Source organism: Chamaea fasciata, unplaced genomic scaffold (genome assembly GCF_029207755.1).
Source record: "Chamaea fasciata isolate MVZ Bird 193981 ecotype frontalis unplaced genomic scaffold, bChaFas1.0.hap1 SCAF_1, whole genome shotgun sequence".
Classification (NCBI taxonomy): domain Eukaryota; kingdom Metazoa; phylum Chordata; class Aves; order Passeriformes; family Sylviidae; genus Chamaea; species Chamaea fasciata.
The window spans coordinates 122,386,389-122,457,537 of NW_027094086.1; positions in this window are offsets into that span (position 1 = coordinate 122,386,389).

Sequence of the window (71,149 nt, forward strand, 5' to 3'; positions counted from 1 at the left end):
TCCGGGTTTTCCCTCCAGCCGAGTCCATTCCAGTTTCCGGAAAAATCCGGTCCGGGTTTTCCCTCCAACCGACTCCGATCCGGACTCCGGGAAAAATCCGGTCCGGGTTTTCCCTCCAACCGACTCCATTCCAGTTTCCGGAAAAATCCGGTCCGGGTTTTCCCTCCAACCGACTCCGATCCGGACTCCGGGAAAAATCCGGTCCGGGTTTTCCCTCCAACCGACTCCATTCCAGTTTCCGGAAAAATCCGGTCCGGGTTTTCCCTCCAACCGACTCCGATCCGGACTCCGGGAAAAATCCGGTCCGGGTTTTCCTTCCAACCGACTCCGATCCAGACTCCGGGAAAAATCCGGTCCGGGTTTCCCCTCCAACCGACTCCATTCCAGTTTCCGGAAAAATCCGGTCCGGGTTTTCCCTCCAACCGACTCCGATCCGGACTCCGGGAAAAATCCGGTCCGGGTTTTCCCTCCAACCGACTCCATTCCAGTTTCCGGAAAAATCCGGTCCGGGTTTTCCCTCCAACCGACTCCGATCCGGACTCCGGGAAAAATCCGGTCCGGGTTTTCCCTCGAACCGACTCCGATCCGGACTCCGGGAAAAATCCGGTCCGGGTTTTCCCTCCAACCGACTCCATTCCAGTTTCCGGAAAAATCCGGTCCGGGTTTTCCCTCCAACCGACTCCATTCCAGTTTCCGGAAAAATCCGGCCCGGGTTTTCCCTCCAGCCGAGATAATTCCGGGCTCCGGCCGGAATCTGGCCCGGGTTTTCCCTCCAGCCGAGTCCATTCCGGGCTCCGGCCGGAATCCGCTCCGGGTTTTCCCTCCAGCCGAGTCCATTCCGGGCTCCGGCCGGAATCCGGCCCGGGTTATCCCTCCAGCCGAGTCCATTCCGGGCTCCGGCCGGAATCCGCTCCGGGTTTTCCATCCAGCCGAGTCCATTCCGGGCTCCGGCCGGAATCCGGCCCGGGTTTTCCCTCCAGCCGAGTCCATTCCGGGCTCCGGCCGGAATCCGGCCCGGGTTTTCCCTCCAGCCGAGTCCATTCCGGGCTCCGGACGGAATCCGCTCCGGGTTTTCCCTCCAGCCGAGTCCATTCCGGGCTCCGGCCGGAATCCGCTCCGGGTTTTCCCTCCAGCCGAGTCCATTCCGGGCTCCGGGCCAAACACGGTCCGGGTTTTCCCTCCAGCCGAGTCCATTCCGGACTCCGGGCCAAACACGGTCCGGGTTTTCCCTCCAGCCGAGTCCATTCCAGTTTCCGGAAAAATCCGGTCCGGGTTTTCCCTCCAACCGACTCCGATCCAGACTCCGGGAAAAATCCGGTCCGGGTTTTCCCTCCAACCGACTCCGATCCGGACTCCGGGAAAAATCCGGTCCGGGTTTTCCCTCCAACCGACTCCATTCCAGTTTCCGGAAAAATCCGGTCCGGGTTTTCCCTCCAACCGACTCCGATCCGGACTCCGGGAAAAATCCAGTCCGGGTTTTCCCTCTAACCGACTCCGATCCGGACTCCGGGAAAAATCCGGTCCGGGTTTTCCCTCCAACCGATTCCGATCCGGACTCCGGGAAAATCCGGTCCGGGTTTTCCCTCCAACCGACTCCATTCCAGTTTCCGGAAAAATCCGGTCCGGGTTTTCCCTCCAACCGACCCTGATCCGGACTCCGGGAAAAATCCGGTCCGGGTTTTCCCTCCAACCGACTCCGATCCGGACTCCGGGAAAAATCCGGTCCGGGTTTTCCCTCCAACCGACTCCGATCCGGACTCCGGGAAAATCCGGTCCGGGTTTTCCCTCCAACCGACTCCGATCCGGACTCCGGGGAAATTCGGTCCGGGTTTTCCCTCCAACCGACTCCGATCCGGACTCCGGGAAAAATCCGGTCCGGGTTTCCCCTTCAACCGACTCCATTCCAGTTTCCGGAAAAATCCGGTCCGGGTTTTCCCTCCAACCGACTCCATTCCAGTTTCCGGAAAAATCCGGCCCGGGTTTTCCCTCCAGCCGAGTCAATTCCGGGCTCCGGCCGGAATCTGGCCCGGGTTTTCCCTCCAGCCGAGTCCATTCCGGACTCCGGGACAAACACGGTCCGGGTTTTCCCTCCAGCCGAGTCCATTCCAGTTTCCGGAAAAATCCGGTCCGGGTTTTCCCTCCAACCGACTCCGATCCGGACTCCGGGAAAAATCCGGTCCGGGTTTTCCCTCCAACCGACTCCATTCCAGTTTCTGGAAAAATCCGGTCCGGGTTTTGCCTCCAACCGACTCCGATCCGGACTCCGGGAAAAATCCGGTCCGGGTTTTCCCTCCAACCGACTCCGATCCGGACTCCGGGAAAAATCCGGTCCGGGTTTTCCCTCCAACCGACTCCATTCCAGTTTCCGGAAAAATCCGGTCCGGGTTTTCCCTCCAACCGACTCCATTCCAGTTTCCGGAAAAATCCGGTCCGGGTTTTCCCTCCAACCGACTCCGATCCGGACTCCGGGAAAAATCCGGTCCGGGTTTTCCCTCCAACCGACTCCATTCCAGTTTCCGGAAAAATCCGGTCCGGGTTTTCCCTCCAACCGACTCCGATCCGGACTCCGGGAAAAATCCGGTCCGGGTTTTCCCTCCAACCGACTCCGATCCGGACTCCGGGAAAAATCCGGTCCGGGTTTCCCCTCCAACCGACTCCATTCCAGTTTCCGGAAAAATCCGGTCCGGGTTTTCCCTCCAACCGACTCCGATCCGGACTCCGGGAAAAATCCGGTCCGGGTTTTCCCTCCAACCGACTCCATTCCAGTTTCCGGAAAAATCCGGTCCGGGTTTTCCCTCCAACCGACTCCGATCCGGACTCCGGGAAAAATCCGGTCCGGGTTTTCCCTCCAACCGACTCCATTCCAGTTTCCGGAAAAATCCGGTCCGGGTTTTCCCTCCAACCGACTCCGATCCGGACTCCGGGAAAAATCCGGTCCGGGTTTTCCCTCCAACCGACTCCGATCCGGACTCCGGAAAAAATCCGGTCCGGGTTTCCCCTCCAACCGACTCCGATCCGGACTCCGGGAAAAATCCGGTCCGGGTTTTCCCTCCAACCGACTCCGATCCGGACTCCGGGAAAATCCGGTCCGGGTTTTCCCTCCAACCGACTCCATTCCAGTTTCCGGAAAAATCCGGTCCGGGTTTTCCCTCCAACCGACTCCGATCCGGACTCCGGGAAAAATCCGGTCCGGGTTTTCCCTCCAACCGACTCCATTCCAGTTTCCGGAAAAATCCGGTCCGGGTTTTCCCTCCAACCGACTCTGATCCGGACTCCGGGAAAAATCCGGTCCGGGTTTTCCCTCCAACCGACTCCGATCCGGACTCCGGGAAAAATCCGGTCCGGGTTTTCCCTCCAGCCGAGTCCATTCCGGGCTCCGGCCGGAATCCGGCCCGGGTTTTCCCTCCAGCCGAGTCCATTCCGGACTCCGGGCCAAACACGGTCCAGGTTTTCCCTCCAGCCGACTCCATTCCAGTTTCCGGAAAAATCCGGTCCGGGTTTTCCCTCCAACCGACTCCGATCCAGACTCCGGGAAAAATCCGGTCCGGGTTTTCCCTCCAACCGACTCCGATCCGGACTCCGGGAAAAATCCGGTCCGGGTTTTCCCTCCAACCGACTCCATTCCAGTTTCCGGAAAAATCCGGTCCGGGTTTTCCCTCCAACCGACTCCGATCCGGACTCCGGGAAAAATCCAGTCCGGGTTTTCCCTCTAACCGACTCCGATCCGGACTCCGGGAAAAATCCGGTCCGGGTTTTCCCTCCAACCGATTCCGATCCGGACTCCGGGAAAATCCGGTCCGGGTTTTCCCTCCAACCGACTCCATTCCAGTTTCCGGAAAAATCCGGTCCGGGTTTTCCCTCCAACCGACCCTGATCCGGACTCCGGGAAAAATCCGGTCCGGGTTTTCCCTCCAACCGACTCCGATCCGGACTCCGGGAAAAATCCGGTCCGGGTTTTCCCTCCAACCGACTCCGATCCGGACTCCGGGAAAATCCGGTCCGGGTTTTCCCTCCAACCGACTCCGATCCGGACTCCGGGGAAATTCGGTCCGGGTTTTCCCTCCAACCGACTCCGATCCGGACTCCGGGAAAAATCCGGTCCGGGTTTCCCCTTCAACCGACTCCATTCCAGTTTCCGGAAAAATCCGGTCCGGGTTTTCCCTCCAACCGACTCCATTCCAGTTTCCGGAAAAATCCGGCCCGGGTTTTCCCTCCAGCCGAGTCAATTCCGGGCTCCGGCCGGAATCTGGCCCGGGTTTTCCCTCCAGCCGAGTCCATTCCGGACTCCGGGACAAACACGGTCCGGGTTTTCCCTCCAGCCGAGTCCATTCCAGTTTCCGGAAAAATCCGGTCCGGGTTTTCCCTCCAACCGACTCCGATCCGGACTCCGGGAAAAATCCGGTCCGGGTTTTCCCTCCAACCGACTCCATTCCAGTTTCTGGAAAAATCCGGTCCGGGTTTTGCCTCCAACCGACTCCGATCCGGACTCCGGGAAAAATCCGGTCCGGGTTTTCCCTCCAACCGACTCCGATCCGGACTCCGGGAAAAATCCGGTCCGGGTTTTCCCTCCAACCGACTCCATTCCAGTTTCCGGAAAAATCCGGTCCGGGTTTTCCCTCCAACCGACTCCATTCCAGTTTCCGGAAAAATCCGGTCCGGGTTTTCCCTCCAACCGACTCCGATCCGGACTCCGGGAAAAATCCGGTCCGGGTTTTCCCTCCAACCGACTCCATTCCAGTTTCCGGAAAAATCCGGTCCGGGTTTTCCCTCCAACCGACTCCGATCCGGACTCCGGGAAAAATCCGGTCCGGGTTTTCCCTCCAACCGACTCCGATCCGGACTCCGGGAAAAATCCGGTCCGGGTTTCCCCTCCAACCGACTCCATTCCAGTTTCCGGAAAAATCCGGTCCGGGTTTTCCCTCCAACCGACTCCGATCCGGACTCCGGGAAAAATCCGGTCCGGGTTTTCCCTCCAACCGACTCCATTCCAGTTTCCGGAAAAATCCGGTCCGGGTTTTCCCTCCAACCGACTCCGATCCGGACTCCGGGAAAAATCCGGTCCGGGTTTTCCCTCCAACCGACTCCATTCCAGTTTCCGGAAAAATCCGGTCCGGGTTTTCCCTCCAACCGACTCCGATCCGGACTCCGGGAAAAATCCGGTCCGGGTTTTCCCTCCAACCGACTCCGATCCGGACTCCGGAAAAAATCCGGTCCGGGTTTCCCCTCCAACCGACTCCGATCCGGACTCCGGGAAAAATCCGGTCCGGGTTTTCCCTCCAACCGACTCCGATCCGGACTCCGGGAAAATCCGGTCCGGGTTTTCCCTCCAACCGACTCCATTCCAGTTTCCGGAAAAATCCGGTCCGGGTTTTCCCTCCAACCGACTCCGATCCGGACTCCGGGAAAAATCCGGTCCGGGTTTTCCCTCCAACCGACTCCATTCCAGTTTCCGGAAAAATCCGGTCCGGGTTTTCCCTCCAACCGACTCTGATCCGGACTCCGGGAAAAATCCGGTCCGGGTTTTCCCTCCAACCGACTCCGATCCGGACTCCGGGAAAAATCCGGTCCGGGTTTTCCCTCCAGCCGAGTCCATTCCGGGCTCCGGCCGGAATCCGGCCCGGGTTTTCCCTCCAGCCGAGTCCATTCCGGGCTCCGGGCCAAACACGGTCCAGGTTTTCCCTCCAGCCGAGTCCATTCCAGTTTCCGGAAAAATCCGGTCCGGGTTTTCCCTCCAATCGACTCCGATCCGGACTCCGGGAAAAATCGGGTCCGGGTTTTCCCTCCAACCAACTCCATTCCAGTTTCCGGAAAAATCCGGTCCGGGTTTTCCCTCCAACCGACTCCGATCCGGACTCCGGGAAAAATCCGGTCCGGGTTTTCCCTCCAACCGACTCCGATCCGGACTCCGGGAAAAATCCGGTCCGGGTTTTCCCTCCAACCGACTCCGATCCGGACTCCGGGAAAATCCGGTCCGGGTTTTCCCTCCAACCGACTCCATTCCAGTTTCCGGAAAAATCCGGTCCGGGTTTTCCCTCCAACCGACTCCGATCCGGACTCCGGGAAAAATCCGGTCCGGGTTTTCCCTCCAACCGACTCCGATCCGGACTCCGGGAAAAATCCGGTCCGGGTTTTCCCTCCAACCGACTCCGATCCGGACTCCGGGAAAATCCGGTCCGGGTTTTCCCTCCAACCGACTCCGATCCGGACTCCGGGGAAAATCCGGTCCGGGTTTTCCCTCCAACCGACTCCGATCCGGACTCCGGGAAAAATCCGGTCCGGGTTTTCCCTCCAACCGACTCCGATCCGGACTCCGGGAAAAATCCGGTTTGGGTTTTCCCTCCAACCGACTCCATTCCAGTTTCCGGAAAAATCCGGTCCGGGTTTTCCCTCCAACCGACTCCGATCCGGACTCCGGGAAAAATCCGGTCCGGGTTTTCCCTCCAACCGACTCCATTCCAGTTTCCGGAAAAATCCGGTCCGGGTTTTCCCTCCAACCGACTCCGATCCGGACTCCGGGAAAAATCCGGTCCGGGTTTTCCCTCCAACCGACTCCGATCCGGACTCCGGGAAAAATCCGGTCCAGGTTTTCCCTCCAACCGACTCCATTCCAGTTTCCGGAAAAATCCGGTCCGGGTTTTCCCTCCAACCGACTCCATTCCAGTTTCCGGAAAAATCCGGTCCGGGTTTTCCCCCTAACCGACTCCATTCCAGTTTCCGGAAAAATCCGGTCCGGGTTTTCCCTCCAACCGACTCCAATCCGGACTCCGGGAAAAATCCGGTCCGGGTTTTCCCTCCAACCGACTCCGATCCGGACTCCGGGAAAAATCCGGTCCGGGTTTCCCCTCCAACCGACTCCGATCCGGACTCCGGGAAAAATCCGGTCCGGGTTTCCCTCCAACCGACTCCATTCCAGTTTCCGGAAAAATCCGGTCCGGGTTTTCCCTCCAACCGACTCCGATCCGGACTCCGGGAAAAATCCCGTCCGGGTTTTCCCTCCAACCGACTCCGATCCGGACTCCGGGAAAAATCCGGTCCGGGTTTTCCCTCCAACCGACTCCGATCCGGACTCCGGGAAAAATCCGGTCCGGGTTTTCCCTCCAACCGACTCCATTCCAGTTTCCGGAAAAATCCGGTCCGGGTTTTCCCTCCAACCGACTCCGATCCGGACTCCGGGAAAAATCCGGTCCGGGTTTTCCCTCCAACCGACTCCATTCCAGTTTCCGGAAAAATCCGGTCCGGGTTTTCCCTCCAACCGACTCCGATCCGGACTCCGGGAAAAATCCGGTCCGGGTTTTCCCTCCAACCGACTCCATTCCAGTTTCCGGAAAAATCCGGTCCGGGTTTTCCCTCCAACCGACTCCGATCCGGACTCCGGGAAAAATCCGGTCCGGGTTTTCCCTCCAACCGACTCCATTCCAGTTTCCGGAAAAATCCGGTCCGGGTTTTCCCTCCAACCGACTCCGATCCGGACTCCGGGAAAAATCCGGTCCGGGTTTTCCCTCCAACCGACTCCGATCCGGACTCCGGGAAAAATCCGGTCCGGGTTTTCCCTCCAACCGACTCCGATCCGGACTCCGGGGAAATCCGGTCCGGGTTTTCCCTCCAACCGACTCCGATCCGGACTCCGGGAAAAATCCGGTCCGGGTTTCCCCTTCAACCGACTCCATTCCAGTTTCCGGAAAAATCCGGTCCGGGTTTTCCCTCCAACCGACTCCGATCCGGACTCCGGGAAAAATCCGGTCCGGGTTTTCCCTCCAACCGGCTCCATTCCAGTTTCCGGAAAAATCCGGTCCGGGTTTTCCCTCCAACCGACTCCGATCCGGACTCCGGGAAAAATCCGGTCCGGGTTTTCCCTCCAACCGACTCCGATCCGGACTCCGGGAAAAATCCGGTCCGGGTTTTCCCTCCAACCGACTCCATTCCAGTTTCCGGAAAAATCCGGTCCGGGTTTTCCCTCCAACCGACTCCGATCCGGACTCCGGGAAAAATCCGGTCCGGGTTTTCCCTCCAACCGACTCCGATCCGGACTCCGGGAAAAATCCGGTCCGGGTTTTCCCTCCAACCGACTCCGATCCGGACTCCGGGAAAAATCCGGTCCGGGTTTTCCCTCCAACCGACTCCATTCCAGTTTCCGGAAAAATCCGGTCCGGGTTTTCCCTCCAACCGACTCCGATCCGGACTCCGGGAAAAATCCGGTCCGGGTTTTCCCTCCAACCGACTCCGATCCGGACTCCGGGAAAAATCCGGTCCGGGTTTTCCCTCCAACCGACTCCGATCCGGACTCCGGGAAAAATCCGGTCCGGGTTTTCCCTCCAACCGACTCCGATCCGGACTCCGGGAAAAATCCGGTCCGGGTTTTCCCTCCAACCGACTCCGATCCGGACTCCGGGAAAAATCCGGTCCGGGTTTTCCCTCCAACCGACTCCATTCCAGTTTCCGGAAAAATCCGGTCCGGGTTTTCCCTCCAACCGACTCCGATCCGGACTCCGGGAAAAATCCGGTCCGGGTTTTCCCTCCAACCGACTCCGATCCGGACTCCGGGAAAAATCCGGTCCGGGTTTTCCCTCCAACCGACTCCGATCCGGACTCCGGGAAAAATCCGGTCCGGGTTTTCCCTCCAACTGACTCCGATCCGGACTCCGGGGAAATCCGGTCCGGGTTTTCCCTCCAACCGACTCCATTCCAGTTTCCGGAAAAATCCGGTCCGGGTTTTCCCTCCAACCGACTCCGATCCGGACTCCGGGAAAAATCCGGTCCGGGTTTTCCCTCCAACCGACTCCGATCCGGACTCCGGGAAAAATCCGGTCCGGGTTTTCCCTCCAACCGACTCCGATCCGGACTCCGGGAAAAATCCGGTCCGGGTTTTCCCTCCAACCGACTCCGATCCGGACTCCGGGAAAAATCCGGTCCGGGTTTTCCCTCCAACCGACTCCATTCCAGTTTCCGGAAAAATCCGGTCCGGGTTTTCCCTCCAACCGACTCCGATCCGGACTCCGGGAAAAATCCGGTCCGGGTTTTCCCTCCAACCGACTCCGATCCGGACTCCGGGAAAAATCCGGTCCGGGTTTTCCCTCCAACCGACTCCATTCCAGTTTCCGGAAAAATCCGGTCCGGGTTTTCCCTCCAACCGACTCCGATCCGGACTCCGGGAAAAATCCGGTCCGGGTTTTCCCTCCAACCGACTCCATTCCAGTTTCCGGAAAAATCCGGTCCGGGTTTTCCCTCCAACCGACTCCGATCCGGACTCCGGGAAAAATCCGGTCCGGGTTTTCCCTCCAACCGACTCCGATCCGGACTCCGGGAAAAATCCGGTCCGGGTTTTCCCTCCAACCGACTCCATTCCAGTTTCCGGAAAAATCCGGTCCGGGTTTTCCCTCCAACCGACTCCGATCCGGACTCCGGGAAAAATCCGGTCCGGGTTTTCCCTCCAACCGACTCCATTCCGGACTCCGGGAAAAATCCGGTCCGGGTTTCCCCTCCAACCGACTCCGATCCGGACTCCGGGAAAAATCCGGTCCGGGTTTTCCCTCCAACCGACTCCGATCCAAACTCCGGGGAAATCCGGTCCGGGTTTTCCCTCCAACCGACTCCGATCCGGACTCCGGGAAAAATCCGGTCCGGGTTTTCCCTCCAACCGACTCCATTCCAGTTTCCGGAAAAATCCGGTCCGGGTTTTCCCTCCAACCGACTCCATTCCAGTTTCCGGAAAAATCCGGTCCGGGTTTTCCCTCCAACCGACTCCGATCCGGACTCCGGGAAAAATCCGGTCCGGGTTTTCCCTCCAACCGACTCCATTCCAGTTTCCGGAAAAATCCGGTCTGGGTTTTCCCTCCAACCGACTCCGATCCGGACTCCGGGAAAAATCCGGTCCGGGTTTTCCCTCCAACCGACTCCGATCCGGACTCCGGGAAAAATCCGGTCCGGGTTTTCCCTCTAACCGACTCCATTCCAGTTTCCGGAAAAATCCGGTCCGGGTTTTCCCTCCAACCGACTCCGATCCGGACTCCGGGAAAAATCCGGCCCGGGTTTTCCCTCCAACCGACTCCATTCCAGTTTCCGGAAAAATCCGGTCCGGGTTTTCCCTCCAACCGACTCCGATCCGGACTCCGGGAAAAATCCGGTCCGGGTTTTCCCTCCAACCGGCTCCATTCCAGTTTCCGGAAAAATCCGGTCCGGGTTTTCCCTCCAACCGACTCCGATCCGGACTCCGGGAAAAATCCGGTCCGGGTTTTCCCTCCAACCGACTCCGATCCGGACTCCGGGAAAAATCCGGTCCGGGTTTTCCCTCCAACCGACTCCATTCCAGTTTCCGGAAAAATCCGGTCCGGGTTTTCCCTCCAACCGACTCCGATCCGGACTCCGGGAAAAATCCGGTCCGGGTTTTCCCTCCAACCGACTCCGATCCGGACTCCGGGAAAAATCCGGTCCGGGTTTTCCCTCCAACCGACTCCGATCCGGACTCCGGGAAAAATCCGGTCCGGGTTTTCCCTCCAACCGACTCCATTCCAGTTTCCGGAAAAATCCGGTCCGGGTTTTCCCTCCAACCGACTCCGATCCGGACTCCGGGAAAAATCCGGTCCGGGTTTTCCCTCCAACCGACTCCGATCCGGACTCCGGGAAAAATCCGGTCCGGGTTTTCCCTCCAACCGACTCCGATCCGGACTCCGGGAAAAATCCGGTCCGGGTTTTCCCTCCAACCGACTCCGATCCGGACTCCGGGAAAAATCCGGTCCGGGTTTTCCCTCCAACCGACTCCGATCCGGACTCCGGGAAAAATCCGGTCCGGGTTTTCCCTCCAACCGACTCCATTCCAGTTTCCGGAAAAATCCGGTCCGGGTTTTCCCTCCAACCGACTCCGATCCGGACTCCGGGAAAAATCCGGTCCGGGTTTTCCCTCCAACCGACTCCGATCCGGACTCCGGGAAAAATCCGGTCCGGGTTTTCCCTCCAACCGACTCCGATCCGGACTCCGGGAAAAATCCGGTCCGGGTTTTCCCTCCAACTGACTCCGATCCGGACTCCGGGGAAATCCGGTCCGGGTTTTCCCTCCAACCGACTCCATTCCAGTTTCCGGAAAAATCCGGTCCGGGTTTTCCCTCCAACCGACTCCGATCCGGACTCCGGGAAAAATCCGGTCCGGGTTTTCCCTCCAACCGACTCCGATCCGGACTCCGGGAAAAATCCGGTCCGGGTTTTCCCTCCAACCGACTCCGATCCGGACTCCGGGAAAAATCCGGTCCGGGTTTTCCCTCCAACCGACTCCGATCCGGACTCCGGGAAAAATCCGGTCCGGGTTTTCCCTCCAACCGACTCCATTCCAGTTTCCGGAAAAATCCGGTCCGGGTTTTCCCTCCAACCGACTCCGATCCGGACTCCGGGAAAAATCCGGTCCGGGTTTTCCCTCCAACCGACTCCGATCCGGACTCCGGGAAAAATCCGGTCCGGGTTTTCCCTCCAACCGACTCCATTCCAGTTTCCGGAAAAATCCGGTCCGGGTTTTCCCTCCAACCGACTCCGATCCGGACTCCGGGAAAAATCCGGTCCGGGTTTTCCCTCCAACCGACTCCATTCCAGTTTCCGGAAAAATCCGGTCCGGGTTTTCCCTCCAACCGACTCCGATCCGGACTCCGGGAAAAATCCGGTCCGGGTTTTCCCTCCAACCGACTCCGATCCGGACTCCGGGAAAAATCCGGTCCGGGTTTTCCCTCCAACCGACTCCATTCCAGTTTCCGGAAAAATCCGGTCCGGGTTTTCCCTCCAACCGACTCCGATCCGGACTCCGGGAAAAATCCGGTCCGGGTTTTCCCTCCAACCGACTCCATTCCGGACTCCGGGAAAAATCCGGTCCGGGTTTCCCCTCCAACCGACTCCGATCCGGACTCCGGGAAAAATCCGGTCCGGGTTTTCCCTCCAACCGACTCCGATCCAAACTCCGGGGAAATCCGGTCCGGGTTTTCCCTCCAACCGACTCCGATCCGGACTCCGGGAAAAATCCGGTCCGGGTTTTCCCTCCAACCGACTCCATTCCAGTTTCCGGAAAAATCCGGTCCGGGTTTTCCCTCCAACCGACTCCATTCCAGTTTCCGGAAAAATCCGGTCCGGGTTTTCCCTCCAACCGACTCCGATCCGGACTCCGGGAAAAATCCGGTCCGGGTTTTCCCTCCAACCGACTCCATTCCAGTTTCCGGAAAAATCCGGTCCGGGTTTCCCCTCCAACCGACTCCGATCCGGACTCCGGGAAAAATCCGGTCCGGGTTTTCCCTCCAACCGACTCCGATCCGGACTCCGGGAAAAATCCGGTCCGGGTTTTCCCTCTAACCGACTCCATTCCAGTTTCCGGAAAAATCCGGTCCGGGTTTTCCCTCCAACCGACTCCGATCCGGACTCCGGGAAAAATCCGGCCCGGGTTTTCCCTCCAACCGACTCCATTCCAGTTTCCGGAAAAATCCGGTCCGGGTTTTCCCTCCAACCGACTCCGATCCGGACTCCGGGAAAAATCCGGTCCGGGTTTTCCCTCCAACCGACTCCATTCCAGTTTCCGGAAAAATACGGTCCGGGTTTTCCCTCCAACCGACTCCGATCCGGACTCCGGAAAAATCCGGTCCGGGTTTTCCCTCCAGCCGAGTCCATTCCGGGCTCCGGCCGGAATCTGCTCCGGGTTTTCCCTCCAGCCGAGTCCATTCCGGGCTCCGGCCGGAATCCGCTCCGGGTTTTCCCTCCAGCCGAGTCCATTCCGGGCTCCAACCGGAATCCGGTCCGGGTTTCCCCTCCAACCGACTCCATTCCAGTTTCCGGAAAAATCCGGTCCGGGTTTTCCCTCCAACCGACTCCGATCCGGACTCCGGGAAAAATCCGGTCCGGGTTTCCCCTCCAACCGACTCCGATCCGGACTCCGGGAAAAATCCGGTCCGGGTTTTCCCTCCAACCGACTCCGATCCGGACTCCGGGAAAAATCCGGTCCGGGTTTTCCCTCGAACCGACTCCGATCCGGACTCCGGGAAAAATCCGGTCCGGGTTTTCCCTCCAACCGACTCCATTCCAGTTTCCGGAAAAATCCGGTCCGGGTTTTCCCTCCAACCGACTCCGATCCGGACTCCAGGAAAAATCCGGTCCGGGTTTTCCCTCCAACCGACTCCGATCCGGACTCCGGGAAAAATCCGGTCCGGGTTTTCCCTCCAACCGACTCCATTCCAGTTTCCGGAAAAATCCGGTCCGGGTTTTCCCTCCAACCGACTCCGATCCGGACTCCGGGAAAATCCGGTCCGGGTTTTCCCTCCAACCGACTCCATTCCAGTTTCCGGAAAAATCCGGTCCGGGTTTTCCCTCCAACCGACTCCGATCCGGACTCCGGGAAAAATCCGGTCCGGGTTTTCCCTCCAACCGACTCCGATCCGGACTCCGGGGAAATCCGGTCCGGGTTTTCCCTCCAACCAACTCCGATCCGGACTCCGGGAAAAATCCGGTCCGGGTTTTCCCTCCAACCGACTCCATTCCAGTTTCCGGAAAAATCCGGTCCGGGTTTTCCCTCCAACCGACTCCGATCCGGACTCTGGGAAAAATCCGGTCCGGGTTTCCCCTCCAACCGACTCCATTCCAGTTTCCGGAAAAATCCGGTCCGGGTTTTCCCTCCAACCGACTCCGATCCGGACTCCGGGAAAAATCCGGTCCGGGTTTTCCCTCCAACCGACTCCGATCCGGACTCCGGGAAAAATCCGGTCCGGGTTTTCCCTCCAACCGACTCCGATCCGGACTCCGGGGAAATCCGGTCCGGGTTTTCCCTCCAACCGACTCCGATCCGGACTCCGGGAAAAATCCGGTCCGGGTTTTCCCTCCAACCGACTCCATTCCAGTTTCCGGAAAAATCCGGTCCGGGTTTTCCCTCCAACCGACTCCATTCCAGTTTCCGGAAAAATCCGGTCCGGGTTTTCCCTCCAACCGACTCCGATCCGGACTCCGGGAAAAATCCGGTCCGGGTTTTCCCTCCAACCGACTCCGATCCGGACTCCGGGAAAAATCCGGTCCGGGTTTTCCCTCCAACCGACTCCGATCCGGACTCCGGGAAAAATCCGGTCCGGGTTTTCCCTCCAACCGACTCCGATCCGGACTCCGGGAAAATCCGGTCCGGGTTTTCCCTCCAACCGACTCCGATCCGGACTCCGGGGAAATCCGGTCCGGGTTTTCCCTCCAACCGACTCCATTCCAGTTTCCGGAAAAATCCGGTCCGGGTTTTCCCTCCAACCGACTCCGATCCGGACTCCGAGAAAAATCCGGTCCGGGTTTTCCCTCCAACCGACTCCGATCCGGACTCCGGGAAAAATCCGGTCCGGGTTTTCCCTCCAACCGACTCCATTCCAGTTTCCGGAAAAATCCGGTCCGGGTTTTCCCTCCAACCGACTCCGATCCGGACTCCGGGAAAAATCCGGTCCGGGTTTTCCCTCCAACCGACTCCATTCCGGACTCCGGGAAAAATCCGGTCCGGGTTTTCTTTCCAACCGACTCCGATCCGGACTCCGGGAAAAATCCGGTCCGGGTTTTCCCTCCAACCGACTCCATTCCAGTTTCCGGAAAAATCCGGTCCGGGTTTTCCCTCCAACCGACTCCGATCCGGACTCCGGGAAAAATCCGGCCCGGGTTTTCCCTCCAACCGACTCCATTCCAGTTTCCGGAAAAATCCGGTCCGGGTTTTCCCTCCAACCGACTCCGATCCGGACTCCGGGAAAAATCCGGTCCGGGTTTTCCCTCCAACCGACTCCATTCCAGTTTCCGGAAAAATCCGGTCCGGGTTTTCCCTCCAACCGACTCCGATCCGGACTCCGGGAAAAATCCGGTTCGGGTTTTCCCTCCAACCGACTCCGATCCGGACTCCGGGAAAAATCCGGTCCGGGTTTTCCCTCCAACCGACTCCGATCCGGACTCCGGGAAAAATCCGGTCCGGGTTTTCCCTCCAACCGACTCCGATCCGGACTCCGGGAAAAATCCGGTCCGGGTTTTCCCTCCAACCGACTCCATTCCAGTTTCCGGAAAAATCCGGTCCGGGTTTTCCCTCCAACCGACTCCGATCCGGACTCCGGGGAAAATCCGGTCCGGGTTTTCCCTCCAACCGACTCCGATCCGGACTTCGGGGAAATCCGGTCCGGGTTTTCCCTCCAACCGACTCCATTCCAGTTTCCGGAAAAATCCGGTCCGGGTTTTCCCTCCAACCGACTCCATTCCAGTTTCCGGAAAAATCCGGTCCGGGTTTTCCCTCCAACCGACTCCGATCCGGACTCCGGGAAAAATCCGGTCCGGGTTTTCCCTCCAACCAACTCCATTCCAGTTTCCGGAAAAATCCGGTCCGGGTTTTCCCTCCAACCGACTCCGATCCGGACTCCGGGAAAAATCCGGTCCGGGTTTTCCCTCCAACCGACTCCATTCCAGTTTCCGGAAAAATCCGGTCCGGGTTTTCCCTCCAACCGACTCCGATCCGGACTCCGGGAAAAATCCGGTCCGGGTTTTCCCTCCAACCGACTCCGATCCAGACTCCGGGAAAAATCCGGTCCGGGTTTTCCCTCTAACCGACTCCATTCCAGTTTCCGGAAAAATCCGGTCCGGGTTTTCCCTCCAACCGACTCCGATCCGGACTCCGGGAAAAATCCGGTCCGGGTTTTCCCTCCAACCGACTGCATTCCAGTTTCCGGAAAAATCCGGTCCGGTTTTTCCCTCCAACCGACTCCGATCCGGACTCCGGGAAAAATCCGGTCCGGGTTTTCCCTCCAACCGACTCCATTCCAGTTTCCGGAAAAATCTGGTCCGGGTTTTCCCTCCAACCGACTCCGATCCGGACTCCGGGAAAAATCCGGTCCGGGTTTTCCCTCCAACCGACTCCATTCCAGTTTCCGGAAAAATCCGGTCCGGGTTTTCCCTCCAACCGACTCCATTCCAGTTTCCGGAAAAATCCGGTCCGGGTTTTCCCTCCAACCGACTCCATTCCAGTTTCCGGAAAAATCCGGTCCGGGTTTTCCCTCTAACCGACTCCATTCCAGTTTCCGGAAAAATCCGGTCCGGGTTTTCCCTCCAACCGACTCCGATCCGGACTCCGGGAAAAATCCGGTCCGGGTTTTCCCTCCAACCGACTCCGATCCGGACTCCGGGAAAAATCCGGTCCGGGTTTTCCCTCCAACCGACTCCGATCCGGACTCCGGGAAAAATCCGGTCCGGGTTTTCCCTCCAACCGACTCCATTCCAGTTTCCGGAAAAATCCGGTCCGGGTTTTCCCTCCAACCGACTCCATTCCAGTTTCCGGAAAAATCCGGTCCGGGTTTTCCCTCCAGCCGAGTCAATTCCGGGCTCCGGCCGGAATCTGGCCCGGGTTTTCCCTCCAGCCGAGTCCATTCCGGGCTCCGGCCGGAATCCGGTCCGGGTTTTCCCTCCAGCCGAGTCCATTCCGGGCTCCGGCCGGAATCCGGCCCGGGTTTTCCCTCCAGCCGAGTCCATTCCGGGCTCCGGCCAGAATCCGGCCCGGGTTTTCCCTCCAGCCGAGTCCATTCCGGGCTCCGGACGGAATCCGCTCCGGGTTTTCCTTCCAGCCGAGTCCATTCCGGGCTCCGGGCCAAACACGGTCCGGGTTTTCCCTCCAGCCGAGTCCATTCCGGACTCCGGGCCAAACACGGTCCGGGTTTTCCCTCCAGCCGAGTCCATTCCAGTTTCCGGAAAAATCCGGTCCGGGTTTTCCCTCCAACCGACTCCGATCCAGACTCCGGGAAAAATCCGGTCCGGGTTTTCCCTCCAACCGACTCCGATCCGGACTCCGGGAAAAATCCGGTCCGGGTTTTCCCTCCAACCGACTCCGATCCGGACTCCGGGAAAAATCCGGTCCGGGTTTTCCCTCCAACCGACTCCATTCCAGTTTCCGGAAAAATCCGGTCCGGGTTTTCCCTCCAACCGACTCCGATCCGGACTCCGGGAAAAATCCGGTCCGGGTTTTCCCTCCAACCGACTCCGATCCGGACTCCGGGAAAAATCCGGTCCGGGTTTTCCCTCCAACCGACTCCGATCCGGACTCCGGGAAAAATCCGGTCCGGGTTTTCCCTCCAACCGACTCCGATCCGGACTCCGGGAAAAATCCGGTCCGGGTTTTCCCTCCAACCGACTCCGATCCGGACTCCGGGAAAAATCCGGTCCGGGTTTTCCCTCCAACCGACTCCGATCCGGACTCCGGGAAAAATCCGGTCCGGGTTTTCCCTCCAACCGACTCCGATCCGGACTCCGGGAAAAATCCGGTCCGGGTTTTCCCTCCAACCGACTCCGATCCGGACTCCGGGAAAAATCCGGTCCGGGTTTTCCCTCCAACCGACTCCGATCCGGACTCCGGGAAAAATCCGGTCCGGGTTTTCCCTCCAACCGACTCCATTCCAGTTTCCGGAAAAATCCGGCCCGGGTTTTCCCTCCAACCGACTCCGATCCGGACTCCGGGAAAAATCCGGCCCGGGTTTTCCCTCCAACCGACTCCGATCCGGACTCCGGGAAAAATCCGGCCCGGGTTTTCCCTCCAACCGACTCCGATCCGGACTCCGGGAAAAATCCGGCCCGGGTTTTCCCTCCAACCGACTCCGATCCGGACTCCGGGAAAAATCCGGCCCGGGTTTTCCCTCCAACCGACTCCGATCCGGACTCCGGGAAAAATCCGGTCCGGGTTTTCCCTCCAACCGACTCCATTCCAGTTTCCGGAAAAATCCGGTCCGGGTTTTCCCTCCAGCCGAGTCCATTCCGGGCTCCGGCCGGAATCCGCTCCGGGTTTTCCCTCCAGCCGAGTCCATTCCGGGCTCCGGCCGGAATCCGGCCCGGGTTTTCCCTCCAGCCGAGTCCATTCCGGGCTCCGGACGGAATCCGCTCCGGGTTTTCCCTCCAGCCGAGTCCATTCCGGGCTCCGGCCGGAATCCGGTCCGGGTTTTCCCTCCAACCGACTCCATTCCAGTTTCCGGAAAAATCCGGTCCGGGTTTTCCCTCCAACCGACTCCGATCCGGACTCCGGGAAAAATCCGGTCCGGGTTTTCCCTCCAACCGACTCCGATCCGGACTCCGGGAAAAATCCGGTCCGGGTTTTCCCTCCAACCGACTCCGATCCGGACTCCGGGAAAAATCCGGTCCGGGTTTTCCCTCCAACCGACTCCGATCCGGACTCCGGGAAAAATCCGGTCCGGGTTTTCCCTCCAACCGACTCCGATCCGGACTCCGGGAAAAATCCGGTCCGGGTTTTCCCTCCAACCGACTCCGATCCGGACTCCGGGAAAAATCCGGTCCGGGTTTTCCCTCCAACCGACTCCGATCCGGACTCCGGGAAAAATCCGGTCCGGGTTTTCCCTCCAACCGACTCCGATCCGGACTCCGGGAAAAATCCGGTCCGGGTTTTCCCTCCAACCGACTCCATTCCAGTTTCCGGAAAAATCCGGTCCGGGTTTTCCCTCCAACCGACTCCGATCCGGACTCCGGGAAAAATCCGGTCCGGGTTTTCCCTCCAACCGACTCCGATCCGGACTCCGGGAAAAATCCGGTCCGGGTTTTCCCTCCAACCGACTCCGATCCGGACTCCGGGAAAAATCCGGTCCGGGTTTTCCCTCCAACCGACTCCGATCCGGACTCCGGGAAAAATCCGGTCCGGGTTTTCCCTCCAACCGACTCCGATCCGGACTCTGGGAAAAATCCGGTCCGGGTTTTCCCTCCAACCGACTCCGATCCGGACTCCGGGAAAAATCCGGTCCGGGTTTTCCCTCCAACCGACTCCATTCCAGTTTCCGGAAAAATCCGGTCCGGGTTTTCCCTCCAACCGACTCCGATCCGGACTCCGGGAAAAATCCGGTCCGGGTTTTCCCTCCAACCGACTCCATTCCAGTTTCCGGAAAAATCCGGTCCGGGTTTTCCCTCCAACCGACTCCGATCCGGACTCCGGGAAAAATCCGGTCCGGGTTTTCCCTCCAACCGACTCCGATCCGGACTCCGGGAAAAATCCGGTCCGGGTTTTCCCTCCAACCGACTCCGATCCGGACTCCGGGAAAAATCCGGTCCGGGTTTTCCCTCCAACCGACTCCATTCCAGTTTCCGGAAAAATCCGGTCCGGGTTTTCCCTCCAGCCGAGTCCATTCCGGACTCCGGGACAAACACGGTCCGGGTTTGCCCTCTAGCCGAGTCCATTCCGGACTCCGGGCCAAACACGGTCCGGGTTTTCCCTCCAGCCGAGTCCATTCCGGACTCCGGGCCAAACACGGTCCGGGTTTTCCCTCCAGCCGAGTCCATTCCGGACTCCGGGACAAACACGGTCCGGGTTTTCCCTCCAGCCGAGACCATTCCGGACTCCGGCCGGAATCCGGTCCGGGTTTTCCCTCCAGCCGAGACCATTCCGGACTCCGGCCGAAATCCGGTCCGGGTTTTCCCTCCAGCCGAGTCCATTCCATCCTCCGGCCCAAATCCGCTCCGGGTAATCCCTCCAGCCGAGTCCATTCCGGACTCCGGCCGAAATCCAGCCCGGGTTTTCCCTCCAGCCGAGGCCATTCCGGACTCCGGGACAAACACAGTCCGGGTTTTCCCTCCAGCCGAGTCCATTCCGGACTCCGGCCGAAATCCGGTCCGGGTTTTCCCTCCAGCCGAGTCCATTCCGTCCAACGGCCGAAATCCGGTCCGGGTTTTCCCTCCAGCCGAGTCCATTCCGGACTCCGGCCGAAATCCGGTCCGGGTTTTCCCTCCAGCCGAGTCCATTCCGGACTCCGGCCGAAATCCGGTCCGGGTTTTCCCTCCAGCCCAGTCCATTCCGGACTCCGGGACAAACACGGTCCGGGTTTTCCCTCCAGCCGAGTCCATTCCGGGCTCCGGCCGGAATCCGCTCCGGGTTTTCCCTCCAGCCGAGTCCGTTCCGGGCTCCGGCCGGAATCCGGTCCGGGTTTTCCCTCCAGCCGAGTCCATTCCGGACTCCGGCCGAAATCCGGTCCGGGTTCTCCCTCCTGCCGAGTCCATTCCGGGCTCCGGCCGGAATCTGCTCCGGGTTTTCCCTCCAGCCGAGTCCATTCCGGGCTCCGGCCGGAATCCGGTCCGGGTTTTCCCTCCAGCCGAGTCCATTCCGGGCCCTGGCCGGAATCCGCTCCGGGTTTTCCCTCCAGCCGAGTCCATTCCGGACTCCGGGCCAAACACGGTCCGGGTTTTCCCTCCAGCCGAGTCCATTCCGGACTCCGGGCCAAACACGGCCCGGGTTTTCCCTCCAGCCGAGTCCATTCCGAACTCCGGGCCAAACACGGTCCGGGTTTTCCCTCCAGCCGAGTCCATTCCGGACTCCGGCCGAAATCCGGTCCGGGTTTTCCCTCCAGCCCAGTCCATTCCGGACTCCGGGACAAACACGGTCCGGGTTTTCCCTCCAGCCGAGTCCATTCGGGGCTCCGGCCGGAATCCGCTCCGGGTTTTCCCTCCAGCCGAGTCCATTCCGGGCTCCGGCCGGAATCCGCTCCGGGTTTTCCCTCCAGCCGAGTCCGTTCCGGGCTCCGGCCGGAATCCGGTCCGGGTTTTCCCTCCAGCCGAGTCCATTCCGGACTCCGGCCGAAATCCGGTCCGGGTTCTCCCTCCTGCCGAGTCCATTCCGGGCTCCGGCCGGAATCCGCTCCGGGTTTTCCCTCCAGCCGAGTCCATTCCGGGCCCTGGCCGGAATCCGCTCCGGGTTTTCCCTCCAGCCGAGTCCATTCCGGACTCCGGGCCAAACACGGTCCGGGTTTTCCCTCCAGCCGAGTCCATTCCGGACTCCGGGCCAAACACGGTCCGGGTTTTCCCTCCAGCCGAGTCCATTCCGAACTCCGGGCCAAACACGGTCCAGGTTTGCCCTCCAGCCGAGTCCATTCCGGACTCCGGCCGGAATCCGCTCCGGGTTTTCCCTCCAGCCGAGTCCATTCCGGACTCCGGCCGGAATCCGCTCCGGGTTTTCCCTCCAGCCCAGTCCATTCCGGACTCCAGGACAAACACGGTCCGGGTTTTCCCTCCAGCCGAGTCCATTCCGGACTCCGGCCGGAATCCGCTCCGGGTTTTCCCTCCAGCCGAGTCCGTTCCGGTCTCCGGCCGAAATCCGGTCCGGGTTTTCCCTCCAGCCGAGTCCATTCCGGACTCCGGGCCAAACACGGTCCGGGTTTTCCCTCCAGCCGAGTCCATTCCGGACTCCGGCCGGAATCCGCTCCGGGTTTTCCCTCCAGCCGAGTCCATTCCGGACTCCGGGCCAAACACGGTCCGGGTTTTCCCTCCAGCCGAGTCCATTCCGGACTCCGGGCCAAACACGGTCCGGGTTTGCCCTCCAGCCGAGTCCATTCCGGACTCCGGGCCAAACACGGTCCGGGTTTTCCCTCCAGCCGAGTCCATTCCGGACTCCGGGCCAAACACGGTACGGGTTTTCCCTCCAGCCGAGTCCATTCCGGACTCCGGCCGAAATCCGGTCCGGGTTTTCCCTCCAGCCGAGTCCATTCCGGACTCCGGCCGAAATCCGCTTCGGGTTTTCCCTCCAGCCGAGTCCATTCCGGGCTCCGGCCGGAAGCCGGTCCGGGTTTTCCCTCCAGCCGAGTCCATTCCGGGCTCCGGCCGGAATTCGCTCCGGGTTTTCCCTCCAGCCGAGTCCATTCCGGGCTCCGGCCGGTATCCGGTCCGGGTTTTCCCTCCAGCCGAGTCCATTCCGGGCTCCGGCCCGAATTCGCTCCGGGTTTTCCCTCCAGCCGAGTCCATTCCGGGCTCCGGCCGGTATCCGGTCCGGGTTTTCCCTCCAGCCGAGTCCATTCCGGGCTCCGGCCGGAATCCGGTCCGGGTTTTCCCTCCAGCCGAGTCCATTCCGGACTCCGGCCGGAATCCGGTCCGTGTTTTCCCTCCAGCCGAGTCCATTCCGGACTCCGGCCGGAATCCGGTCCGGGTTTGCCCTCCAGCCGAGTCCATTCCGGACTCCGGCCGGAATCCGGTCCGGGTTTTCCCTCCAGCCGAGTCCATTCCGGGCTCCGGCCGGAATCCGCTCCGGGTTTTCCCTCCAGCCGAGTCCATTCCGGGCTCCGGCCGGAATCCGCTCCGGGTTTTCCCTCCAGCCGAGTCCATTCCGGGCTCCGGCCGGAATCCGCTCCGGGTTTTCCCTCCAGCCGAGTCCATTCCGGGCTCCGGCCGGAATCCGGTCCGGGTTTTCCCTCCAGCCGAGTCCATTCCGGGCTCCGGCCGGAATCCGGTCCGGGTTTTCCCTCCAGCCGAGTCCATTCCGGGCTCCGGCCGGAATCCGGTCCGGGTTTTCCCTCCAGCCGAGTCCATTCCGGGCTCCGGCCGGAAGCTGGTCCGGGTTTTCCCTCCAGCCGAGTCCATTCCGGGCTCCGGCCGGAATCCGGCCCAGGTTTTCCCTCCAGCCGAGTCCATTCCGGGCTCCGGCCGGAATTCGCTCCGGGTTTTCCCTCCAGCCGAGTCCATTCCGGGCTCCGGCCGGTATCCGGTCCGGGTTTTCCCTCCAGCCGAGTCCATTCCGGGCTCCGGCCCGAATTCGCTCCGGGTTTTCCCTCCAGCCGAGTCCATTCCGGGCTCCGGCCGGTATCCGGTCCGGGTTTTCCCTCCAGCCGAGTCCATTCCGGGCTCCGGCCGGAATCCGGTCCGGGTTTTCCCTCCAGCCGAGTCCATTCCGGACTCCGGCCGGAATCCGGTCCGGGTTTTCCCTCCAGCCGAGTCCATTCCGGGCTCCGGCCGGAATCCGCTCCGGGTTTTCCCTCCAGCCGAGTCCATTCCGGGCTCCGGCCGGAATCCGCTCCGGGTTTTCCCTCCAGCCGAGTCCATTCCGGGCTCCGGCCGGAATCCGCTCCGGGTTTTCCCTCCAGCCGAGTCCATTCCGGGCTCCGGCCGAAAATCCGGCCCGGGTTTGCCCTCCAGCCGAGTCCATTCCGGACTCCGGCCGAAATCCTTGCCATAAAAGCTATATGGAATGCCATTCTGGTCTAGGGATGGTATTCCCCAATTTAGTGTTCCCACCGAAACACTATGTGCCCCTGTCTCCCCTCTCCCTCCCCTGCAGTGGAATAGAGAGGAGAATTGGAGGCACCAAAAGTAAAGATTAATGGTTGAGATATGAACAATTTACTGGAAGCAACAATGAAAGAAAAAAAATTAGGAGTGAGAATAGTGATACCAGAGAGCACAAGAGGCGAATGACTCACATGCGAATGCTCACCACATGCAACCCCCCCACAACGACTGCACAATGCTACCTGGCCTGAAAGTGACCCCTTCCCTCACACCCACAGTGACATAAGGTGTTATAGAATAACCTCTTGGTCCTGGTTATGCCGCTCCTGGCTTTGGCAAAAAATTTATCCTGTCTTGGCAGAACCAGGAGAAATGGTATCAAACTCCTGAAAAGCAGGAGAAAATTAAAACCCAGCAAAGTCAAGAGCTTTTCATCCAATCAGCCAAAATTGGACAGAAATGAAGACTGGGAGCTTTCAACAGGAGAAACTGTCTGAGAAGCCATGAAAGTTACAGCAGTGCTAGAGCTACTTTGGTCTGTAATTTACACCATGTCTTGTTGCTATCAACATTGACTGAGGATTATTTCTTTCAATCAGATTTTATGTCATTTATAATTATTTATAGTAATTCACCCTATTAGTAGCTCTACCGACAACCACACAATGTGCATTTATGACCCATCATGATTAAGAATAATCATGTACAAAAACCAGACCTTGAACCAGAGGTTGCCAGGATCAGAAGAATGATTGTTAGGAAATCACTTCAAAATCTCCTTTCCTTGCCATAAGATGGCCAGCACCAGATGTGGTGGTCAAAAGCTTCTACATTTCAACAGCAACCAGTATTTTAACAGTCCTCACTTGTCTACTTAATCGTTCTCCTCCCTTTCCAAAAATTTTTGTGATGCTGCAGATGTGCAAGAAGGCACCAAGTGAATGTGAATCTCTAGAACCAGCTTCATAGAAGATGAAGGGCAGCAAACATCTTCAAAGCTACAACTATCCTTAATGTAGTCTGTTTCTCTTCACAGTATGTTCTATTCTATTCTATTCTATTCTATTCATCAGCAATCACAGCAACAGAAATATTCCTGGAAGAACAAGAGTACTAGAAAGAATTCGGTGAACTGTTGCTTCTCCAAGACACTGAATGTATCAGTACAGAAAGCAGGGAGTAACTGCTGATTGAGTCCTCGTCTTTAAGCCAAAATATTATTGAAAAGTTTTAAAGTAAGGCCTTAATATCTCTCAAAGTGAAAATGAATCTTAGAAAAGTCAATTGGAAACCAGAAGAGAAAATTGCCATGTGGAATGACAGTACTACGAATGGGGGAAAGTCTGTTTACTTTAACTGTAGATGGTGAGAAATAACGAGTGAGCACAGATTACAAGTAGCTGTAGATCTAGATAGCAGCATGAAATAGCATGGACAAAAATAAAATTATGGCTGAATCCTAGTAGTTCATTCTTGATGCTGCCTACCTTCCTGAAGTTTTAGGAATAAGAGTTGAAACTCACACACATGTTCACTACCCGTGACTAAAGAGACAGAACAAAAAGAGATTTGGCATTATCGCCAAGGTAGTGAATGCTGAGAGGGAAAACCAAAACCAGTGAATGAGATGACAAGAAGTGCAGGGAAATGCACCATGACTTGCCCAAATGATCCTCATTGAAATAGCAAGATTTCATTCACTTTCCTGAATAAATATTGGCTTTTTCAAGAAAGGGAACAAAATCTTGAAATGGGAGAACAAAGTGGAACAAATGCTTGGGAAATAGAGGGATTAGCAGCAAATGACTGGAGACGAAATGAGGAGCAGTGAAAAGGACCCAAACTTGGCAAAACTACCCCAATGGAAATCCTCAAATCAGGGAAGAAATGCAAATCAAGAGAGAGTGTGGTAAGACAGATAAAGTGCAAAAGGCAATCCTGCTTCTGATATATTGCAGCTGTGTTAATTATCAGTGAGTAGGAATCACCTTGCCCCCACAGCTGGATGTGATAAAAGAGAGAGTTGGTAGAGAGTCAGCTGAAGTCTGCTGGCTATGCTGTGAGGATGAAGGGACAGGAAGTCATGTGAGGGACGGATAAGATAAGCTGCTGTACCAGGGACAGACAGGGTCAGGTGCCTGTGCTAGGGACAGAAAGCAGAGAGCTGGGACTGCGGAGGGGAGAGCAAAGGAGAGAAAGAGCCAGAGCTGTGTGGAGCTGCCCATAGGATTGCTTCATAGAAAAAGACTTTTAGATAACATGGTGAAGATACTTAGAGTCCCCTGAAATTTTTGATGAAGCACCTCGAGTGCAGTGGCCATCTAGACTACAGCAAGAGAGGAGAAGAATTTAAAGACATGAAATCTTAAAAATGAAAACAGGAAAAATTGCAAAAGCAAGTGAAAACCGTAAAAGTGAATGGGATGACAAGAACTACAGGGAAATGCACTGAAGTTTGCTCAGTTAATCCTCATTGAAATGGCAAGATTTCATTCCCTTTCCTGAAAGGAAAAGCTTTCATTTTTTCCATCCAGCCGAGTCCATTCCGGACTCCAGGCAAAATCCGGTCCGGGTTTTCCCTCCAGCCGAGTCCATTCCGGACTCCGGGACAAACACGGTCCGGGTTTGCCCTCTAGCCGAGTCCATTCCGGACTCCGGGCCAAACACGGTCCGGGTTTTCCCTCCAGCCGAGTCCATTCCGGACTCCGGGCCAAACACGGTCCGGGTTTTCCCTCCAGCCGAGTCCATTCCGGACTCCGGGACAAACACGGTCCGGGTTTTCCCTCCAGCCGAGACCATTCCGGACTCCGGCCAGAATCCGGTCCGGGTTTTCCCTCCAGCCGAGACCATTCCGGACTCCGGCCGAAATCCGGTCCGGGTTTTCCCTCCAGCCGAGTCCATTCCATCCTCCGGCCCAAATCCGCTCCGGGTAATCCCTCCAGCCGAGTCCATTCCGGACTCCGGCCGGAATCCAGCCCGGGTTTTCCCTCCAGCCGAGGCCATTCCGGACTCCGGGACAAACACAGTCCGGGTTTTCCCTCCAGCCGAGTCCATTCCGGACTCCGGCCGAAATCCGGTCCGGGTTTTCCCTCCAGCCGAGTCCATTCCGGACTCCGGCCGGAATCCGGTCCGGGTTTTCCCTCCAGCCGAGTCCATTCCGGACTCCGGCCGAAATCCGGTCCGGGTTCTCCCTCCTGCCGAGTCCATTCCGGGCTCCGGCCGGAATCCGCTCCGGGTTTTCCCTCCAGCCGAGTCCATTCCGGGCTCCGGCCGGAATCCGGTCCGGGTTTTCCCTCCAGCCGAGTCCATTCCGGGCCCTGGCCGGAATCCGCTCCGGGTTTTCCCTCCAGCCGAGTCCATTCCGGACTCCGGGCCAAACACGGTCCGGGTTTTCCCTCCAGCCGAGTCCATTCCGGACTCCGGGCCAAACACGGTCCGGGTTTTCCCTCCAGCCGAGTCCATTCCGAACTCCGGGCCAAACACGGTCCGGGTTTTCCCTCCAGCCGAGTCCATTCCGGACTCCGGGCCAAACACGGTCCGGGTTTTCCCTCCAGCCGAGTCCGTTCCGGACTCCGGGCCAAACACGGTCCAGGTTTGCCCTCCAGCCGAGTCCATTCCGGACTCCGGCCGGAATCCGCTCCGGGTTTTCCCTCCAGCCGAGTCCATTCCGGACTCCGGCCGGAATCCGCTCCGGGTTTTCCCTCCTGCCCAGTCCATTCCGGACTCCAGGACAAACACGGTCCGGGTTTTCCCTCCAGCCGAGTCCATTCCGGACTCCGGGCCAAACACGGTCCGGGTTTGCCCTCCAGCCGAGTCCATTCCGGACTCCGGCCGGAATCCGCTCCGGGTTTTCCCTCCAGCCGAGTCCATTCCGGACTCCGGCCGGAATCCGCTCCGGGTTTTCCCTCCAGCCCAGTCCATTCCGGACTCCAGGACAAACACGGTCCGGGTTTTCCCTCCAGCCGAGTCCATTCCGGACTCCGGCCGGAATCCGCTCCGGGTTTTCCCTCCAGCCGAGTCCGTTCCGGTCTCCGGCCGAAATCCGGTCCGGGTTTTCCCTCCAGCCGAGTCCATTCCGGACTCCGGGCCAAACACGGTCCGGGTTTTCCCTCCAGCCGAGTCCATTCCGGACTCCGGCCGGAATCCGCTCCGGGTTTTCCCTCCAGCCGAGTCCATTCCGGACTCCGGGCCAAACACGGTCCGGGTTTTCCCTCCAGCCGAGTCCATTCCGGACTCCGGGCCAAACACGGTCCGGGTTTGCCCTCCAGCCGAGTCCATTCCGGACTCCGGGCCAAACACGGTCCGGGTTTTCCCTCCAGCCGAGTCCATTCCGGACTCCGGGCCAAACACGGTACGGGTTTTCCCTCCAGCCGAGTCCATTCCGGACTCCGGCCGAAATCCGGTCCGGGTTTTCCCTCCAGCCGAGTCCATTCCGGACTCCGGCCGAAATCCGGTCCGGGTTTTCCCTTCAGCCGAGTCCATTCCGGACTCCGGGACAAACACGGTCCGGGTTTTCCCTCCTGCCCAGTCCATTCCGGACTCCGGGACAAACACGGTCCGGGTTTTCCCCCCAGCCGAGTCCATTCCGGACTCCGGCCGGAATCCGGTCCGGGTTTTCCCTCCAGCCGAGTCCGTTCCGGGCTCCGGCCGGAATCCGGTCCGGGTTTTCCCTCCAGCCGAGTCCGTTCCGGGCTCCGGCCGAAATCCGGTCCGGGTTTTCCCTCCAGCCGAGTCCGTTCCGGGCTCCGGCCGGAATCCGGCCCGGGTTTTCCCTCCAGCCGAGTCCATTCCGGGCTCCGGCCGGAATCCGGCCCGGGTTTTCCCTCCAGCCGAGTCCATTCCGGGCTCCGGCCGGAATCCGGCCCGGGTTTTCCCTCCAGCCGAGTCCATTCCGGGCTCCGGCCGGAATCCGCTCCGGGTTTTCCCTCCAGCCGAGTCCATTCCGGGCTCCGGCCGGAATCCGCTCCGGGTTTTCCCTCCAGCCGAGTCCATTCCGGGCTCCGGCCGAAATCCGGTCCGGGTATTCCCTCCAGCCGAGTCCATTCCGGGCTCCGGCCGGAATCCGCTCCGGGTTTTCCCTCCAGCCGAGTCCATTCCGGGCTCCGGCCGGAATCCGGTCCGGGTTTGCCCCCCGGCCGAGTCCATTCCGGGCTCCGGCCGGAATCCGCTCCGGGTTTTCCCTCCAGCCGAGTCCATTCCGGGCTCCGGCCGGAATCTGCTCCGGGTTTTCCCTCCAGCCGAGTCCATTCTGGGCTCCGGCCGGAATCCGCTCCGGGTATTCCCTCCAGCCGAGTCCATTCCGGGCTCCGGCCGGAATCCGCTCCGGGTTTTCCCTCCAGCCGAGTCCATTCCGGGCTCCGGCCGGAATCCGCTCTGGGTATTCCCTCCAGCCGAGTCCATTCCGGGCTCCGGCCGGAATCCGCTCCGGGTTTTCCCTCCAGCCGAGTCCATTCCGGGCTCCGGCCGGAATCCGCTCCGGGTTTTCCCTCCAGCCGAGTCCATTCCGGGCTCCGGCCGGAATCCGCTCTGGGTTTTCCCTCCAGCCGAGTCCATTCCGGGCTCCGGCCGGAATCCAGTCCGGGTTTTCCCTCCAGCCGAGTCCATTCCGGGCTCCGGCCGGAATCCGGTCCGGGTTTTCCCTCCAGCCGAGTCCATTCCGGGCTCCGGCCGGAATCCGCTTCGGGTTTTCCCTCCAGCCGAGTCCATTCCGGGCTCCGGCCGGTATCCGGTCCGGGTTTTCCCTCCAGCCGAGTCCATTCCGGGCTCCGGCCGGAATCCGGTCCGGGTTTTCCCTCCAGCCGAGTCCATTCCGGACTCCGGCCGGAATCCGGTCCGGGTTTGCCCTCCAGCCGAGTCCATTCCGGACTCCGGCCGGAATCCGGTCCGGGTTTTCCCTCCAGCCGAGTCCATTCCGGGCTCCGGCCGGAATCCGCTCCGGGTTTTCCCTCCAGCCGAGTCCATTCCGGGCTCCGGCCGGAATCCGCTCCGGGTTTTCCCTCCAGCCGAGTCCATTCCGGGCTCCGGCCGGAATCCGCTCCGGGTTTTCCCTCCAGCCGAGTCCATTCCGGGCTCCGGCCGGAATCCGCTCCGGGTTTTCCCTCCAGCCGAGTCCATTCCGGGCTCCGGCCGGAATCCGGTCCGGGTTTTCCCTCCAGCCGAGTCCATTCCGGGCTCCGGCCGGAATCCGGTCCGGGTTTTCCCTCCAGCCGAGTCCATTCCGGGCTCCGGCCGGAAGCCGGTCCGGGTTTTCCCTCCAGCCGAGTCCATTCCGGGCTCCGGCCGGAATCCGGCCCGGGTTTTCCCTCCAGCCGAGTCCATTCCGGGCTCCGGCCGGAATTCGCTCCGGGTTTTCCCTCCAGCCGAGTCCATTCCGGGCTCCGGCCGGAATCCGCTCCGGGTTTTCCCTCCAGCCGAGTCCATTCCGGGCTCCGGCCGAAAATCCGGCCCGGGTTTGCCCTCCAGCCGAGTCCATTCCGGACTCCGGCCGAAATCCTTGCCATAAAAGCTATATGGAATGCCATTCTTGTCTAGGGATGGTATTCCCCAATTTAGTGTTCCCACCGAAACACTATGTGCCCCTGTCTCCCCTCTCCCTCCCCTGCAGTGGAATAGAGAGGAGAATTGGAGGCACCAAAAGTAAAGATTAATGGTTGAGATATGAACAATTTACTGGAAGCAACAATGAAAGAAAAAAAATTAGGAGTGAGAATAGTGATACCAGAGAGCACAAGAGGCGAATGACTCACATGCGAATGCTCACCACATGCAACCCCCCCACAACGACTGCACAATGCTACCTGGCCTGAAAGTGACCCCTTCCCTCACACCCACAGTGACATAAGGTGTTATAGAATAACCTCTTGGTCCTGGTTATGCCGCTCCTGGCTTTGGCAAAAAATTTATCCTGTCTTGGCAGAACCAGGAGAAATGGTATCAAACTCCTGAAAAGCAGGAGAAAATTAAAACCCAGCAAAGTCAAGAGCTTTTCATCCAATCAGCCAAAATTGGACAGAAATGAAGACTGGGAGCTTTCAACAGGAGAAACTGTCTGAGAAGCCATGAAAGTTACAGCAGTGCTAGAGCTACTTTGGTCTGTAATTTACACCATGTCTTGTTGCTATCAACATTGACTGAGGATTATTTCTTTCAATCAGATTTTATGTCATTTATAATTATTTATAGTAATTCACCCTATTAGTAGCTCTACCGACAACCACACAATGTGCATTTATGACCCATCATGATTAAGAATAATCATGTACAAAAACCAGACCTTGAACCAGAGGTTGCCAGGATCAGAAGAATGATTGTTAGGAAATCACTTCAAAATCTCCTTTCCTTGCCATAAGATGGCCAGCACCAGATGTGGTGGTCAAAAGCTTCTACATTTCAACAGCAACCAGTATTTTAACAGTCCTCACTTGTCTACTTAATCGTTCTCCTCCCTTTCCAAAAATTTTTGTGATGCTGCAGATGTGCAAGAAGGCACCAAGTGAATGTGAATCTCTAGAACCAGCTTCATAGAAGATGAAGGGCAGCAAACATCTTCAAAGCTACAACTATCCTTAATGTAGTCTGTTTCTCTTCACAGTATGTTCTATTCTATTCTATTCTATTCTATTCATCAGCAATCACAGCAACAGAAATATTCCTGGAAGAACAAGAGTACTAGAAAGAATTCGGTGAACTGTTGCTTCTCCAAGACACTGAATGTATCAGTACAGAAAGCAGGGAGTAACTGCTGATTGAGTCCTCGTCTTTAAGCCAAAATATTATTGAAAAGTTTTAAAGTAAGGCCTTAATATCTCTCAAAGTGAAAATGAATCTTAGAAAAGTCAATTGGAAACCAGAAGAGAAAATTGCCATGTGGAATGACAGTACTACGAATGGGGGAAAGTCTGTTTACTTTAACTGTAGATGGTGAGAAATAACGAGTGAGCACAGATTACAAGTAGCTGTAGATCTAGATAGCAGCATGAAATAGCATGGACAAAAATAAAATTATGGCTGAATCCTAGTAGTTCATTCTTGATGCTGCCTACCTTCCTGAAGTTTTAGGAATAAGAGTTGAAACTCACACACATGTTCACTACCCGTGACTAAAGAGACAGAACAAAAAGAGATTTGGCATTATCGCCAAGGTAGTGAATGCTGAGAGGGAAAACCAAAACCAGTGAATGAGATGACAAGAAGTGCAGGGAAATGCACCATGACTTGCCCAAATGATCCTCATTGAAATAGCAAGATTTCATTCACTTTCCTGAATAAATATTGGCTTTTTCAAGAAAGGGAACAAAATCTTGAAATGGGAGAACAAAGTGGAACAAATGCTTGGGAAATAGAGAGATTAGCAGCAAATGACTGGAGACGAAATGAGGAGCAGTGAAAAGGACCCAAACTTGGCAAAACTACCCCAATGGAAATCCTCAAATCAGGGAAGAAATGCAAATCAAGAGAGAGTGTGGTAAGACAGATAAAGTGCAAAAGGCAATCCTGCTTCTGATATATTGCAGCTGTGTTAATTATCAGTGAGTAGGAATCACCTTGCCCCCACAGCTGGATGTGATAAAAGAGAGAGTTGGTAGAGAGTCAGCTGAAGTCTGCTGGCTATGCTGTGAGGATGAAGGGACAGGAAGTCATGTGAGGGACGGATAAGATAAGCTGCTGTACCAGGGACAGACAGGGTCAGGTGCCTGTGCTAGGGACAGAAAGCAGAGAGCTGGGACTGCGGAGGGGAGAGCAAAGGAGAGAAAGAGCCAGAGCTGTGTGGAGCTGCCCATAGGATTGCTTCATAGAAAAAGACTTTTAGATAACATGGTGAAGATACTTAGAGTCCCCTGAAATTTTTGATGAAGCACCTCGAGTGCAGTGGCCATCTAGACTACAGCAAGAGAGGAGAAGAATTTAAAGACATGAAATCTTAAAAATGAAACCAGGAAAAATTGCAAAAGCAAGTGAAAACCGTAAAAGTGAATGGGATGACAAGAACTACAGGGAAATGCACTGAAGTTTGCTCAGTTAATCCTCATTGAAATGGCAAGATTTCATTCCCTTTCCTGAAAGGAAAAGCTTTCATTTTTTCCATCCAGCCGAGTCCATTCCGGACTCCGGCCGAAATCCGGTCCGGGTTTTCCCTCCAGCCGAGTCCATTCCGGACTCCGGCCCAAATCCGGCCCGGGTTTTCCCTCCAGCCGAGTCCATTCCGGACTCCGGCCGAAATCCGGCCCGGGTTTGCCCTCTAGCCGAGTCCATTCCGTCCAACGGCCGAAATCTGGCCCTGGTTTTCCCTCCAGCCGAGTCCATTCCGGACTCCGGGCCAAACACGGTCCGGGTTTTCCCTCCAGCCGAGTCCATTCCGGACTCCGGGCCAAACACGGTCCGGGTTTTCCCTCCAGCCGAGTCCATTCCGGACTCCGGGACAAACACGGTCCGGGTTTGCCCTCCAGCCGAGTCCATTCCGGGCTCCGGCCGGAATCCGGTCCGGGTTTTCCCTCCAGCCGAGTCCATTCCGGACTCCGGCCGGAATCCGGTCCGGGTTTTCCCTCCAGCCGAGACCATTCCGGACTCCGGCCGAAATCCGGTCCGGGTTTTCCCTCCAGCCGAGTCCATTCCATCCTCCGGCCCAAATCCGCACCGGGTAATCCCTCCAGCCGAGTCCATTCCAGACTCCGGCCGAAATCCAGCCCGGGTTTTCCCTCCAGCCGTGTCCATTCCGGACTCCGGCCGAAATCCGGTCCGGGTTTTCCCTCCAGCCGAGTCCATTCCGGACTCCGGCCGGAATCCGGTCCGGGTTTTCCCCCCAGCCGAGTCCGTTCCGGCCTCCGGCCGAAATCCGGTCCGGGTTTTCCCTCCAGCCGAGTCCATTCCGGGCTCCGGCCGGAATCCGCTCCGGGTTTTCCCTCCAGCCGAGTCCGTTCCGGGCTCCGGCCGGAATCCGCTCCGGGTTTTCCCTCCAGCCGAGTCCATTCCGGGCTCCGGCCGGAATCCGCTCCGGGTTTTCCCTCCAGCCGAGTCCATTCCGGGCTCCGGCCGGAATCCGGCCCGGGTTTTCCCTCCAGCCGAGTCCATTCCGGGCTCTGGCCGGAATCCGGCCCGGGTTTTCCCTCCAGCCGAGTCCATTCCGGGCTCCGGCCGGAATCCGGCCCGGGTTTTCCCTCCAGCCGAGTCCATTCCGGGCTCCGGCCGGAATCCAGCCCGGGTTTTCCCTCCAACCGACTCCATTCCAGTTTCCGGAAAAATCCGGTCCGGGTTTTCCCTCCAACCGACTCCGATCCGGACTCCGGGAAAAATCCGGTCCGGGTTTTCCCTCCAACCGACTCCATTCCAGTTTCCGGAAAAATCCGGTCCGGGTTTTCCCTCCAACCGACTCCGATCCGGACTCCGGGAAAAATCCGGTCCGGGTTTTCCCTCCAACCGACTCCGATCCGGACTCCGGGAAAAATCCGGTCCGGGTTTTCCCTCCAACCGACTCCATTCCAGTTTCCGGAAAAATCCGGTCCGGGTTTTCCCTCCAACCGACTCCGATCCGGACTCCGGGAAAAATCCGGTCCGGGTTTTCCCTCCAACCGACTCCATTCCAGTTTCCGGAAAAATCCGGTCCGGGTTTTCCCTCCAACCGACTCCGATCCGGACTCCGGGAAAAATCCGGTCCGGGTTTTCCCTCCAACCGACTCCATTCCAGTTTCCGGAAAAATCCGGTCCGGGTTTTCCCTCCAACCGACTCCGATCCGGACTCCGGGAAAAATCCGGTCCGGGTTTTCCCTCTAACCGACTCCATTCCAGTTTCCGGAAAAATCCGGTCCGGGTTTTCCCTCCAACCGACTCCGATCCGGACTCCGGGAAAAATCCGGTCCGGGTTTTCCCTCCAACCGACTCCGATCCGGACTCCGGGAAAAATCCGGTCCGGGTTTTCCCTCCAACCGACTCCGATCCGGACTCCGGGAAAAATCCGGTCCGGGTTTCCCCTCCAACCGACTCCGATCCGGACTCCGGGAAAAATCCGGTCCGGGTTTTCCCTCCAACCGACTCCATTCCAGTTTCCGGAAAAATCCGGTCCGGGTTTTCCCTCCAACCGACTCCATTCCAGTTTCCGGAAAAATCCGGTCCGGGTTTTCCCTCCAACCGACTCCGATCCGGACTCCGGGAAAAATCCGGTCCGGGTTTTCCCTCCAACCGACTCCGATCCGGACTCCGGGAAAAATCCGGTCCGGGTTTTCCCTCCAACCGACTCCATTCCAGTTTCCGGAAAAATCCGGTCCGGGTTTTCCCTCCAACCGACTCCGATCCGGACTCCGGGAAAAATCCGGTCCGGGTTTTCCCTCCAACCGACTCCGATCCGGACTCCGGGAAAAATCCGGTCCGGGTTTTCCCTCCAACCGACTCCGATCCGGACTCCGGGAAAAATCCGGTCCGGGTTTTCCCTCCAACCGACTCCGATCCGGACTCCGGGAAAAATCCGGTCCGGGTTTTCCCTCCAACCGACTCCATTCCAGTTTCCGGAAAAATCCGGTCCGGGTTTTCCCTCCAACCGACTCCGATCCGGACTCCGGGAAAAATCCGGTCCGGGTTTTCCCTCCAACCGACTCCATTCCAGTTTCCGGAAAAATCCGGTCCGGGTTTTCCCTCCAACCGACTCCGATCCGGACTCCGGGAAAAATCCGGTCCGGGTTTTCCCTCCAACCGACTCCGATCCGGACTCCGGGAAAAATCCGGTCCGGGTTTTCCCTCCAACCGACTCCATTCCAGTTTCCGGAAAAATCCGGTCCGGGTTTTCCCTCCAACCGACTCCGATCCGGACTCCGGGAAAAATCCGGTCCGGGTTTTCCCTCCAACCGACTCCGATCCGGACTCCGGGAAAAATCCGGTCCGGGTTTTCCCTCCAACCGACTCCGATCCGGACTCCGGGAAAAATCCGGTCCGGGTTTTCCCTCCAACCGACTCCGATCCGGACTCCGGGAAAAATCCGGTCCGGGTTTTCCCTCCAACCGACTCCATTCCAGTTTCCGGAAAAATCCGGTCCGGGTTTTCCCTCCAACCGACTCCGATCCGGACTCCGGGAAAAATCCGGTCCGGGTTTTCCCTCCAACCGACTCCATTCCAGTTTCCGGAAAAATCCGGTCCGGGTTTTCCCTCCAACCGACTCCGATCCGGACTCCGGGAAAAATCCGGTCCGGGTTTTCCCTCCAACCAACTCCGATCCGGACTCCGGGAAAAATCCGGTCCGGGTTTTCCCTCCAACCGACTCCGATCCGGACTCCGGGAAAAATCCGGTCCGGGTTTTCCCTCCAACCGACTCCGATCCGGACTCTGGGAAAAATCCGGTCCGGGTTTTCCCTCCAACCGACTCCGATCCGGACTCCGGGAAAAATCCGGTCCGGGTTTTCCCTCCAACCGACTCCATTCCAGTTTCCGGAAAAATCCGGTCCGGGTTTTCCCTCCAACCGACTCCGATCCGGACTCCGGCCGGAATCCGGTCCGGGTTTTCCCTCCAGCCGAGACCATTCCGGACTCCGGCCGAAATCCGGTCCGGGTTTTCCCTCCAGCCGAGTCCATTCCATCCTCCGGCCCAAATCCGCACCGGGTAATCCCTCCAGCCGAGTCCATTCCGGACTCCGGCCGAAATCCAGCCCGGGTTTTCCCTCCAGCCGAGTCCATTCCGGACTCCGGCCGGAATCCGGTCCGGGTTTTCCCTCCAGCCGAGTCCATTCCGGACTCCGGCCGAAATCCGGTCCGGGTTTTCCCTCCAGCCCAGTCCATTCCGGACTCTGGGACAAACACAGTCCGGGTTTTCCCTCCAGCCGAGTCCATTCCGGACTCCGGCCGGAATCCGGTCCGGGTTTTCCCCCCAGCCGAGTCCGTTCCGGCCTCCGGCCGAAATCCGGTCCGGGTTTTCCCTCCAGCCGAGTCCATTCCGGGCTCCGGCCGGAATCCGCTCCGGGTTTTCCCTCCAGCCGAGTCCGTTCCGGGCTCCGGCCGGAATCCGCTCCGGGTTTTCCCTCCAGCCGAGTCCATTCCGGGCTCCGGCCGGAATCCGCTTCGGGTTTTCCCTCCAGCCGAGTCCATTCCGGGCTCCGGCCGGAATCCGGTCCGGGTTTTCCCTCCAGCCGAGTCCATTCCGGGCTCCGGCCGGAATCCGGCCCGGGTTTTCCCTCCAGCCGAGTCCATTCCGGGCTCCGGCCGGAATCCGGCCCGGGTTTTCCCTCCAGCCGAGTCCATTCCGGGCTCCGGCCGGAATCCGGCCCGGGTTTTCCCTCCAGCCGAGTCCATTCCGGGCTCCGGCCGGAATCCGGCCCGGGTTTTCCCTCCAGCCGAGTCCATTCCGGGCTCCGGCCGGAATCCGGCCCGGGTTTTCCCTCCAGCCGAGTCCATTCCGGGCTCCGGACGGAATCCGCTCCGGGTTTTCCCTCCAGCCGAGTCCATTCCGGGCTCCGGCCGGCATCCGCTCCGGGTTTTCCCTCCAGCCGAGTCCATTCCGGGCTCCGGGCCAAACACGGTCCGGGTTTTCCCTCCAGCCGAGTCCATTCCGGACTCCGGGCCAAACACGGTCCGGGTTTTCCCTCCAGCCGAGTCCATTCCAGTTTCCGGAAAAATCCGGTCCGGGTTTTCCCTCCAACCGACTCCGATCCGGACTCCGGGAAAAATCCGGTCCGGGTTTCCCCTCCAACCGACTCCGATCCGGACTCCGGGAAAAATCCGGTCCGGGTTTTCCCTCCAACCGACTCCGATCCGGACTCCGGGAAAAATCCGGTCCGGGTTTTCCCTCCAACCGACTCCGATCCGGACTCCGGGAAAAATCCGGTCCGGGTTTTCCCTCCAACCGACTCCGATCCGGACTCCGGGAAAAATCCGGTCCGGGTTTTCCCTCCAACCGACTCCGATCCGGACTCCGGGAAAAATCCGGTCCGGGTTTTCCCTCCAACCGACTCCGATCCGGACTCCGGGAAAAATCCGGTCCGGGTTTTCCCTCCAACCGACTCCGATCCGGACTCCGGGAAAAATCCGGTCCGGGTTTTCCCTCCAACCGACTCCATTCCAGTTTCCGGAAAAATCCGGTCCGGGTTTTCCCTCCAACCGACTCCATTCCAGTTTCCGGAAAAATCCGGTCCGGGTTTTCCCTCCAACCGACTCCGATCCGGACTCCGGGAAAAATCCGGTCCGGGTTTTCCCTCCAACCGACTCCGATCCGGACTCCGGGAAAAATCCGGTCCGGGTTTTCCCTCCAACCGACTCCATTCCAGTTTCCGGAAAAATCCGGTCCGGGTTTTCCCTCCAACCGACTCCGATCCGGACTCCGGGAAAAATCCGGTCCGGGTTTTCCCTCCAACCGACTCCATTCCAGTTTCCGGAAAAATCCGGTCCGGGTTTTCCCTCCAACCGACTCCGATCCGGACTCCGGGAAAAATCCGGTCCGGGTTTTCCCTCCAACCGACTCCGATCCGGACTCCGGGAAAAATCCGGTCCGGGTTTTCCCTCCAACCGACTCCGATCCGGACTCCGGGAAAAATCCAGTCCGGGTTTTCCCTCCAACCGACTCCGATCCGGACTCCGGGAAAAATCCGGTCCGGGTTTTCCCTCCAACCGACTCCATTCCAGTTTCCGGAAAAATCCGGTCCGGGTTTTCCCTCCAACCGACTCCGATCCGGACTCCGGGAAAAATCCGGTCCGGGTTTTCCCTCCAACCGACTCCGATCCGGACTCCGGGAAAAATCCGGTCCGGGTTTCCCCTCCAACCGACTCCATTCCAGTTTCCGGAAAAATCCGGTCCGGGTTTTCCCTCCAACCGACTCCGATCCGGACTCCGGGAAAAATCCGGTCCGGGTTTTCCCTCCAACCGACTCCGATCCGGACTCCGGGAAAAATCCGGTCCGGGTTTTCCCTCCAACCGACTCCATTCCAGTTTCCGGAAAAATCCGGTCCGGGTTTTCCCTCCAACCGACTCCGATCCGGACTCCGGGAAAAATCCGGTCCGGGTTTTCCCTCCAACCGACTCCGATCCGGACTCCGGGAAAAATCCGGTCCGGGTTTTCCCTCCAACCGACTCCGATCCGGACTCCGGGAAAAATCCGGTCCGGGTTTTCCCTCCAACCGACTCCGATCCGGACTCCGGGGAAATCCGGTCCGGGTTTTCCCTCCAACCGACTCCATTCCAGTTTCCGGAAAAATCCGGTCCGGGTTTTCCCTCCAACCGACTCCATTCCAGTTTCCGGAAAAATCCGGTCCGGGTTTTCCCTCCAACCAACTCCGATCCGGACTCCGGGAAAAATCCGGTCCGGGTTTTCCCTCCAACCGACTCCGATCCGGACTCCGGGAAAAATCCGGTCCGGGTTTTCCCTCCAACCGACTCCATTCCAGTTTCCGGAAAAATCCGGTCCGGGTTTTCCCTCCAACCGACTCCATTCCAGTTTCCGGAAAAATCTGGTCCGGGTTTTCCCTCCAACCGACTCCGATCCGGACTCCGGGAAAAATCCGGTCCGGGTTTTCCCTCCAACCGACTCCATTCCAGTTTCCGGAAAAATCCGGTCCGGGTTTTCCCTCCAACCGACTCCGATCCGGACTCCGGGAAAAATCCGGTCCGGGTTTTCCCTCCAACCGACTCCGATCCGGACTCCGGGAAAAATCCGGTCCGGGTTTTCCCTCCAACCGACTCCATTCCAGTTTCCGGAAAAATCCGGTCCGGGTTTTCCCTCCAACCGACTCCGATCCGGACTCCGGGAAAAATCCGGTCCCGGTTTTCCCTCCAACCGACTCCATTCCAGTTTCCGGAAAAATCCGGTCCGGGTTTTCCCTCCAACCGACTCCGATCCGGACTCCGGGAAAAATCCGGTCCGGGTTTCCCCTCCAACCGACTCCATTCCAGTTTCCGGAAAAATCCGGTCCGGGTTTTCCCTCCAACCGACTCCATTCCAGTTTCCGGAAAAATCCGGTCCGGGTTTTCCCTCCAACCGACTCCGATCCGGACTCCGGGAAAAATCCGGTCCGGGTTTTCCCTCCAACCGACTCCATTCCAGTTTCCGGAAAAATCCGGTCCGGGTTTTCCCTCCAACCGACTCCGATCCGGACTCCGGGAAAAATCCGGTCCGGGTTTTCCCTCCAACCGACTCCGATCCGGACTCCGGGAAAAATCCGGTCCGGGTTTTCCCTCCAACCGACTTCGATCCGGACTCCGGGAAAAATCCGGTCCGGGTTTTCCCTCCAACCGACTCCATTCCAGTTTCCGGAAAAATCCGGTTTGGGTTTTCCCTCCAACCGACTCCATTCCGGACTCCGGGAAAAATCCGGTCCGGGTTTTCCCTCCAACCGACTCCGATCCGGACTCCGGGAAAAATCCGGTCCGGGTTTTCCCTCCAACCGACTCCATTCCAGTTTCCGGAAAAATCCGGTCCGGGTTTTCCCTCCAACCGACTCCGATCCGGACTCCGGGAAAAATCCGGTCCGGGTTTTCCCTCCAACCGACTCCGATCCGGACTCCGGGAAAAATCCGGTCCGGGTTTTCCCTCCAACCGACTCCGATCCGGACTCCGGGAAAAATCCGGTCCGGGTTTTCCCTCCAACCGACTCCATTCCAGTTTCCGGAAAAATCCGGTCCGGGTTTTCCCTCCAACCGACTCCGATCCGGACTCCGGGAAAAATCCGGTCCGGGTTTTCCCTCCAACCGACTCCATTCCAGTTTCCGGAAAAATCCGGTCCGGGTTTTCCCTCCAACCGACTCCGATCCGGACTCCGGGAAAAATCCGGTCCGGGTTTTCCCTCCAACCGACTCCGATCCGGACTCCGGGAAAAATCCGGTCCGGGTTTTCCCTCCAACCGACTCCGATCCGGACTCCGGGAAAAATCCGGTCCGGGTTTTCCCTCCAACCGACTCCATTCCAGTTTCCGGAAAAATCCGGTCCGGGTTTTCCCTCCAACCGACTCCGATCCGGACTCCGGGAAAAATCCGGTCCGGGTTTTCCCTCCAACCGACTCCGATCCGGACTCCGGGAAAAATCCGGTCCGGGTTTTCCCTCCAACCGACTCCATTCCAGTTTCCGGAAAAATCCGGTCCGGGTTTTCCCTCCAACCGACTCCGATCCGGACTCCGGGAAAAATCCGGTCCGGGTTTTCCCTCCAACCGACTCCATTCCAGTTTCCGGAAAAATCCGGTCCGGGTTTTCCCTCCAACCGACTCCGATCCGGACTCCGGGAAAAATCCGGTCCGGGTTTTCCCTCCAACCGACTCCGATCCGGACTCCGGGAAAAATCCAGTCCGGGTTTTCCCTCCAACCGACTCCGATCCGGACTCCGGGAAAAATCCGGTCCGGGTTTTCCCTCCAGCCGAGTCCATTCCGGACTCCGGCCGGAATCCGCTCCGGGTTTTCCCTCCAGCCGAGTCCATTCCGGACTCCGGCCGAAACCCTTGCCATAAAAGGTATATGGAATGCCATTCTGGTCTAGGGATGGTATTCCCCAATTTAGTGTTCCCACCGAAACACTATGTGCCCCTGTCTCCCCTCTCCCTCCCCTGCAGTGGAATAGAGAGGAGAATTGGAGGCACCAAAAGTAAAGATTAATGGTTGAGATATGAACAATTTACTGGAAGCAACAATGAAAGAAAAAAAATTAGGAGTGAGAATAGTGATACCAGAGAGCACAAGAGGCGAATGACTCACATGCGAATGCTCACCACATGCAACCCCCCCACAACGACTGCACAATGCTACCTGGCCTGAAAGTGACCCCTTCCCTCACACCCACAGTGACATAAGGTGTTATAGAATAGCCTCTTGGTCCTGGTTATGCCGCTCCTGGCTTTGGCAAAAAATTTATCCTGTCTTGGCAGAACCAGGAGAAATGGTATCAAACTCCTGAAAAGCAGGAGAAAATTAAAACCCAGCAAAGTCAAGAGCTTTTCATCAAATCAGCCAAAATTGGACAGAAATGAAGACTGGGAGCTTTCAACAGGAGAAACTGTCTGAGAAGCCATGAAAGTTACAGCAGTGCTAGAGCTACTTTGGTCTGTAATTTACACCATGTCTTGTTGCTATCAACATTGACTGAGGATTATTTCTTTCAATCAGATTTTATGTCATTTATAATTATTTATAGTAATTCACCCTATTAGTAGCTCTACCGACAACCACACAATGTGCATTTATGACCCATCATGATTAAGAATAATCATGTACAAAAACCAGACCTTGAACCAGAGGTTGCCAGGATCAGAAGAATGATTGTTAGGAAATCACTTCAAAATCTCCTTTCCTTGCCATAAGATGGCCAGCACCAGATGTGGTGGTCAAAAGCTTCTACATTTCAACAGCAACCAGTATTTTAACAGTCCTCACTTGTCTACTTAATCGTTCTCCTCCCTTTCCAAAAATTTTTGTGATGCTGCAGATGTGCAAGAAGGCACCAAGTGAATGTGAATCTCTAGAACCAGCTTCATAGAAGATGAAGGGCAGCAAACATCTTCAAAGCTACAACTATCCTTAATGTAGTCTGTTTCTCTTCACAGTATGTTCTATTCTATTCTATTCTATTCTATTCTATTCATCAGCAATCACAGCAACAGAAATATTCCTGGAAGAACAAGAGTACTAGAAAGAATTCGGTGAACTGTTGCTTCTCCAAGACACTGAATGTATCAGTACAGAAAGCAGGGAGTAACTGCTGATTGAGTCCTCGTCTTTAAGCCAAAATATTATTGAAAAGTTTTAAAGTAAGGCCTTAATATCTCTCAAAGTGAAAATGAATCTTAGAAAAGTCAATTGGAAACCAGAAGAGAAAATTGCCATGTGGAATGACAGTACTACGAATGGGGGAAAGTCTGTTTACTTTAACTGTAGATGGTGAGAAATAACGAGTGAGCACAGATTACAAGTAGCTGTAGATCTAGATAGCAGCATGAAATAGCATGGACAAAAATAAAATTATGGCTGAATCCTAGTAGTTCATTCTTGATGCTGCCTACCTTCCTGAAGTTTTAGGAATAAGAGTTGAAACTCACACACATGTTCACTACCCGTGACTAAAGAGACAGAACAAAAAGAGATTTGGCATTATCGCCAAGGTAGTGAATGCTGAGAGGGAAAACCAAAACCAGTGAATGAGATGACAAGAAGTGCAGGGAAATGCACCATGACTTGCCCAAATGATCCTCATTGAAATAGCAAGATTTCATTCACTTTCCTGAATAAATATTGGCTTTTTCAAGAAAGGGAACAAAATCTTGAAATGGGAGAACAAAGTGGAACAAATGCTTGGGAAATAGAGGGATTAGCAGCAAATGACTGGAGACGAAATGAGGAGCAGTGAAAAGGACCCAAACTTGGCAAAACTACCCCAATGGAAATCCTCAAATCAGGGAAGAAATGCAAATCAAGAGAGAGTGTGGTAAGACAGATAAAGTGCAAAAGGCAATCCTGCTTCTGATATATTGCAGCTGTGTTAATTATCAGTGAGTAGGAATCACCTTGCCCCCACAGCTGGATGTGATAAAAGAGAGAGTTGGTAGAGAGTCAGCTGAAGTCTGCTGGCTATGCTGTGAGGATGAAGGGACAGGAAGTCATGTGAGGGACGGATAAGATAAGCTGCTGTACCAGGGACAGACAGGGTCAGGTGCCTGTGCTAGGGACAGAAAGCAGAGAGCTGGGACTGCGGAGGGGAGAGCAAAGGAGAGAAAGAGCCAGAGCTGTGTGGAGCTGCCCATAGGATTGCTTCATAGAAAAAGACTTTTAGATAACATGGTGAAGATACTTAGAGTCCCCTGAAATTTTTGATGAAGCACCTCGAGTGCAGTGGCCATCTAGACTACAGCAAGAGAGGAGAAGAATTTAAAGACATGAAATCTTAAAAATTAAAACAGGAAAAATTGCAAAAGCAAGTGAAAACCGTAAAAGTGAATGGGATGACAAGAACTACAGGGAAATGCACTGAAGTTTGCTCAGTTAATCCTCATTGAAATGGCAAGATTTCATTCCCTTTCCTGAAAGGAAAAGCTTTCATTTTTTCCATCCAGCCGAGTCCATTCCGGACTCCAGGCAAAATCCGGTCCGGGTTTTCCCTCCAGCCGAGTCCATTCCGGACTCCGGGACAAACACGGTCCGGGTTTGCCCTCTAGCCGAGTCCATTCCGGACTCCGGGCCAAACACGGTCCGGGTTTTCCCTCCAGCCGAGTCCATTCCGGACTCCGGGCCAAACACGGTCCGGGTTTTCCCTCCAGCCGAGTCCATTCCGGACTCCGGGACAAACACGGTCCGGGTTTTCCCTCCAGCCGAGACCATTCCGGACTCCGGCCAGAATCCAGTCCGGGTTTTCCCTCCAGCCGAGACCATTCCGGACTCCGGCCGAAATCCGGTCCGGGTTTTCCCTCCAGCCGAGTCCATTCCATCCTCCGGCCCAAATCCGCTCCGGGTAATCCCTCCAGCCGAGTCCATTCCGGACTCCGGCCGAAATCCAGCCCGGGTTTTCCCTCCAGCCGAGTCCATTCCGTCCAACGGCCGAAATCCGGTCCGGGTTTTCCCTCCAGCCGAGTCCATTCCGGACTCCGGCCGAAATCCGGTCCGGGTTTTCCCTCCAGCCGAGTCCATTCCGGACTCCGGCCGAAATCCGGTCCGGGTTTTCCCTCCAGCCGAGTCCATTCCGGACTCCGGGACAAACACGGTCCGGGTTTTCCCTCCAGCCGAGTCCATTCCGGGCTCCGGCCGGAATCCGCTCCGGGTTTTCCCTCCAGCCGAGTCCATTCCGGGCTCCGGCCGGAATCCGCTCCGGGTTTTCCCTCCAGCCGAGTCCGTTCCGGGCTCCGGCCGGAATCCGGTCCGGGTTTTCCCTCCAGCCGAGTCCATTCCGGACTCCGGCCGAAATCCGGTCCGGGTTCTCCCTCCTGCCGAGTCCATTCCGGGCTCCGGCCGGAATCTGCTCCGGGTTTTCCCTCCAGCCGAGTCCATTCCGGGCTCCGGCCGGAATCCGGTCCGGGTTTTCCCTCCAGCCGAGTCCATTCCGGGCCCTGGCCGGAATCCGCTCCGGGTTTTCCCTCCAGCCGAGTCCATTCCGGACTCCGGGCCAAACACGGTCCGGGTTTTCCCTCCAGCCGAGTCCATTCCGGACTCCGGGCCAAACACGGTCCGGGTTTTCCCTCCAGCCGAGTCCATTCCGAACTCCGGGCCAAACACGGTCCGGGTTTTCCCTCCAGCCGAGTCCATTCGGGGCTCCGGCCGGAATCCGCTCCGGGTTTTCCCTCCAGCCGAGTCCATTCCGGGCTCCGGCCGGAATCCGCTCCGGGTTTTCCCTCCAGCCGAGTCCGTTCCGGGCTCCGGCCGGAATCCGGTCCGGGTTTTCCCTCCAGCCGAGTCCATTCCGGACTCCGGCCGAAATCCGGTCCGGGTTCTCCCTCCTGCCGAGTCCATTCCGGGCTCCGGCCGGAATCCGCTCCGGGTTTTCCCTCCAGCCGAGTCCATTCCGGGCCCTGGCCGGAATCCGCTCCGGGTTTTCCCTCCAGCCGAGTCCATTCCGGACTCCGGGCCAAACACGGTCCGGGTTTTCCCTCCAGCCGAGTCCATTCCGGACTCCGGGCCAAACACGGTCCGGGTTTTCCCTCCAGCCGAGTCCATTCCGAACTCCGGGCCAAACACGGTCCAGGTTTGCCCTCCAGCCGAGTCCATTCCGGACTCCGGCCGGAATCCGCTCCGGGTTTTCCCTCCAGCCGAGTCCATTCCGGACTCCGGCCGGAATCCGCTCCGGGTTTTCCCTCCAGCCCAGTCCATTCCGGACTCCAGGACAAACACGGTCCGGGTTTTCCCTCCAGCCGAGGCCATTCCGGACTCCGGCCGGAATCCGCTCCGGGTTTTCCCTCCAGCCGAGTCCGTTCCGGTCTCCGGCCGAAATCCGGTCCGGGTTTTCCCTCCAGCCGAGTCCATTCCGGACTCCGGGCCAAACACGGTCCGGGTTTTCCCTCCAGCCGAGTCCATTCCGGACTCCGGCCGGAATCCGCTCCGGGTTTTCCCTCCAGCCGAGTCCATTCCGGACTCCGGGCCAAACACGGTCCGGGTTTGCCCTCCAGCCGAGTCCATTCCGGACTCCGGGCCAAACACGGTCCGGGTTTTCCCTCCAGCCGAGTCCATTCCGGACTCCGGGCCAAACACGGTACGGGTTTTCCCTCCAGCCGAGTCCATTCCGGGCTCCGGCCGGAATCCGGTCCGGGTTTTCCCTCCAGCCGAGTCCATTCCGGGCTCCGGCCGGAATCCGGTCCGGGTTTTCCCTCCAGCCGAGTCCATTCCGGGCTCCGGCCGGAATCCGGTCCGGGTTTTCCCTCCAGCCGAGTCCATTCCGGGCTCCGGCCGGAAGCTGGTCCGGGTTTTCCCTCCAGCCGAGTCCATTCCGGGCTCCGGCCGGAATCCGGCCCAGGTTTTCCCTCCAGCCGAGTCCATTCCGGGCTCCGGCCGGAATTCGCTCCGGGTTTTCCCTCCAGCCGAGTCCATTCCGGGCTCCGGCCGGTATCCGCTTCGGGTTTTCCCTCCAGCCGAGTCCATTCCGGGCTCCGGCCCGAATTCGCTCCGGGTTTTCCCTCCAGCCGAGTCCATTCCGGGCTCCGGTTGGTATCCGGTCCGGGTTTTCCCTCCAGCCGAGTCCATTCCGGGCTCCGGCCGGAATCCGGTCCGGGTTTTCCCTCCAGCCGAGTCCATTCCGGACTCCGGCCGGAATCCGGTCCGGGTTTTCCCTCCAGCCGAGTCCATTCCGGGCTCCGGCCGGAATCCGCTCCGGGTTTTCCCTCCAGCCGAGTCCATTCCGGGCTCCGGCTGGAATCCGCTCCGGGTTTTCCCTCCAGCCGAGTCCATTCCGGGCTCCGGCCGGAATCCGCTCCGGGTTTTCCCTCCAGCCGAGTCCATTCCGGGCTCCGGCCGAAAATCCGGCCCGGGTTTGCCCTCCAGCCGAGTCCATTCCGGACTCCGGCCGAAATCCTTGCCATAAAAGCTATATGGAATGCCATTCTGGTCTAGGGATGGTATTCCCCAATTTAGTGTTCCCACCGAAACACTATGTGCCCCTGTCTCCCCTCTCCCTCCCCTGCAGTGGAATAGAGAGGAGAATTGGAGGCACCAAAAGTAAAGATTAATGGTTGAGATATGAACAATTTACTGGAAGCAACAATGAAAGAAAAAAAATTAGGAGTGAGAATAGTGATACCAGAGAGCACAAGAGGCGAATGACTCACATGCGAATGCTCACCACATGCAACCCCCCCACAACGACTGCACAATGCTACCTGGCCTGAAAGTGACCCCTTCCCTCACACCCACAGTGACATAAGGTGTTATAGAATAACCTCTTGGTCCTGGTTATGCCGCTCCTGGCTTTGGCAAAAAATTTATCCTGTCTTGGCAGAACCAGGAGAAATGGTATCAAACTCCTGAAAAGCAGGAGAAAATTAAAACCCAGCAAAGTCAAGAGCTTTTCATCCAATCAGCCAAAATTGGACAGAAATGAAGACTGGGAGCTTTCAACAGGAGAAACTGTCTGAGAAGCCATGAAAGTTACAGCAGTGCTAGAGCTACTTTGGTCTGTAATTTACACCATGTCTTGTTGCTATCAACATTGACTGAGGATTATTTCTTTCAATCAGATTTTATGTCATTTATAATTATTTATAGTAATTCACCCTATTAGTAGCTCTACCGACAACCACACAATGTGCATTTATGACCCATCATGATTAAGAATAATCATGTACAAAAACCAGACCTTGAACCAGAGGTTGCCAGGATCAGAAGAATGATTGTTAGGAAATCACTTCAAAATCTCCTTTCCTTGCCATAAGATGGCCAGCACCAGATGTGGTGGTCAAAAGCTTCTACATTTCAACAGCAACCAGTATTTTAACAGTCCTCACTTGTCTACTTAATCGTTCTCCTCCCTTTCCAAAAATTTTTGTGATGCTGCAGATGTGCAAGAAGGCACCAAGTGAATGTGAATCTCTAGAACCAGCTTCATAGAAGATGAAGGGCAGCAAACATCTTCAAAGCTACAACTATCCTTAATGTAGTCTGTTTCTCTTCACAGTATGTTCTATTCTATTCTATTCTATTCTATTCATCAGCAATCACAGCAACAGAAATATTCCTGGAAGAACAAGAGTACTAGAAAGAATTCGGTGAACTGTTGCTTCTCCAAGACACTGAATGTATCAGTACAGAAAGCAGGGAGTAACTGCTGATTGAGTCCTCGTCTTTAAGCCAAAATATTATTGAAAAGTTTTAAAGTAAGGCCTTAATATCTCTCAAAGTGAAAATGAATCTTAGAAAAGTCAATTGGAAACCAGAAGAGAAAATTGCCATGTGGAATGACAGTACTACGAATGGGGGAAAGTCTGTTTACTTTAACTGTAGATGGTGAGAAATAACGAGTGAGCACAGATTACAAGTAGCTGTAGATCTAGATAGCAGCATGAAATAGCATGGACAAAAATAAAATTATGGCTGAATCCTAGTAGTTCATTCTTGATGCTGCCTACCTTCCTGAAGTTTTAGGAATAAGAGTTGAAACTCACACACATGTTCACTACCCGTGACTAAAGAGACAGAACAAAAAGAGATTTGGCATTATCGCCAAGGTAGTGAATGCTGAGAGGGAAAACCAAAACCAGTGAATGAGATGACAAGAAGTGCAGGGAAATGCACCATGACTTGCCCAAATGATCCTCATTGAAATAGCAAGATTTCATTCACTTTCCTGAATAAATATTGGCTTTTTCAAGAAAGGGAACAAAATCTTGAAATGGGAGAACAAAGTGGAACAAATGCTTGGGAAATAGAGGGATTAGCAGCAAATGACTGGAGACGAAATGAGGAGCAGTGAAAAGGACCCAAACTTGGCAAAACTACCCCAATGGAAATCCTCAAATCAGGGAAGAAATGCAAATCAAGAGAGAGTGTGGTAAGACAGATAAAGTGCAAAAGGCAATCCTGCTTCTGATATATTGCAGCTGTGTTAATTATCAGTGAGTAGGAATCACCTTGCCCCCACAGCTGGATGTGATAAAAGAGAGAGTTGGTAGAGAGTCAGCTGAAGTCTGCTGGCTATGCTGTGAGGATGAAGGGACAGGAAGTCATGTGAGGGACGGATAAGATAAGCTGCTGTACCAGGGACAGACAGGGTCAGGTGCCTGTGCTAGGGACAGAAAGCAGAGAGCTGGGACTGCGGAGGGGAGAGCAAAGGAGAGAAAGAGCCAGAGCTGTGTGGAGCTGCCCATAGGATTGCTTCATAGAAAAAGACTTTTAGATAACATGGTGAAGATACTTAGAGTCCCCTGAAATTTTTGATGAAGCACCTCGAGTGCAGTGGCCATCTAGACTACAGCAAGAGAGGAGAAGAATTTAAAGACATGAAATCTTAAAAATTAAAACAGGAAAAATTGCAAAAGCAAGTGAAAACCGTAAAAGTGAATGGGATGACAAGAACTACAGGGAAATGCACTGAAGTTTGCTCAGTTAATCCTCATTGAAATGGCAAGATTTCATTCCCTTTCCTGAAAGGAAAAGCTTTCATTTTTTCCATCCAGCCGAGTCCATTCCGGACTCCAGGCAAAATCCGGTCCGGGTTTTCCCTCCAGCCGAGTCCATTCCGGACTCCGGGACAAACACGGTCCGGGTTTGCCCTCTAGCCGAGTCCATTCCGGACTCCGGGCCAAACACGGTCCGGGTTTTCCCTCCAGCCGAGTCCATTCAGGACTCCGGGCCAAACACGGTCCGGGTTTTCCCTCCAGCCGAGTCCATTCCGGACTCCGGGACAAACACGGTCCGGGTTTTCCCTCCAGCCGAGACCATTCCGGACTCCGGGACAAACACGGTCCGGGTTTTCCCTCCAGCCGAGTCCATTCCGGGCTCCGGCCGGAATCCGCTCCAGGTTTTCCCTCCAGCCGAGTCCATTCCGGGCTCCGGCCGGAATCCGCTCCAGGTTTTCCCTCCAGCCGAGTCCATTCCGGGCTCCGGCCGGAATCCGGTCCTGGTTTTCCCTCCAGCCGAGTCCATTCCGGGCTCCGGCCGGAATCCGCTCCGGGTTTTCCCTCCAGCCGAGTCCATTCCGGGCTCCGGCCGGAATCCGGTCCGGGTTTTCCCCCCAGCCGAGTTTGTTCCGGACTCCGGCCGGAATCCGGTCCGGGTTCTCCCCCCAGCCGAGTTTGTTCCGGACTCCGGCCGGAATCCAGTCCGGGTTTTCCCTCCAGCCGAGTCCGTTCCGGACTCCGGCCGAAATCCGGTCCGGGTTTTCTTTCCAGCCGAGTCCATTCCGGGCTCTGGCCGGAATCCGCTCCGGGTTTTCCCTCCAGCCGAGTCCATTCCGGACTCCGGGCCAAACACGGTCCGGGTTTGCCCCCCGGCCGAGTCCATTCCGGACTCCGGCCGGAATCCGGTCCGGGTTTGCCCCCTAGCCGAGTCCATTCCGAGCTCCGGCCGGAATCCGGTCCGGGTTTTCCCTCCAGCCGAGTCCATTCCGAGCTCCGGCCGGAATCTGGTCCGGGTTTTCCCTCCAGCCGAGTCCATTCCGGGCTCCGGCCGGAATCCGCTCCGGGTTTTTACTCCAGGCGAGTCCATTCCGGGCTCCGGCCGGAATCCGGTCCGGGTTTTCCCTCCAGCCGAGTCCATTCCGGGCTCCGGCCGGAATCCGCTCCGGGTTTTCCCTCCAGCCGAGTACATTCCGGGCTCCGGCCGGAATCCGCTCCGGGTTTTCCCTCCAGCCGAGTCCATTCCGGGCTCCGGCCGGAATCCGCTCCGGGTTTTCCCTCCAGCCAAGTCCATTCCGGGCTCCGGCCAAAATCCGGTCCGGGTTTTCCCTCCAGCCGAGTCCATTCCGAGCTCCGGGCCAAACACGGTCCGGGTTTTCCCTCCAGCCGAGTCGATTCCGGACTCCGGGCCAAACACGGTCCGGGTTTTCCCTTCAGCCGAGTCCATTCCGGACTCCGGCCGGAATCCGCTCCGGGTTTGCCCCCCGGCCGAGTCCATTCCGGACTCCGGCCGGAATCCGGTCCGGGTTTGCCCCCTAGCCGAGTCCATTCCGAGCTCCGGCCGGAATCCGGTCCGGGTTTTCTCTCCAGCCGAGTCCATTCCGAGCTCCGGCCGGAATCTGGTCCGGGTTTTCCCTCCAGCCGAGTCCATTCCGGGCTCCGGCCGGAATCCGCTCCGGGTTTTCCCTCCAGCCGAGTCCATTCCGGGCTCCGGCCGGAATCCGCTCCGGGTTTTCCCTCCAGCCGAGTCCATTCCGGGCTCCGGCCGGAATCCGGTCCGGGTTTTCCCTCCAGCCGAGTCCATTCCGGACTCCGGCCGAAATCCTTGCCATAAAAGCTATATGGAATGCCATTCTGGTCTAGGGATGGTATTCCCCAATTTAGTGTTCCCACCGAAACACTATGTGCCCCTGTCTCCCCTCTCCCTCCCCTGCAGTGGAATAGAGAGGAGAATTGGAGGCACCAAAAGTAAAGATTAATGGTTGAGATATGAACAATTTACTGGAAGCAACAATGAAAGAAAAAAAATTAGGAGTGAGAATAGTGATACCAGAGAGCACAAGAGGCGAATGACTCACATGCGAATGCTCACCACATGCAACCCCCCCACAACGACTGCACAATGCTACCTGGCCTGAAAGTGACCCCTTCCCTCACACCCACAGTGACATAAGGTGTTATAGAATAGCCTCTTGGTCCTGGTTATGCCGCTCCTGGCTTTGGCAAAAAATTTATCCTGTCTTGGCAGAACCAGGAGAAATGGTATCAAACTCCTGAAAAGCAGGAGAAAATTAAAACCCAGCAAAGTCAAGAGCTTTTCATCAAATCAGCCAAAATTGGACAGAAATGAAGACTGGGAGCTTTCAACAGGAGAAACTGTCTGAGAAGCCATGAAAGTTACAGCAGTGCTAGAGCTACTTTGGTCTGTAATTTACACCATGTCTTGTTGCTATCAACATTGACTGAGGATTATTTCTTTCAATCAGATTTTATGTCATTTATAATTATTTATAGTAATTCACCCTATTAGTAGCTCTACCGACAACCACACAATGTGCATTTATGACCCATCATGATTAAGAATAATCATGTACAAAAACCAGACCTTGAACCAGAGGTTGCCAGGATCAGAAGAATGATTGTTAGGAAATCACTTCAAAATCTCCTTTCCTTGCCATAAGATGGCCAGCACCAGATGTGGTGGTCAAAAGCTTCTACATTTCAACAGCAACCAGTATTTTAACAGTCCTCACTTGTCTACTTAATCGTTCTCCTCCCTTTCCAAAAATTTTTGTGATGCTGCAGATGTGCAAGAAGGCACCAAGTGAATGTGAATCTCTAGAACCAGCTTCATAGAAGATGAAGGGCAGCAAACATCTTCAAAGCTACAACTATCCTTAATGTAGTCTGTTTCTCTTCACAGTATGTTCTATTCTATTCTATTCTATTCTATTCATCAGCAATCACAGCAACAGAAATATTCCTGGAAGAACAAGAGTACTAGAAAGAATTCGGTGAACTGTTGCTTCTCCAAGACACTGAATGTATCAGTACAGAAAGCAGGGAGTAACTGCTGATTGAGTCCTCGTCTTTAAGCCAAAATATTATTGAAAAGTTTTAAAGTAAGGCCTTAATATCTCTCAAAGTGAAAATGAATCTTAGAAAAGTCAATTGGAAACCAGAAGAGAAAATTGCCATGTGGAATGACAGTACTACGAATGGGGGAAAGTCTGTTTACTTTAACTGTAGATGGTGAGAAATAACGAGTGAGCACAGATTACAAGTAGCTGTAGATCTAGATAGCAGCATGAAATAGCATGGACAAAAATAAAATTATGGCTGAATCCTAGTAGTTCATTCTTGATGCTGCCTACCTTCCTGAAGTTTTAGGAATAAGAGTTGAAACTCACACACATGTTCACTACCCGTGACTAAAGAGACAGAACAAAAAGAGATTTGGCATTATCGCCAAGGTAGTGAATGCTGAGAGGGAAAACCAAAACCAGTGAATGAGATGACAAGAAGTGCAGGGAAATGCACCATGACTTGCCCAAATGATCCTCATTGAAATAGCAAGATTTCATTCACTTTCCTGAATAAATATTGGCTTTTTCAAGAAAGGGAACAAAATCTTGAAATGGGAGAACAAAGTGGAACAAATGCTTGGGAAATAGAGGGATTAGCAGCAAATGACTGGAGACGAAATGAGGAGCAGTGAAAAGGACCCAAACTTGGCAAAACTACCCCAATGGAAATCCTCAAATCAGGGAAGAAATGCAAATCAAGAGAGAGTGTGGTAAGACAGATAAAGTGCAAAAGGCAATCCTGCTTCTGATATATTGCAGCTGTGTTAATTATCAGTGAGTAGGAATCACCTTGCCCCCACAGCTGGATGTGATAAAAGAGAGAGTTGGTAGAGAGTCAGCTGAAGTCTGCTGGCTATGCTGTGAGGATGAAGGGACAGGAAGTCATGTGAGGGACGGATAAGATAAGCTGCTGTACCAGGGACAGACAGGGTCAGGTGCCTGTGCTAGGGACAGAAAGCAGAGAGCTGGGACTGCGGAGGGGAGAGCAAAGGAGAGAAAGAGCCAGAGCTGTGTGGAGCTGCCCATAGGATTGCTTCATAGAAAAAGACTTTTAGATAACATGGTGAAGATACTTAGAGTCCCCTGAAATTTTTGATGAAGCACCTCGAGTGCAGTGGCCATCTAGACTACAGCAAGAGAGGAGAAGAATTTAAAGACATGAAATCTTAAAAATTAAAACAGGAAAAATTGCAAAAGCAAGTGAAAACCGTAAAAGTGAATGGGATGACAAGAACTACAGGGAAATGCACTGAAGTTTGCTCAGTTAATCCTCATTGAAATGGCAAGATTTCATTCCCTTTCCTGAAAGGAAAAGCTTTCATTTTTTCCATCCAGCCGAGTCCATTCCGGACTCCGGCCGAAAGCCGGTCCGGGTTTGCCCTCCAGCCGAGTCCATTCCGGGCTCCGGCCGGAATCCGGCCCGGGTTTTCCCTCCAGCCGAGTCCATTCCGGGCTCCGGCCGGAATCCGGTCCGGGTTTTCCCTCCAGCCGAGTCCATTCCGGGCTCCGGCCGGAATCCGGCCCGGGTTTTCCCTCCAGCCGAGTCCATTCCGGGCTCCGGCCGGAATCCGGCTCGGGTTTTCCCTCCAGCCGAGTCCATTCCGGGCTCCGGCCGGAATCCGGTCCGGGTTTTCCCTCCAGCCGAGTCCATTCCGGGCTCCGGCCGGAATCCGGCTCGGGTTTTCCCTCCAGCCGAGTCCATTCCGGGCTCCGGCCGGAATACGGTCCGGATTTTCCCCCCAGCCGAGTCCGTTCCGGACTCCGGCCAGAATCCGGTCCGGATTTTCCCTCCAGCCGAGTCCGTTCCGGACTCCGGCCGGAATCCGGTCCGGGTTTCCCCCCCAGCTGAGTCCATTCCGGACTCCGGGCCAAACACGGTCCGGGTTTTCCCTCCAGCCGAGTCCATTCCGGACTCCGGCCGGAATCCGGTCCGGGTTTTCCCCCCAGCCGAGTCCGTTCCGGACTCCGGCCGGAATCCGGTCCGGGTTTTCCCCCCAGCCGAGTCCGTTCCGGACTCCGGCCGACATCCGGTCCGGGTTTTCCCTCCAGCCGAGTCCATTCCGGGCTCCGGCCGGAATCCGGTCCGGGTTTGCCCTCCAGCCGAGTCCATTCCGGACTCCGGGCCAAACACGGTCCGGGTTTTCCCCCCGGCCGAGTCCATTCCGGGCTCCGGCCGGAATCCGCTCCGGGTTTTCCCTCCGGCCGAGTCCATTTCGGGCTCCGGCCGGAATCCGGTCCGGGTTTGCCCTCCAGCCGAGTCCATTCCGGGCTCCGGCCGGAATCCGGTCCGGGTTTTCCCTCCAGCCGAGACTATTCCGGGCTCCGGCCGGAATCCGCTCTGGGTTTTCCCTCCAGCCGAGTCCATTCCGGGCTCCGGCCGGAATCCGGCCCGGGTTTTCCCTCCAGCCGAGTCCATTCCGGGCTCCGGCCGGAATCCGGTCCGGGTTTTCCCTCCAGCCGAGTCCATTCCGGGCTCCGGCCGGAATCCGGCCCGGGTTTTCCCTCCAGCCGAGTCCATTCCGGGCTCCGGCCGGAATCCGGCTCGGGTTTTCCCTCCAGCCGGGTCCATTCTGGGCTCCGGCCGGAATCCGGTCCGGGTTTTCCCTCCAGCCGAGTCCATTCCGGGCTCCGGCCGGAATCCGGCTCGGGTTTTCCCTCCAGCCGAGTCCATTCCGGGCTCCGGCCGGAATACGGTCCGGATTTTCCCCCCAGCCGAGTCCGTTCCGGACTCCGGCCAGAATCCAGTCCGGGTTTTCCCTCCAGCCGAGTCCGTTCCGGACTCCGGCCGGAATCCGGTCCGGGTTTTCCCTCCAGCCGAGTCCATTCCGGACTCCGGGACAAACACGGTCCGGGTTTCCCCCCCAGCTGAGTCCATTCCGGACTCCGGGACAAACACGGTCCGGGTTTTCCCCCCAGCCGAGTCCGTTCCGGACTCCGGCCGGAATCCTGTCCGGGTTTTCCCTCCGGCCGAGTCCATTCCGGACTCCGGCCGGACCACGGTCCGGGTTTTCCCTCCAGCCGAGTCCGTTCCGGACTCCGGCCGACATCCGGTCCGGGTTTTCCCTCCAGCCGAGTCCATTCCGGGCTCCGGCCGGAATCCGGTCCGGGTTTTCCCTCCAGCCGAGTCCGTTCCGGGCTCCGGCCGGAATCCGGTCCGGGTTTTCTTTCCAGCCGAGTCCATTCCGGGCTCCGGCCGGAATCCGGCTCGGGTTTTCCCTCCAGCCGAGTCCATTCCGGGCTCCGGCCGGAATCCGGTCCGGGTTTTCCCTCCAGCCGAGTCCATTCCGGGCTCCGGCCGGAATCCGGTCCGGGTTTTCCCTCCAGCCGAGTCCATTCCGGGCTCCGGCCGGAATCCACTCCGGGTTTTCCCTCCAGCCGAGTCCATTCCGGGCTCCGGCCGGAATCCGCTCCGGGTTTTCCCTCCAGCCGAGTCCATTCCGGGCTCCGGCCGGAATCCGGCCCAAGTTTTCCCTCCAGCCGAGTCCATTCCGGACTCCGGCCGGAATCCGCTCCGGGTTTTCCCTCCAGCTGAGTCCATTCCGGACTCCGGCCGAAAATCCGGCCCGGGTTTGCCCTCCAGCCGAGTCCATTCCGGACTCCGGCCGAAACCCTTGCCATAAAAGGTATATGGAATGCCATTCTGGTCTAGGGATGGTATTCCCCAATTTAGTGTTCCCACCGAAACACTATGTGCCCCTGTCTCCCCTCTCCCTCCCCTGCAGTGGAATAGAGAGGAGAATTGGAGGCACCAAAAGTAAAGATTAATGGTTGAGATATGAACAATTTACTGGAAGCAACAATGAAAGAAAAAAAATTAGGAGTGAGAATAGTGATACCAGAGAGCACAAGAGGCGAATGACTCACATGCGAATGCTCACCACATGCAACCCCCCCACAACGACTGCACAATGCTACCTGGCCTGAAAGTGACCCCTTCCCTCACACCCACAGTGACATAAGGTGTTATAGAATAACCTCTTGGTCCTGGTTATGCCGCTCCTGGCTTTGGCAAAAAATTTATCCTGTCTTGGCAGAACCAGGAGAAATGGTATCAAACTCCTGAAAAGCAGGAGAAAATTAAAACCCAGCAAAGTCAAGAGCTTTTCATCAAATCAGCCAAAATTGGACAGAAATGAAGACTGGGAGCTTTCAACAGGAGAAACTGTCTGAGAAGCCATGAAAGTTACAGCAGTGCTAGAGCTACTTTGGTCTGTAATTTACACCATGTCTTGTTGCTATCAACATTGACTGAGGATTATTTCTTTCAATCAGATTTTATGTCATTTATAATTATTTATAGTAATTCACCCTATTAGTAGCTCTACCGACAACCACACAATGTGCCTTTATGACCCATCATGATTAAGAATAATCATGTACAAAAACCAGACCTTGAACCAGAGGTTGCCAGGATCAGAAGAATGATTGTTAGGAAATCACTTCAAAATCTCCTTTCCTTGCCATAAGATGGCCAGCACCAGATGTGGTGGTCAAAAGCTTCTACATTTCAACAGCAACCAGTATTTTAACAGTCCTCACTTGTCTACTTAATCGTTCTCCTCCCTTTCCAAAAATTTTTGTGATGCTGCAGATGTGCAAGAAGGCACCAAGTGAATGTGAATCTCTAGAACCAGCTTCATAGAAGATGAAGGGCAGCAAACATCTTCAAAGCTACAACTATCCTTAATGTAGTCTGTTTCTCTTCACAGTATGTTCTATTCTATTCTATTCTATTCTATTCTATTCATCAGCAATCACAGCAACAGAAATATTCCTGGAAGAACAAGAGTACTAGAAAGAATTCGGTGAACTGTTGCTTCTCCAAGACACTGAATGTATCAGTACAGAAAGCAGGGAGTAACTGCTGATTGAGTCCTCGTCTTTAAGCCAAAATATTATTGAAAAGTTTTAAAGTAAGGCCTTAATATCTCTCAAAGTGAAAATGAATCTTAGAAAAGTCAATTGGAAACCAGAAGAGAAAATTGCCATGTGGAATGACAGTACTACGAATGGGGGAAAGTCTGTTTACTTTAACTGTAGATGGTGAGAAATAACGAGTGAGCACAGATTACAAGTAGCTGTAGATCTAGATAGCAGCATGAAATAGCATGGACAAAAATAAAATTATGGCTGAATCCTAGTAGTTCATTCTTGATGCTGCCTACCTTCCTGAAGTTTTAGGAATAAGAGTTGAAACTCACACACATGTTCACTACCCGTGACTAAAGAGACAGAACAAAAAGAGATTTGGCATTATCGGCAAGGTAGTGAATGCTGAGAGGGAAAACCAAAACCAGTGAACGAGATGACAAGAAGTGCAGGGAAATGCACCATGACTTGCCCAAATGATCCTCATTGAAATAGCAAGATTTCATTCACTTTCCTGAATAAATATTGGCTTTTTCAAGAAAGGGAACAAAATCTTGAAATGGGAGAACAAAGTGGAACAAATGCTTGGGAAATAGAGGGATTAGCAGCAAATGACTGGAGACGAAATGAGGAGCAGTGAAAAGGACCCAAACTTGGCAAAACTACCCCAATGGAAATCCTCAAATCAGGGAAGAAATGCAAATCAAGAGAGAGTGTGGTAAGACAGATAAAGTGCAAAAGGCAATCCTGCTTCTGATATATTGCAGCTGTGTTAATTATCAGTGAGTAGGAATCACCTTGCCCCCACAGCTGGATGTGATAAAAGAGAGAGTTGGTAGAGAGTCAGCTGAAGTCTGCTGGCTATGCTGTGAGGATGAAGGGACAGGAAGTCATGTGAGGGACGGATAAGATAAGCTGCTGTACCAGGGACAGACAGGGTCAGGTGCCTGTGCTAGGGACAGAAAGCAGAGAGCTGGGACTGCGGAGGGGAGAGCAAAGGAGAGAAAGAGCCAGAGCTGTGTGGAGCTGCCCATAGGATTGCTTCATAGAAAAAGACTTTTAGATAACATGGTGAAGATACTTAGAGTCCCCTGAAATTTTTGATGAAGCACCTCGAGTGCAGTGGCCATCTAGACTACAGCAAGAGAGGAGAAGAATTTAAAGACATGAAATCTTAAAAATTAAAACAGGAAAAATTGCAAAAGCAAGTGAAAACCGTAAAAGTGAATGGGATGACAAGAACTACAGGGAAATGCACTGAAGTTTGCTCAGTTAATCCTCATTGAAATGGCAAGATTTCATTCCCTTTCCTGAAAGGAAAAGCTTTCATTTTTTCCATCCAGCCGAGTCCATTCCGGACTCCGGCCGAAATCCGGCCCGGGTTTTCCCTCCAGCCGAGTCCATTCCGGACTCCGGCCGGAATCCGGTCCGGGTTTTCCCTCCAGCCGAGTCCATTCCGGACTCCGGCCGGAATCCGCTCCGGGTTTTCCCTCCAGCCGAGTCCATTCCGGACTCCGGCCGGAATCCGGTCCGGGTTTTCCCTCCAGCCGAGTCCATTCCGGACTCCGGCCGGAATCCGCTCCGGGTTTTCCCTCCGGCCGAGTCCATTCCGGACTCCGGCCGAAATCCGCCCTGGGTTTTCCCTCCAGCCGAGTCCATTCCGGACTCCGGCCGGAATCCGCTCCGGGTTTTCCCTCCAGCCGAGTCCATTCCGGACTCCGGCCGGAATCCGGTCCGGGTTTTCCCTCCAGCCGAGTCCATTCCGGACTCCGGCCGGAATCCGGTCCGGGTTTTCCCTCCAGCCGAGTCCATTCCGGACTCCGGCCGGAATCCGCCCTGGGTTTTCCCTCCAGCCGAGTCCATTCCGGACTCCGGCCGGAATCCGCTCCGGGTTTTCCCTCCAGCCGAGTCCATTCCGGACTCCGGCCGGAATCCGGTCCGGGTTTTCCCTCCAGCCGAGTCCATTCCGGACTCCGGCCGGAATCCGCTCCGGGTTTTCCCTCCAGCCGAGTCCATTCCGGACTCCGGCCGGAATCCGCTCCGGGTTTTCCCTCCAGCCGAGTCCATTCCGGACTCCGGCCGGAATCCGCCCTGGGTTTTCCCTCCAGCCGAGTCCATTCCGGACTCCGGGCCAAACACGGTCCGGGTTTTCCCTCAATCCGAGTCCATTCCGGACTCCGGGCCAAACACGGTCCGGGTTTTCCCTCCAGCCGAGTCCATTCCGGACTCCGGGCCATACACGGTCCGGGTTTGCCCTCCAGCCGAGTCCATTCCGGACTCCGGGCCAAACACGGTCCGGGTTTTCCCTCCAGCCGAGTCCATTCCGGACTCCGGCTGGAATCCGGTCCGGGTTTTCCCTCCAGCCGAGCCCATTCCGGACTCCGGGCCAAACACGGTCCGGGTTTTCCCTCCAGCCGAGCCCATTCCAGACTCCGGCCGAAACCCGGTTCGGGTTTTCCCTCCAGCCGAGCCCATTCCGGACTCCGGCCGAAACCCGGTCCGGGTTTTCCCTCCGGCCGAGCCCATTCCGGACTCCGGGACAAACACGGTCCGGGTTTTCCCTCCGGCCGAGCCCATTCCGGACTCCGGCCGAAACACGGTCCGGGTTTTCCCTCCGGCCGAGTCCATTCCGGACTCCGGCCGAAACCCGGTCCGGGTTTTCCCTCCGGCCGAGTCCATTCCGGACTCCGGCCGAAACCCGGTCCGGGTTTTCCCTCCGGCCGAGTCCATTCCGCACTCCGGCCGAAACCCGGTCCGGGTTTTCCCTCCGGCCGAGTCCATTCCGGACTCCGGCCGGAACTCGGTCCGGGTTTTCCCTCCAGCCGAGTCCATTCCGGACTCCGGCCGGAACACGGTCCGGGTTTTCCCTCCGGCCGAGCCCATTCCGGACTCCGGCCGGAACACGGTCCGGGTTTTCCCTCCGGCCGAGTCCATTCCGGACCCCGGCCGGAACACGGTCCGGGTTTTCCCTCCGGCCGAGTCCATTCCGGACTCCGGCCGGTATCCGGTCCGGGTTTTCCCTCCAGCCGAGTCCATTCCGGACTCCGGTCGGTATCCGGTCCGGGTTTTCCCTCCGGCCGAGTCCATTCCGGACTCCGGCCGGTATCCGGTCCGGGTTTTCCCTCCGGCCGAGTCCATTCCGGACTCCGGCCGGAACACGGTCCGGGTTTTCCCTCCAGCCGAGTCCATTCCGGACTCCGGCCGGAATCCGCTCCGGGTTTTCCCTCCAGCCGAGTCCATTCCGGACTCCGGCCGGAATCCGCTCCGGGTTTTCCCTCCAGCCGAGTCCATTCCGGACTCCGGCCGGAATCCGCTCCGGGTTTTCCCTCCAGCCGAGTCCATTCCGGACTCCGGCCGGAATCCGCTCCGGGTTTTCCCTCCAGCCGAGTCCATTCCGGACTCCGGCCGGAATCCGCTCCGGGTTTTCCCTCCAGCCGAGTCCATTCCGGACTCCGGCCGGAATCCGGTCCGGGTTTTCCCTCCAGCCGAGTCCATTCCGGACTCCGGCCGGAATCCGGTCCGGGTTTTCCCTCCAGCCGAGTCCATTCCGGACTCCGGCCGGAATCCGCTCCGGGTTTTCCCTCCAGCCGAGTCCATTCCGGACTCCGGCCGGAAACACGGTCCGGGTTTTCCCTCCAGCCGAGTCCATTCCGGACTCCGGCCGGAAACACGGTCCGGGTTTTCCCTCCAGCCGAGTCCATTCCGGACTCCGGCCGGAACACGGTCCGGGTTTTCCCTCCAGCCGAGTCCATTCCGGACTCCGGCCGGAACACGGTCCGGGTTTTCCCTCCGGCCGAGTCCATTCCGGACTCCGGCCGGACCACGGTCCGGGTTTTCCCTCCTGCGAGTCCATTCCGGACTCCGGCCGGAACACAGTCCGGGTTTTCCCTCCGGCTGAGCCCATTCCGGACTCCGGCCGGAACACGGTCCGGGTTTTCCCTCCGGCCGAGTCCATTCCGGACTCCGGCCGGTATCCGGTCCGGGTTTTCCCTCCGGCCGAGTCCATTCCGGACTCCGGCCGGTATCCGGTCCGGGTTTTCCCTCCGGCCGAGTCCATTCCGGACTCCGGCCGGTATCCGGTCCGGGTTTTCCCTCCGGCCGAGTCCATTCCGGACAGCGGCCGGAACACGGTCCGGGTTTTCCCTCCAGCCGAGTCCATTCCGGACAGCGGCCGGAACACGGTCCGGGTTTTCCCTCCAGCCGAGTCCATTCCGGACAGCGGCGGGAACACGGTCCGGGTTTTCCCTCCAGCCGAGTCCATTCCGTCCTCCGGCCAAAATCCGGTCCGGGTTCTCCCTCCAGCCAAGTCCATTCTGGATAAAGGACATATTCCTGAAAATCTTCCTTTTAGGAAAGGGAACGAAATCTTGAAATCGGTGAACAAAGTGTAACGGATGCTCTGGAGAGGAGATAGGAGCAAAAAATTGTGCCATGGAAAAAAAGGAGAAAACTGGGATCTGGAGGGATTAGCAGCAAATGGCTGAGATGAAACTAGGGACAGTAAAAAGGACTCAACTTGGCAAAATTACCCCAATGGAAATCCTGAAATCAGGGAAGAAATGCAAGTCAAGAGAGAGGAGAAGAATTGGAAGAAATTAAATGTTTAAGAAAGAAATAGGTAAAATTCCGAAAGCAAGTGAAAACCATAAAAGTGAATGGGATGACAAGAAGTGCAGGGAAATGCACCGAAGCTTGCCCAATTAATCCTCATTGAAATAGCAATTGTTGAAAATTATTTATGTGAGAATAGCTCACAAATACTGCCAGTGTACAAAAATTCATAGCTGAATTGAGACAGAGAATCATCTTTGATATATGCCTTTGAATTTTCCTTATGTACTTGATAACACGGAGATTGGTCTTCATCATTCATGGGAATAACCATTGTACACTGCCAATAAAGTGTCCTCTGAAGAAGTCAGGCATTACTTTTATATCCTGTAACAAATAAGCCATAGATGGTCCTAATATAATATCTTCAAAAAGATGAGCCTGTCTGCCTCGTTGTTTTTGTGCATTAACATATCAGACTTTGGAAGGTGGCCCAGGCATATCAAAACTATCAGAGATTAGCTTTAACTGTGACAGGAGTTCATACCTGTATGGCCAAGAGCTCCCGAAGAGCAAGTGACATAGACAGCCAAGCTTATGGAGCCAAAAATGAATGGGAAATGAGTGGCGTGACTTAACTACGAAACCATGAAAATTTAGCATGCAGGAATCTGAACACAGTGAGATACCTCAAGCCACATATACTCCAGTGGAATGAAAGCACAGTCCACTCCATGCCTCCTTGTTTGCAGGTCCAGCCTAGCTCTAACTTTGCTTTAACAGGGCAGGGTTAGGAGTCAGAGGGCTAAAAATTGCAGCCTTATCTCCAGCCTACTGAGATTTGACTCAAAAAACTGTGCCAACACTTCTATCAAGAGGGTGAAAATGGAAAAATACCCCTACCTCGGCTTCCTTTCATTTGACTTATTATTAACTGCATGGCCAGGCTATTTGCCATGCTGAAAGACTAATACTGTTTTTCTCTTTGTGCTAAACATGAGGATTGTTGTTTATACACTACCTTGGATCCTCTGTCCAGAAAAAAATTATTCATTAGTAATTAATTATATTTCTTCAAGACAGCTCAAATTTATTTTTGTTTCTCCTTTGATCTGAACCATGCTTATCACAACAATGCTGATCTCATCCACAATTCTGTATCTGCACCTGGTCCCAACTTCAGCTGGATTTGATAAGTGGGATTCATACCGGAAGGGTGGCAGAGATCTGCCCAGCAGAGACATACTCAGTGGGAGTGAAATAGTGACAATTGTCAACACTTTCTTTTTTCGAAGGGTTGCAGAGCAGTGAATTTTTATCTGACTTGGAAGGTTGGGTCTTCTGCTCGAGGAATAATTTTTTCCCCAACACAAACATTCAAAATTGTCATTTAGTCTCTTTAAGGTTTTGCAGCTGAGCAGCTGAGCAGCTGAGAAAAAAATTTGGCTTGAGGTCTTGGTTCTTCATCCCTCCTGACATTTTGATGCTGGGCTTCATGGGGGTTTTTTTTGTTTGTTTCTTTCATTTTTTAAACATTACCTTTTGGTAACAATTTAGAAAAGAAAAAACCATCAAACAACCAGCAGATAACATCTGCATTCAGCTGTTATTCATCTGTTTTCTGAAAATAGATCTGTATATAAAAATTATGATATAATAAAATTATCTAATATACATAGAAATTATATAATATAATACAATGGAATGTATACTATGTAACATAGCATAAGTCATCTATGTATTATATTCATTATAGTTTTTATTATATGTATTATAGTTAATATATGTTACAGTATGTTTAATATAGGTTATTATATAATAATATCTCTCTCATTATGAAGAGCTGCAGATATCTAAAATAAAAGCAATAGTATGAATCTCATTTCCAGGTATGGAGGCACAGTGTGAATAAATATTGTTTTGTAAATGTGAACTTGTATGCTGTGGTGGTTTTACGTTCGCCGAATTTTATTTGCCAGCTGGGAGATAGGATTTTGGGAGAAAAAGGCAAAACAGGCCCCAACTTAAGATAAACATATTTTATTGACACACACGAAGAGAAGCAAAGGAAAAGAAAAAAAAAACCCGCAAATGAATTTCTAAACCAACCCTTTCTCCCACCACAAGCTGTTCATTTTCTACAATGTAAAGAGGCAAAACTCAGAACTCCAGGTCAGTACCACTTATAAAATAGTCATTCATTCAGTCTTTGAGAGAGAGAAGTCTCTCCTGTTGTTTGGTAACTTTCCACGAGTGAAACAGTCTGTTTGTGACTTCCAACTCACACAAACACAGCCCGCCCAGGAAACTTCTGCAGTTGTGGAACCTCCCATGTCATGTAGCCTTTTCCATGACTCCATATGGACCATAGACTCACATATACATTTGGAGTGGTACTTTTACAGATAAACAACTTCAAAGGCAGAGGATTCTTCAACTCAAGGAACAGAGATGTTTTCTCACTTCTTCATTGCCAGAGGGCTTCTTCTCATCTCTCTCTTTTCCAGCCTCTCATGGGACCACCAAATCCCAACTTCTAATTCAATATTCATTCAGTAAATCACCGATACCTTTGCTCAAAGAACCCACAAATCACCTCCCCAATTCATATTGTCCACGATTTAAAGGATTATTCTAGCATATTCATGTTATAGTCTGTTACCATAACTCATAGGAGATTTTCAGCCTAGAACCAAGGCAATTTGTAATCTCTTCCACCTAAAAAGTTACTCTTCCTTTACTGACTTTGAGATCTCCGTATTGTCCCTTTACATGTCTCCAATTTGGCTGTCTCTCTCACTAAGAAAAAGGTTAGGGCTTTGGAAATTTCATCTGTGCCAAGGAAGAGTTAAATTTGTCCAGGTCTTCTTTTCTCCAGGCAGCGGCTGACTTCAAGGCCCCACCGGCTGGGCCGATGGGGGAAATGGGGTAAGAATCTCACACTATCAGAGCAGCTCAGAGCAGCTTGGGCAGTCAGGGATCTCAGCTGCAGCCTCCACCCCCAGCAGCTGATGGGGGGCCCAAAGGCACAGACAGACCCAGGGCCGGCTTCCCCCCTACAGCAGGTAGCAGCATGGCCTGGCCAGCCTGGGCCGCTCCTCAGAGCTCTGTTACCTTCTCTGGCCAGAAGTAGGAAAAAGGGCCGAGTCACCTGGGATCTCTAATTCAAGCCTGGGTTCTCCAGAGGCGTGGACAACACTCCTGTTGGTCAGCCAGAGTCCATCCCCAGCCTCACATCTGTGCTAAACCACCACATATGCATACGGAACAACGCATCTCCAGCAACATTTTCAAAAGTGACCACTGGTTTTGCTGCCTCATTTATAAGAAGCCTCAAAAAATCTGGATTCTTTCCAGTTGTTTTAAGTTCCTCTTGGACTGGCCCTCTCAAAAGATACCCTAAATCTGTATAACCTTCTAAACTTCAGGTCAAGATACAGTTTTGATTAGGTCTAAGGTTGTCCTTCCTGTGTGTCTGTAGCAAAAGGATTGTCACCGTGTTAACTATTCTCTCACATCTCATCATGGTGAAGTGCATATGGTGCTGATGTGTGGTAATTCATGCCCCTGAAAGGCAGGGCAGCATTGCAGAGAGATTTCCTCGGAAGTCCTGGCATAGGGGAATTGCCACTTGCATTCAAAAAAATGTGTTGGGAATGGCTTAATACTTGACAGATAAGTCTGAGATATAGCAAGTCACACCCGTGCTAGCAATGTGAGGAAGGAGAGTGGGGAAAACATGCGAGAATGGGAGATAGTTTGGCAGCTGTACCTGACACAGAGAGCTTTGCATGGGATCACAACAAGTATTTATGCTGCCCCTGGAAGGAGTACACAGCTGGACTACATGAAGAGCCCAAGAGATAAAAACCTGCCATTAAACCCAAGTGAAAATAAATGGCCAGTTTATCTGCTGGAAGAATATGTTGCCATGGTCAGGGGAACACAGGGCTCTCGTACAAGAAGCAAGCTGTCTCTGTGTGCTGGGACTGGAAGATGTCCCTTCATGGGTTGTGCCCACAGCATGAGGCCCCCACTCTATTTTAATGATGCACTTTTCCTCCTGGTGACAGTTTCTGGGATGCGCAACTCCTGTGCACAACGTTAATGTTTTAAGGCAATGGCAAAACACTTGAGTAAGAAAAGGAACCAGAATAGTTAGTCCATAAGAATCTGTTTCTCTTCCACAATGTAGCACTATGTGTAGCACCATACATGTTTGAGATTCTTTGTTTGCATTTTGCCTCCACTGACTGTCACATCCACTTGGTAGGGAGAAAAAAGTTTGCTCTAAATTCCCTGTTAGGCTGAACAAAGACACCAGTCCACTTGTCAGGGAACTCTCTTCGGCTTCATGATGTAATTGTCTTAGGTCTGGCAACTAGCCCATTCTTTAGCATCAAAAGTGTTTTCTATCAAACCCTTAACTTTTATAGCTTTTACAACTTCAACAGGTCCCAGCTTCTGCAACAAACTTGAGTGCAAAGTACAGAGTAGAGTATGATAGCTGCAATTTGACAAGACAAAGCAAGAAAGGAGAGAAATAAAAGTGGGAAAGAGAAGCAAGAAGATCATCTGTCCTTAGATACTGAGATGGTCCTGCTATGTGGATTGTCTGGATCTGGAGTAGCAAGACTAAGAAGAAAAGAGGAAAGGGTGAGGGAGACTGATGTACTTCCTTTTATAGTTTTTCTGGTGCAAGCCTCGCATGTAAAACTGATTTTTCATCCCATTTCAGCATACAGACTCAGTCAAATTGTTTGCATTTTTGCAGTCAGCCCTTCTGAGCCATCCAGGAAGGGAGTCAGGGGAGGGTAGGAGTTAGTCTCAAGGTGGGAAAAGAAGCTGGCTCTTTTGTTGCCCAAAACAAAAGGTGTTGCCCCACCTCTGTGAGACCCTCTCTTATGATCACAACTTTCCTGTCTCAAGAGTCAGAATATTTGAGACAAAGTACACCTACACCCATGCATGCAGTGTTGTATTTGTCCAAACTGCAGGCTTCACATGGATGCCATAAGTTAATTTACTCAATGAAACTTTCCCCAAAGCAGGCCTGTGGATCATCAACAAAATGTTGTAATCAGGGAGTTTCTTCTTCCTCAGAAGTGATCACAGTGGATTTTGGTTTGAAAATGATGACATATTTTCAAGTTGTGACTCGTCGCCACATTTCCCCATCTACTCAGTACAGACTCAACAACAAGGTCCAGATCTCACATTATCTCTAAATGATCCAGAAGAATATGTGGCACACCTTATTCTTCTTTTGGGCCTTCCGTTTAAATAGTGTAGAAAAAAGAAGTTTGAATAGAATTAAAATTTCATTATATATATAAATGGGATGCAGCCATGAAACATTGCATGTTGCAAGGATTAGATATTATTTTGAGTAAGAAAAAAGAAACACCAAATGATCACGTGGAAGGAGAAGACATGAGTTAACCTAGCTAGCCACTGGATGGCACAATTGCTTTATTTAACTGTTGCAAAACCGAGGTCTTTTTTCCTTCAGATTTAATTGAATAAACAAATCAACCCTGATGCAAGGGAGTTATTGACAGTGTCATAAACCAAACTGGAAAACCATCTTACTCCAAGTAGGAAGTACAGATTATTACTGTGAAATTTAAGATATTCTGTTAACACCGCTACTTTAATAGATCAACCAGCCAAAACAACTATATGAGCAATTTTCCCTATACTCAGCTTTGCTTTGTGTGCTGTTTGTGCAGCTCCAGTGATATCAAATTTGTGAATAAAAAAAAAAAAAGGTAAAATGACTGAAAATGTTAAGTATAAAGGTCTACTAAATGAAATTAGGCTTCCTGATCAAAAATCTACTGTTTTAAAAATAAACTATAATTATTAGGCATAAACACTGAAATTTTCGAAGTGACCCTAATTTCCCCATTGATTTTTTGGAACCTCAAAAAGAGGTTATTCTATTTCAAGGCCTGTTTCATGGGGTCAAGTGTATTGAAATTGCTTGATGCTTTTTCTTGCTGACATTCTTTGGATCCATATCTTTTGTCCTCCCTGGAGGAAAAGTGAGAAGGTGGCAATAATTCGTAACACAGAAAGCTATGACATACGAATTTTGCCTCCTGTGGGATATGTTCCTATTTACCCAAATAGTATTCCAAGAAAAAAACAACCATGTAAGACCGATATTCAACCTTGGAAGTACAGTAAAAATATACAGCAACAGCAGCAGCATCCTTTTGATAGACTACTGGCAGCCTATTGCTCTTATGAGACCTCTCCTTCCCAACTCCATCTTCAGCAGTGATTTCGGCTGGTTTCTCATGAGGAAATATAAACACAGCGAGAACTGCGAAGTGGGTGGGCACCATTGTTTGCCCAAATCAACCACAGGAAGAAAGCTTAAGAACTGCTGATTTAACTCTTGTGGTTTCCTAAAAAACAACAATAAAAAATAAAAGCAGGAGAAAGAGAGGTTTGCACGATCACTTAATTTTCAGTTGGCCACTTGCCATTCATAACTTCTGAAAGATGAAAGCAGCCTAACATTCTTAAATGTAGAAATTTCTCCCAGTTTGGTGCTTGGATAAAATGGTATCCGGGGACAAAAGATATGGGAACAATTGTGTTCCTCCACCCTTTCCAAAGGTTGGCTGTTGCTGACCTGTTGACACACCAACCTGCCAGTGGGCATGTGCATTGTTTCCACCCTTTGTCCGCCAACCATTTGGACGTGAAGGAGTGTGCTGGGGTTGTCAGGGAAAGATGCAGAGATTTCTGGTAGGTGGAGACCAACCAGACTTTATCATATCCACGACTCATGCTTTTCAAACTTGTTTTAAAATCTAAAAGGCACAATCAGATACACAGTTTCAGACACACATCAAGAAAAGAGAGAATAAATAAGTAATGTTACCCTTGAAGGCTGTCAAAGCACAAAGCCACAATGGAAAGGCTGAGAGTAGCTCCAAGGGTTTGCATGTGGAAACCATGGCACGTGGCCAGTCCCAAATCCCAGGGATGCCTCTCTTGTAGCAAAGCAAATTCTTTAATAGGCATCATTCAAAACCAGAAGAACAAACAGTATTTGTATGAATAGTTGACCAGTTCATCTGTGGAGGAGGGATCCCCTCGAAGGGGGAAAGGAGTAGCACTCCTGAGACCTAAAACCACTGGATGAAACTGAAAAAAGCATGTACTTAATATTACCAAACACTCCTACACAAACCCAAAGCATGATCATAGAGGAAGAACTCATTTTTATGTAAGCAGAAGTCCTGGCACATCACCAGTCTGTAGCACACAAGTCAGCTCTCCTACGGAAGGCAAATGAGTTAGGGATCCTAATTCTTTTTTCTCAGACTGTTTAAAATGAGGAAAAGAAGGAGCAAAAAGAAGTGTATTGCATACATTAATGGAGACTGCAGCTGCTGACTTGTGTGGGCACTGCTGCACTGGGCAGAGGGCTTGTGAGAATAAGGCCCTGTTTGCAGGGTCCAAATAATGAACTGGGGTGGGATTTCCCCCTGGGGCTCCTCCTGAGCTGGCCCCTGCTGGTTCCAGCCCCACAGCTCTGTTGTACTGCTTCCATCCTTCTCCTGGTTTATAAATAAGCTGCTAGAAAAAGTGTTGAGGAAAGTATGACAGGTCAGTGATGTTCAGCTGTGGGGCTTTGGGCTGGGTGGGCCTGAGTGGCTTCTTGCAGGTGGTCATGTCTCTGTTTGGAGAACATGGCTTCAGAGCAAAATATGACATTTAGAGACACAAACATGCCGGTACTCATGAACCTTCTGTGGATGCCATATTTACATCCCACAAGCTATCCTGTGTTCAAGCCTTCACATGACAGATTTACACAACATGAAAAATATTAACGATCCCAAATATATTGCCCAAAGCTTCTGCTTTATAACATATTCAATTCTCGGTCCATAGTCATACTCCTTTCCTTAGGTTGCAGTAGGAAACCTGTGGGCACTTCTTTTAGTGGACACATGGCTGTGAAAATTATGTTCAACAGTTAATTCTTCAACACATAAATTACTTTTTCAACACATAGCTCTGACAGTTAAAGAACAACAAACTATTAGAATATTAAGAAGACAGAGTCGTCTCAGCCTAACATTACCCTAAATGCCATTTATAAAACTGGAGTTCTGCCATAATGAATCAGATCTCAAAGCTATGTGCTGTAAAATGATGGTTGTAACCAAATAAAAGTTTTATTTCACACAAAGGGATCTCTTGCTATTTGTGGGTTGCAACATCAGTAAAGTTCTATGTACACTGTTCTCTTGATGATTACTTTAATTTCTTTTCTAAGAAATAAGCAATGAATGTACAGAATGGAAGATTTTTATCCACAAAACTTTTATTTCAGTGACACCAAAAAAAATGCTGATTTTGCCTAAGGATTCATTAGGTCCAAATAATTCCATGTGTTAAGTCTGTTCGAAGTGGGATTGAGGCAATATCATCCCACCTCCATGTAGGATCTTATCTTCTGGGATCTTAAACTTCTCCATATTCATTAAATGAAGGAAGCATCATGGACTGCAACCACGTGGTTTGTCATCACCATGACCTGCTGATGTGTGCCATTGGTCACCTCATAGTCTTACCCTTGCAGACTCTGCCCAAGGAATCATATATTGACCCATTACGAGGAATACTCATAAAGAGTAAGCACAATGAGCAACAGTTTTGGGTTGAGCTTGGTGACTGTGTTGTGTCGGGTCAGCCCGTGGAGACTGTCATGTCTGGACAAGCTGACACCAACTTTGCTGTCACTGTTCCACTGGAGACAGAAATGGTTGGACAGTAAGTTACTAAGAGTAAATTTTAACTTAGAGTTTGTAAATCCACTTCAAGATCTTCTGTGCTGACAATGTTGTGGTTGTGAACAAGATGCTATTCTACTGTAGCCCAACTTCTGTGCTGCCAAGCAGATGCACTTGCCTGTTGGGCGTGAGGGAAGGGCTGAGATGCCAGACAGTGGGATACAGCATCTCTCCCCACTCCCCGTACTTGCCAGTGTTCCTTGTGAAGGACCACCTGAGTAAAGCACAGAGTGCGTGTGTGTAACCTCATGCCCTCCTCTCCTGTGTCTCTGCCCCTGCCCCCAAAGGCAAATCAGAGCTGATTTCACATCCACTGCAAACACTGTAGCAGGCGGATAAGGCCAGGACTAGTTCAGAACAGCTATAGAGTTCAACTTTCAAGTTTTTATGGTAATATGTGGATAATTCTGCATAATCACTTATGCACTTCTAGAAAAAGGGCATAGATGTCAGCTGTGTCTGTTATACAATATTTCATCTTGTTTGCTTTATGGATGCAGTCTGTACCTGACCTTGGATGCTGCTGTCAGAACAGATGTTGTGGACATGTGAGACTTTTCTTGAAATTTTGTGGACATGGATGATATTACCCTGGTGTAATGGACAAACTTCAGCTTCATGTGGGAAAGGGAAGATTGTGAGAAGGAACATTTTCCATAAGAAATATGAGAATGGACTATATAAGGAACATTTGGCACTTCTCTGATATGTCATATATATTCCACAAGCTTTTCAAACCCAACTCATGAGTGGGAAGAGAGCATAAATTACAGAATAATTGCATAATATTTGGTCTAATATTGTTGCATGACACTTTTGGCCTGAAGCAATCTTGTGAATTTGTATTTCAGATTATCCATGGTCTTTCTCAAGAAATCTAATTAAACTTCAAAGATGTTCCCACTAAATTGAGTTCCCACTAAATTCCCAATAACTTCAGCAACAGGAATGACATCGGAACTTTGGAAAGGAAAATGATGAATATTGCAGGAAGAAAAATGTAGGAAAAAATGCTTTAAGAAGGCTGTTGACCACGGACCAAGTTATGCCCTTAACTATGTGCATATTATTCCCACTGAAGCTAAAGGGATTTGTATATGCCTTGGAGCACAGTATGTTTCTTTGCTTCAGATGGCAAAATCTTCCATGGCCAGATAAGGAATACACATTCAAAGTCAATGTATGCTATAAATGTCACGGAAATGAGTTTCTTTATATAGCTATTTCTTCAATGAAGAGTATCTGTCTGCTTTGTAAAGGAGTGTGGTGATTGCAGCTTTTCCTTCCAAGCAGATCCTTAGCAAACTGCATGAGCTGTACCACTGTCCACCTGCATACAGCAAGCCTCTTGAAGCAAATGTAGGTAACACAGAGGGGAG